We start from the raw sequence: 72089 nt of genomic DNA on the forward strand, positions 1-72089 counted from the left end.
AACACTCTAATGCAATGAACCAACATAAATGCTGCAATGATGTATCCAATCATTTTGTTGGGTCTTTGTACGACTAGGGACTTGCCCAAAAAAAAAAATTAAAATGCAATATTGTGAGTGTTTCGATATGAGAATCCTCTAAACCATAAACAAAGTGGTTGTGGAGTCAAAATCTCAATATCATGAACACATACTACTCAAAACTTCCACTAAAAATGGTAAGAATTTGCAAAATCCAATGTTGCCGGACAGCGATGTTGAGCTGGAATGCCAACATTAATCCGCCACCACTTGGACCCTGAAGCAGCATTATTCTAGAAAGTATTAACGAAACGCTGGCCACCGTCAGTCTAAGAGATAGATGGCTTAGAGCAGCAATAAGAGACTGCATGAAGGGTGATTTCATCAAAGTTAAGTCATTTTTCTCAAACTCTGGAATAGGAGTGCTGATTCCATATAAGTAGACTGGTTGCTAAATGGAATAATACGGCAGCTCTTTTTGATGAATATTTCATTTGAGCCCATGAGGTTTTTTGCAAATACATTTTTGAAGGTTATGGGAAGGGGTTTTTTTTTGCCTATGATGAGGAATAGATCCTTTATAGACCATTTTATGGGTCATTGGGATCATCTGTAGCTCTGTAGACTTATTGGTCAAGAGCTCCTTGAGACTTTTTCCTCCCATAGACCTTTATACATTGGATTTTGCACATTCTTATCATTTTTAGTGGAAGTTTTGAGTAGTATGTGTTCATAGTATTTTGATATGCACATGCCTACAAAACTGGGTGGTCAAATAGAGGATGCATGAGAAAAAAAAGTTGAGCTTACTTCAAGCCCTTTAACATAGCTGGGCCGGTATTCATGCATTCATTGCTGGCTGGCAAACACACAACTCCTTTATCCATTTAAGCAATGTAGTTATCAATGTAAACAAATTGCTTGATACCACATTGGTTACCACAAACAACAAAAACACCCCAGCTGCAGACAAACTTGCTAAATACTTCAATGAGAAAATAATAAACCTACGCAACACATTACCACAGAACTCCACTGACATAGAAAAATTCATTGATTGTCTGGATCCAACCCTCGGTGAATACCCAGCAGACTGAATTTGGGCAAACTTCACTCCGATTACCGATGAAAACGTCACACAAGCAATTAACATGTTCGCCAAGACCCACTGTAAACTGGACACATGCCCCATCACCTAATAAAATCTGCCCCTCAATGCTTTATAGCAGATCTCACACTACACCTAAACTACATGCTACAACATGGACTCTTCCTTAAGAACATAGGCAACATATTACTCACCCCAATACCTAAAGATACAAAGAAAAAAGCAAATGAAATCACCAACTACCACCCGGTTGCATCTATCCCTCTGGTAATCAAACTGATGGAAAGCATGGTAACCAAACAACTTACCGACTACCTAAACAAATTCTCAATACTACATGAATCACTATCAGGATTTTGCTCCAACCACAGCACCAAAACAGTACTCATTACCCTCCAAACCAAATTCAAACAAGAAATTGCAACTGGCAAAAGCATAATTCTCCTACAATTCAACATGTCTAGTGGGTTTGACATGGTAAACCACAAAATACGACTAAACATCCTAGAATACTTCGGGATCAGTGGTAGTGTACTTACATGGATAAAGAGATTCCTAACCACAAGAATATACCAAGTGAAATCGAATTCAAATATATCATCACCATGGAAACCAGAATGTGGAGTACCCCAAGGATCACCGTTATCACTGACCCTTTTCAACCTAATGATGACCCCACTTGCCAAATCCCTATCCAATCAAGGCCTTAACCCTTACATATACGCAGATGATGTCACGATATACATCCCGTTCAAACACGATCTAACAGAAATAACAAACAAAATCAAACTCAGTTTCCAAATCATGAACTCATGGGCGGATGCATTCCAACTAAAACTCAACACAGAAAAAACACACTGCCTCATCCTATCATCCCAATACAACACGAACAAACCCACCAATATAAACACCCCAGACTACACCCTTCCTGTCTAAGATAGCCTGAAAATTCTCGGAGTCACAATTGACCGAAACCTCATGCTAGAAAGCCAAGCGAAAACTGCAACAAAGAAAATGTTCCAATCTATGTGGAAACTCAAACGAGTAAAACCTTTCTTCCCGAGGGAAATATTCCGCAGCCTGGTGCAATCAATGGTACTAGGTTACCTAGATTACTGCAATGCAATCTATGCCAGATGCAAAGAACAAATCATTAAAAAACTCCAAATTGGGTATAACGAAATATATATTTTACTCTCCAGATCAGCTAAATCTTTTCTAGATATGAAACAACTGAAATGAATATTAAATATAGTTTGAGATAGGCTGCAATGTTTAAAAAAAAGAAAAAAGATTTTTTTCTTTTTTTACTTATAACAATCTTCTCTATTCATAATGCCCTCCTGGGATTATAGTGGTCTAAGAAAGCGTAAATATGTTATTAAGCTTAAATTAAATAGATAGTGAGCTAATCGTTAATCTAAGGATAATTGTGAATTTAACTTATTTTTATTTTTTTCTCTTATTTATTTATATTTCCTTTGTTAATTTAAGCTGATGATACGAGAGAATCTCTAATTTCATTTTGTAATTATGGGCTGTATTTCTTTGACAAGTATATTCTTGCTAATAATTTTTGAAACAAATAAATAAATATTAAAAAGAAGAAACTCTGAACTGCCCAAAACACCGCAGCCAGACTCATATTTGGAAAAACAAGATTTGAAAGTGCCAAACCCCTAAGAGAAAATTTGCACTGGCTCCCAATCAAAGAACGAATAGCGTTCAAAATTTGCACCCTGGTCCATAAAATTATTCATGGGGACACCCCGATATACATGGCAGATCTCATAGACTTACCAACCAGAAACACAAAAAGGACAACATGCACATACCTAAATCTTCACTACCCAAGCTGCAAAGGACTAAAATATAAATCAACCTACACATCCAGCTTCTCCTACATAAACACGCAACTGTGGGATGCACTACCAAACGTCACAAAAACAATGCATGACCTAACAAACTTCCGGAAATCATTAAAGACCAACTTGTTCAAAAAGGCATACCAAAACGATCCAACTTAAACACCAGAAACATGCAACACAACAAAACCTATAATGGAACTGGACAAAACTCAACTCCTCTACTTAAGTTACTATACCACTCTTGAACTCTAACGCAATACCACTCTGTATTTCTCATACAGGAATTGGCGATCGCCATTACGGTACCATGTAAGCCACATTGAGCCTGCAAATAGGTGGGAAAATGTGGGATACAAATGCAACAAATAAATAAATAAATGTGGCCTACTGTTAAGATGTGTTATTTTACCACTAACTCATGCTATTTTAGTACATTTTATGCAATGAATAATAACAGGTGTTAATAGTAAAATGGCATGTCTTAACAGTAGCCCACATTGATAATTTCCTCTCAAAGCACTAATTAGTCCATATTATCCCTATATTTGTGGACTAGGTTACAAATGATCTAAAAATTATAGGTTCCAATATTCAAAGGTAATTATCCAGATAACGGCAGCTGTTCATCAAACCAAGAATAGAACCACAAAATTCAAAACGAGAGACTGAATTTATTATTGTGTAAATACATACAAAAACATATTGGATGATATTCATAAATCTGGCCGCTGATATTTTGTGGCACTTAACCAGGTAGTGCCACTAAATAGAGGCTCTGATCAGCCATTTTTGAAGTGAGCTAGAGAGGATCATTCCAAGGTTGGAGGCTGGGAGGAGCTGAAAGCTATGTGGGTGCCGACAATATTCAGTGCTGGTGCCTGCATAGCTAGGCAACCAACATAGGAAGCAGTCGTAAATTAGGTTGCTTAGCTATGTGGGTGCTGGCATTGAATATCAGCCGGCACTTTCATAGCTGTTAGTCAAGCCAAGGTTTATTGCTTGCTTCCTGCTTCTCTAGAGCATATCCGAATCACCTCCCACTTCCCCAAAGCAGCTTTGAACCCCACTCTTACCCCCTGAAGTAGCTCTGATCCCCTCCCACCTCCCTAAGAGCTTAAATTCCCTCTCCTGTCACCACCCAAGCCCCAGAAGGCCCTCTTGGTGATATAGCGGTTCTTGGGGCAGGAGTGAACCCCATTTGCAACATTGCCAAATCAGGTCAAGGTGGCCATTTAAAGGAGCAACCGAGAGGGGCAGGAGTATCTAATTCGTGAGAGGATCTCTGAGGGAGAGATGGATAGTTGGTATGGATGAGCAGATGAGATGGGTTGCATAGTTCTTATCTGCCATATATTAGTGTAATCCCATGTTGGGTTGGGGATTACTAGCAGAGTAAGTCCCTGCGGAGAGTCACTGAGGGGAGTTACTGGAAGCCCAGCCCAAGGTGAGTGGTTTGGGAATAAGATGCAGAGGGAAAGTGCACTGAAGGGAAGAGTGACAACTGGGAGGAGACTGGGAGGAGATAAAGGTGATAGTTTGCCCTAGAGAGGGTTTTTCAAAAAATGTATTTTATTTTTTTGATGCTGTGTTGTTTGTTTGGGGGGCTGTCATTGTTCATTTTTGGTCCCTGGTCTTTGGTTGGCCTTAAGGTCCCTTGCTATTGACCTGGAGGGAGAAGGGGAGTCCCAGGATTAAAAGAAGTGAGTCTATTGACTAAAGAAAAGGAGAGTTGCTACTAAGAAAAGCAGTAACTGTGAAGGAGAGCTCTGGGTGGGCAGTGGAGAGACCCAGCCTAGGAGCGCAGGATAGGAGCCAGGGAGTGCCCATCCCAAGGTCAGGATGGGCCTCCTGGGCAGGGCCGTGCCGATGCGGTAAGCGAGGTAAGCGCCGCAGGGGGGCGCCCACCTCTGGAGGGCGCCACCGCGGTGCTTACCCTCGCCCCGCGCCGCCGAGGACTTTAAACTGCAGCAGCGTCGGTGAAAGCGCTGCCGACGTCTCCCTTCCCTTGCACTCATTGGTTCCCTCAGTGTCCCGCCTTCTTCTGACGTCAGAAGAAGGCGGACACTGAGGGAACCAAGAGCGCGGTGGGGGCGGTCCGCCCCGGGTGTCAGCGGGTGGGAGGTGCTCCGCTCCCACTGCTCCCAGCCTACCTTCTTAAAAAAAAAATAAATCAGTAAAGCGGCGTGGCAGGCAGCGCAGCTTCGCGTCTGCCCTGCTTGTAAAACAAGTAGATCTCCTCGTCGGGCCTTCGCTCACTGGGTCCCGCCCTCGAGGAAATAGGAAGTTACCTCAGAGGAGGGCGGGACCCAGTGAGCGAAGGCCCGACGAGGAGATCTACTTGTTTTACAAGCAGGGCAGACGCGAAGCTGCGCTGCCTGCCACGCCGCTTTACTGATTTATTTTTTAAAAGAAGGTAGGGTGGGAGCAGCGGGAGCGGAGCACCCCCCCCCCCCCCACCCGCTGTCATCTCGACAGAGCTGCTAGTCGGGTCGGATCAGGGGTGCCCAGATGGCAGAAGGGGATGGGGATGGGGATGGGGAGGGGTGCCCAGATGGCAGAAGGGGATGGGGTGCCCAGATGGCAGAAGGGGATGGGGAGGGGAGCCTAGATGGCAGAAGGGGATGGGGTGGGGAGCCCAGATGACAGAAGGGGATGGGGAGGGGAGCCCAGATGACAGAAGGGGATGGGGAGGGGAGCCTAGATGGCAGAAGGGGATGGGATGGGGTGCCCAGATGACAGAAGGGGATGGGGTGCCCAGATGGCAGAAGGGGATGGGGAGGGGAGCCTAGATGGCAGAAGGGGATGGGGTGGGGAGCCCAGATGACAGAAGGGGATGGGGAGGGGAGCCTAGATGGCAGAAGGGGATGGGGTGGGGAGCCCAGATGACAGAAGGGGATGGGAGCCCAGATGACAGAAGGGGATGGGGTGCCCAGATGGCAGAAGGGGATGGGGAGGGGAGCCTAGATGGCAGAAGGGGATGGGGTGGGGAGCCCAGATGGCAGAAGGGGATGGGGTGGGGAGCCCAGATGGGGTCTGGGGCTGAAAGGGGAGGCCCTAATGCAAGGCATGTGGATGAAGGGAGCTGGAACTGGGGGCTGAAAAGGAGGGTAGGTGGGATAAGGGGGCTAGTATTGGGACTGGAGGCTGAAAAGGGACAAGAGCTGAAACTGTGGGGACTGGGGGCTGAAAAGAAGACAGGGAGAAGTGGCTGGGGCTGAAGCTCGGGACTAGTGAGAGAAAAGGGCTGCGTTTGAAACTGGGGGCTGAAAAGGGGACAGGGAGAAGTGGCTGGGGGCCGAAGCTCAAGACTGGTGGGAGAAAAGGGCTAGGGCTGAAACTGGGGACTGGTGGGATAGTGGGGCTGGAACTGGGGGCTGAAAAAAAGGGGCAGAGAGAGGGGACAGATCCTAGATGGAAGGGACCTTGATGGATGGGAGAGGGAGGGCAAATGGTGGATTGAGCGGACAGAGAGAAAGGGCAGACAGTGGATGGAAGCGATAGAAAGGGCAGACAGTGAATGGAAGGGGGAGAGAGAGAGGGCAGACAGGGGCAGACGGTGGATGGAAGGAGCAGAGATAGAGGGCAGATGTAGATGGAAGGAGCAGGGAGAGAGGGCAGACATTGGATGAAGGGGACAGCAGAGAGGGCAGACACTGGATGGCAGAGAGAGAACAAAGACAGATGCTGGATGGAAGGAAGGAAGACAGTGAAAAGAAGATGAGGAAAGCAGAAACCAGAGACAACAAACTGTAAATAAAATATTTACTTTTATTTTTTTGCTTTAGGATACAGTAGTATTGTAGCTGTGTTAATAAATGTTTATAATAGGTAATCTTTTTATTGGACTAATTTTAATACATTTTGACTAACTTTCGGAGAACAAAACCCCCTTCCTCAGGTCAGGATAGGATACTGTAACAGCACTATACTGTATTGACCTGAGGAAGGATGTTTTGGCCTCTGCAAGCTAAATGTATTAGTCCAATAAAATGGTATTATTTTATTTTCTATATTTCTTTTATTTCTATTTGTTAATTTGTAAAGTGGTGATTGGTTCTTGTTAGTTTTTTTCAAATTTACATCTGCAGTCTTTATATTTTGCACAGTACTAGGGGACAGTTTCTGTTTCTGTGGTGTTGCATTGTATGCAGAGTCTGGCATCTTGGGGGTTCAGTTTAATTTTTGTCTAAATAGCGTTTGGAATATGTCCACTTTGAGAATTTACATCTGCTATCTTATTTTGCAATGTATAGCAATTTGTTTCTAAGAATATTGCTGACAAGTGGTGATCGATCATTTTCACCGGGGGGGCGTGATCATTTTCACGGGGGGTAGGGGCGCCAACTGATAGTCTGCAGGGGGGCGCCAGAGACCCTAGGCACGGCCCTGCTCCTGGGAGGAGATCAGACTAGGAGGGTCTGAACCTGAAACATAGAGAACACAACCTTTCGAATACTATCTTTGGGGACAGGCACGGACTGGAGCTGTACAAAGTGTAAATAATCCTGGTTCAGAATACCTTGTAAAATATACCCCAAAGGAGGAGAATACAGTGGTTCCTCTGGGGAATATCAGAAGAATAACCTATTTAAAGATTGCACCAAGTGATGAAGAGTTTATGCAGTTGGAATGTTCCTGTGGTTTCAAGTTGAAGAATAAACAGTTTGAGTTTCAAGCTGTTGATTATGGAGTGTATCACTGTCCCCTCAAGACAGCTTATTTTAACTGCCAGCCTTACTTCCCACAGGGGTTTGGATTTTGATTTTCAGGCTCCTGGGGGAGGAGGTAACCCCACCCACTAACACTTCTTTCCCCAGGTGGAGGCACCGTGCACCAAGTGAGTGAGTAAGTGTCTGACAGAGTCTGCCCTTGGCTGGGGCTCCAGCCCACTTGGACTCCAGACCCAGAAGCGCCCAGGTAAAGGGGCATTACATTAGTATTGAACCTTTCTATACAGAGAGCTCCAGCTGCTAGCAGTTTCTCTTTGAGAATTAGCTTCATGTATCCGAGGTGAAAAGTTCACAGCATGTTTTGCAACTCTATGGGTGAGTTGAAAATTGTCTCTTCTGATCACAATCCCATGCATGAACTAATGTCTGGATTATTCATGGTATCCCACAGTCTATGGTAGCAAATACTACAGCACCAAAGGAAGTGGAAAACACAACTTCAAGAGATCAATCTGAGACACCAGGGTGAGATGCTCCAGAAAACAAACTTTATTTGGACCCATCTCACCCTGGTGTCTCGGATTGATCTCTTGAAGTTGTGTTTTCCACTTCCTTTGGTGTTGTTGAATTTTTTGTGGAAACTGCGAACCCCATCTGTTTCAGCAAATGCTACAGTACTGAACTACAACCAAGACTAGTTGCTGCTACATATACACATTTCACAGCAATACAGACCCCGATGTATTATATTATATGTATGAAAATAGTGCTCAGCAATTTCTATTGACACTTTATTTCTTTTTGCCTTTTTGTTACTTTTCTACTTTTTATATATATGTAAGAGTGCCCTCAGCAAAATCCACTTATTTTTAGGCAATATATTTCTTTTGCCAAGTGGTATAGCACCTCTTTCATCGGGCTTCTCCTAATTTTCTGTATGTGCTATTATCGATTTCAATAGTGCTCCTACTCAAAATAAATAAATCAATCAATCAAAATGTGAACTTATCTCTAAGAGGTTTGTTGACTTGTCGTTTCACTCTCCTCAAATTGCTATTATTCGACCGGTTGACTGACTTCCCCTAGAAACACCCGACACTGTTTCAAACATTCTTTCCTCAGGGACTTGGGTTAAAGCCACCCATAAACTTGATATGAAGCTGTCTTGTCACATCAAGAAATTTTTTGCAGGTTACTTCTTACTGGCTCACCTGCAGCTTTTTAAGGCGCCCTTCACGTGGTATAAACCGGAAGTGATACTCTAGACGTTACTGAACGTAGTGGTTCCAAGTTCTCAGCTGCAGTGGGTGTCATTGCTTCCCTTGATCACAACTGCAAGCCCTCTGGATTATTCATGGGGCTTGCAGTTGTGATCAAGGCTGTGATTTTGTTCAGTCTTAATGAATGGGTTTAACTCATGATTGAGCCAAGCCTATTTTCCTTTATTTCCATCTGGTTAAAAAAAACCCAAAACTTCAGATTTTGCCAAGATTTACACCAGAACAGATTTTCGCAGACTGAGATTTTTGGTGGACCTTCAGGGGGATTTCCCAATTGGACTATTTTTTTCAAACAAAATATAGATTAGGTGGGTTTTTGCCTGAGCATGCCAAGTTACATTCCAAAAGCTATTTTTCCAACATATTCAGTCTGATCCATTGGTCTTCAGCATATTCCTATTACCAGTTCCAAAATTCCTGCTGTTCTGAGAGTTTCTGTGTTTTGTGCCCCTCATCCTGTGGATTCAGAAAATGAAAAAAGGAAGCTCATACTAGGGCTTTTTTTTATTTTATGGTTCTGACACATTTGTGACCAGTGGGAACTTGTATGAATAAACACTCCACAGCATTTCAGTTAATTTGGTCTTCGGTCATAATGTACTGTAAACTGTTAACATCTTTCTGCTTATGAACTTGCTTCATTTTAAAACATTCTTTGTGCCTACACACAATTCTTGATTGATTTTTTTTTTGGAGGGCTTAAAAAAAAAGGTAAGAAACTCAGTTTCCTTAGAAAGGTTTTCAAGACTTGTGTATTGTTAAAGTAAATCATGTTTCAATCCTTTCAGGTTGTGCCTTCCATAACATAAAAATAAAGAGCTTTTTGATTTATCTTTCATTCTGATAAATGACTTTTCAAATTAAAAGATCCCAATGACATTTACAAAAAGAATTCTGTATACATCAGAAAACTCATCAACGATTCCAATGACTGCTTTCTAGATCTTTCTCAGTCTCTATATATGCTCCATTGTTTCAGATTAACAGGAGACAGTCATAAAAGGCATTTTTAACAGAACATAGGAAAGTAAGATGTGCCATACTGGGTCAGAACAATGGTCCATGAAGCCCAGCCAGAGTGAGTCACTTGGAAGTGACAGATTCTAATAGAAAAGTCTGTTCTGTGTTGTTATTTCCCAGAAGTACGACATGGAGACACCTGTCTATCTGGATCATAATTATTTATCGACTTGTCCTTCAGAAACTAGTGGTGTGCAGGCTAAATTTTTTTTTTCATTTATTAAGTTTCGTATGCCATTTACAGGATTTTTCATTTTGTTCAGGTTTTTGTTACATATGTTTGTAGTTCACCTCCGCTGTCCTTCCTGTTCATGTTTTCAGGGCCACCGAGAGAGGGGAATAGGGGGGGGGGGGGGGGGGGAAGATTCGCTGGGCCTGACCTCCAAGAGGGGGAGGGGCGGCACCGGCAAGGTTTCAAGGGAGCAGAACCTTCTTCCTACCTGCCTACTTCTGGGCCAAAAACCTCCACCATGCTATAGAGCACAAACTTCATGCAACCTTAGTGAAAAATAACTAATAATAAATGCAAGGAGAAAGTAGCACTTCGCAAGCGATCACAATGGGGACCCATTTCACCAACGGCTTTGTCAGGGGATCGATCTAAGCCTGCACCTACAATGAACAAAGTAGAGCCTGCAGTCAAACCCCACATGAATGTATATATATATACATTGATGAGTCAAAGAAACATTTAAAAAAGTAAACAGCACATAACTGTGGCGTTCACACTCCAGCACTTACATAAATGACTTATATTCAAGGATATCACAAAGCACTCTCAGACAACGTGAATGTGGCAAATAACCAGTCACAGCTTTATTTAAATATTTCAACTTCAACTTAAATCATTCCCCAAATATATCCCATTCCAAGTTCCCCATCTTCAACAAATCATTAACATGTGCATCATTGGTGGTTAGACAGTATCGAACTAACAACAACTTTCATCAAACAAAGTAACAATAACCATCCCCTCCCAGATAAGCTCTGCGGTCAAGCCTAACTTGCCAGATCTCAGAATTCATGATGGTATTGAATATGAATCCCAACCCCCACCCTCATTTATTCTCAGTGATACTCCAAAGTACCCCCCAACCCTGGGGAATGATTCTCAGACCGCCGCTGTGAGTATCCCTAAAGCTGAACCCTCTCACCTGTAACCCAACTACTAACCCCAGGGTGGGCAGGAGGGCAAAAGACTGCCTCACCACCCAAGCTCCTCACAGGATTAAAACCCCACCAGAACCCTTTCCAGCTCTTTCAGCTCGCTATTTGCTTCTGATTGGTGCAGGCAAGTCTTGCCTACACCAATCAGATCCCCAACTGGCACCTCACCCCACCTTGCTAACAAAATTAAACCCCCTCCGGCCCTTCAGTGCTGTCGGCTCAGTCTTGTTATGGCTCCCTCCCTGACAACCAGGGAAAGAGCCACTTAGTTCAAGGCAATGAAAACACGCACTGTGTCTCTGTACTGGCTCCTCTTCAATGGCGATCAGATAAAACTTGAATGCGGAAATGTGGGCGCAATATATAGAATCCTGGGTTAAATGCATGAACCCTGTCATAAATCAGTTGCATATCTTTGAGCATAATTTCTTGCTGCAAGTCTGGTGACAAATTAGCTGCACTGTGATTCTGTTTTTCACACACACACACACACACACACACACACACACACACACACACACACACACACACACACACACACACACACACACACACACACACACACACACACACACACACACACACACACACACACACACACACACCCCTTTCCTTTTTATCCCCGTTACAGTTTGAAATTTCAATCCATAGGTGTTATTTAGAACTAGCGTAGGTAAACGTATTAATGCACCCAGTGCTCAGGGACAGGTTGGTCCTGAGTTCAATTACCATCTCTAGCAGTTTAAATGATAGCCGCTGAGCTATAATCTAAAATAAATTGCCTTTCACAAGAAGCCATGCAAGCTTTGCCGTGCAACACTGAGGAGGCCACAGCGTCTTATCTCATCTGAAATTCAAAGTACAAAGGCTGTGCCTTTCAACTTGCCTCTTTTACAGATGGCACTGTCTTATTGGACTCTTATTACCCAGCATTAATGTTCTGAAAACAGGGGGATTGGGATAGATTAGTGGGGGAGGGTAGTGCTCCTCTGTGCAGTCCCAGCTCATTATTTTTTCTTTGTTTAGTGAATTCAGCGCTCTCGAAAGATGCCAGATTGAGAGGACACAGATCAAAAGTCCTTTGGTTCATGCACACAAAAGTTACAATGCATCAAGGAAATCAGCAGCGGAGCTGATCTCTAGTATATGGAATGCCATTTAATCTGGTTACCAATCAAAATGATGAAGTTAAATAAAAATCAGCTCTGGCAAAGCAGCTGAACTCTGAAGGGAATGAACTGGATATTGAGCCAACCTTATGGTAAACCTCTTTTATCAGGCAAACACCATTTACATCTTTAATTGCATTTGACAGGCTCTTCATTTTTAGAATGTACAATGACCTTTGCTGTTCCTATTCTGTCAGCATTTTGGTGGTGCTGATATCATTGATGAACTATGGACTTCATATTTAACAGCATTTTTCTGGGTAGCAGCGCTTGCTATCAGTGACATATCCACAAGTGGGCACGGGTGGGCAGAGGCCGACCCACCAGCGGTACACCTGTGATATGGCTGGTAGTGATCCCTCATGCCCCATCAGCTGAAGACTCCTGGCATTTCTCCCCCCTCTCCCCCACAGATGTCTCCCAACCCCCTCCACTCCCCACAGGGGATCCAGCGTCACTCAAACTCCCCCTCCAACATGTCCCTTTTAAACACTTCAGTTCTTCGCCAACAGCAATCAGAAACTCATACCCCAAAGTCTTCCCTCTAATGTTGGCCTGGTACAGCAGCATGTATAAGTCGCTGCTGGTGAAAAACTGAAGTGTTTAAAAGGTACACTGTGGGGGGGGGGGGGGGGGGGGGAAAGGGAGGGAGAGATGCTGGGCAGAGGGCAGGGTTTTCATGCCTATCCATTTTGGGCTTCGGACCACTCAAAATTGGGTGTCTGGCTATGCCACTGCTTGGTATCTGGATAAATGCCACTAACCAGGACCATCTACAGATTTTCAATGACATTATATAACTAATACCTCCAACTGATAACACAATTTTAAATATGGAGAAAGTGTACATGTGGAAGGGCATTTTCGAAAGGGACGTTCAAGTTTTGATTTGGACATCCTCGCAAAATGTCCCGATCTAGGGGCGGGGAAACCCGTATTTTCGAAACAAGATGGATATCCATCTTTCATTTCGAAAAAACCATCAGGGACGTCCAAATCCTTAAATTTGGTCATCTCTAGGCATGAATGTTTCTGATTTTTGGTGATAATTGAAACCAAGGACGTCCAACTCAGAAATTACCAAATGCAAGCCATTTGGTAGTGGGAGGAGCCAGCATTTCTAGTGCACTAGTCCCCCTTACATGCCAGGACACCAACCGGGCACCCTAGGGGGCACTGCAGTGGACTTCATAAATTGCACCCAGGTACATAGCTCCCTTACCTTGTGTGCTGAGCCCTCCAAACCCCATTACCCCCAACTGTATACCACTACCATAGCCATTACGGGTAAAGGGGGGCACCTACATGTGGGTACAGTGGGTTTCTGGTGGGTTTTGGAGGGCTCGCTGTTTCCTCCACAAATGTAACAGGCAGGGGGGGGGGGGGTATGGGCTTGGGTCCGCCTGCCTGAAGTGCACTGCACCCACTAAAACTGCTCCAGGGACCTGCATACTGCTGTCATGGACCTGAGTATGACATCTGAGGCAGGCAATCAATATGTTGAAAGATATTTTTTGAGGGTAGGAGGGGGTTAGTGACCACTGGGGGAGTAATGTTAGGTCATCCCCAATTCTCTCCGGTGTCATCTGGTCATTTCAGGCACCTTTTTGTGCCTTGGTCGTAAGAAAAACATGACCAGGTAAAGTCGTCCAAGTGTTTGTCAAGGATGTCCTTGTTTCTTTCGATTATGGGTCAAGGACATCCAAGTGTTAGGCATGCCCAAGTCCTGCCTTTGCTAGGCCTGCGACACGCCCCTTGAACAGAAAGCAGTTGGGGACGTTCAAAATCGGGTTTCGATTATACCAATTTGGACGACCCTAGGAGAAGGACATCCATCTTCCAATTTATGTCGAAAGATGGGCGTCCTTCTCTTTCAAAAATGAGCCCAATAGAGTCTCAATTCTCACTGTCTCCAAAATACGAGTAATAAATAATTCTCACACATATTATATCATGGTTGGATCTATCAGAGTATCAGCATTCAGCCCATATACAGCTTAATAGCACTTGGGCGAATTTTCGAATCTTCACTGATCCAAGCTTTTTTATCAGATTATTTCTCAAATTTGAAGTAGTACCAAAGTACTTCTCTTTAATTCTTCCACAACTTTTTTATATCAAAAATTCAACAGCAGGAGACCAATAACAGTAGCACGAATTCATGTTTTGCCATGTGTTTCTGTTTCAAGGTCAATCTCCTAAAAAAGAAAATCATAGTACAAAATCCATAATTTAAAAGCTTATATTAGAGTAAATTCCATCCAACAATCAGAGCAGACCATTCAGTTCACTTCCACGGTTGAATCCAATGTGGCTGCAGTGTTTTTTTTATAAGCTATATATTCACTTATACATCATCATAAGATCATAGCAGCACCAATCAGAGGCAAGGTTCAGATCAACGTCATCCGTTCAATTTCTCAGTTAAGACCATTAGGAGTAACAGATCTCAATGTAAAAATCCAGAACTATGCTCTGTAATTAAGATAACTTTTTGAATTGCTACTCTCCCACCCTTCATTGACATGATCTATTATTCTCCAGGGAATATCTGAAATTTGATGATTCATTTGCTGCCAATGCTGAGCCAATGGTGCCTTAATGTTACCAGTCGTAATCTTGGATTTGTGTTCTGTAGGGCATACAATCACGTACACCACCATGGATGTAGAACAATCTCAATTACAATGAGAAGAAATATTTTGGCTATTTTTGAGGATCAACTCACGAAGAACTACATACGGTAGTGATGCACCACTGACACTACGTGACCCCGAAAAATATTTTTTATTTTCTGGCACGCATCAGCTACGCATGCCAAGTGGCATTTGATGCACGTAGGACATTACCGCCTGGCTACTATGTGAGACTTTACCGCTAGGTCAATGGCTGGTGGTAAGGTTGCAGACCCAAAATGGACGTGCGGCAATTTTCATTTTGCCGCGTGTCCATTTTCAGCAATAAGTAAAAAAAAGGCATTTTTACAGGTGCGCTGAAAAATGATTCTGCGCGCACCCAAAAGACATGTCTACACTACTGCAGGCCATTTTTCAGCACACCTTTGTTAAAGGGTCCCTCAGTGAGAAAATATTTCCTCCCATTTATTTTAAAAGTGTTTCCATGTAATCTAATCAATTGTCCCCTGGTCTTTGTACTTTTTGAAAGACTGAAAAATGAATTCACCTTTACCCATTCTACTCACTCAGGAGTTTGTGAAACCTCAATCATATCCCCCCTCAGCCATTCCATTTCCAAGCTTTAGCCTTTCCTCATATTGGAGGAGTTCCATCTCCTTTATCATTTTGGTTGCTCTTCTTTGAACCTTTTCTAATTCCACTATATTTTTTTTAGATACGGCAACCAGAATTGAAAGTAATACTCAAGGTCTGGGTTTTATGCGGTTCTAGGGTGGGCCTTAAAAATAGACATGCATCACCTTTTCAGAAGGAGAATACACGTCTATGTTGAAAAGATTTGCACCTGCTACCCAGGACGTCTTGGTTTCAGAAAAGTGATTGTGTTGAGCAATGCTCCACTCTAGGGATTAGGGGAGGTCGCACCTTAATGTCCTAATCCACCCCCCCACCCCCCACCGAATTGGCAAGAGGTATTGATTGGACTCTGTGAAAGCCTCGGTGTATATTTATAAAATGTCTGACATGAACATTTATGTACTGGCACATAAATCTTTATGTTGCCATGTGGGCTCCCTTGATATTTTAGGGCCCCTTTTACTAAGCTGTGTAGGTGCCTATGCACGCCCAATGCACGCCAAAATGGACTTACCACCAACTACCGTGTGGCTCTTGCGGCAATTTCATTTTTGGTGCGTGTCCACTATGTGCATCTGAAAAATAATTTTTAATTTTGGACGCGTAAAGTGGACGCGTGCCAAGTGGCATCTGATGCGCGTAGGTCCTTACTGCCCAAATTCTTTACCACTAGGTCTAAGGCTGGCGGTAAGGTCAGAGACCCAAAATGGACACGTGGCAATTTTGATTTTGCCGCACGTCCATTTTTACAGGCGCACTGGAAAATGATTTTGTGTGCGCCCAAAACCCGCGCCTATACTACCGCAAGCCGCTTTTCAATGTGTCTTTGTAAAAGGACCTCTTAGACTTTTACGGTTATAAAATAGATGCTCTCACTGCATGTAACCAGCACATAAACACCCATTCCTTTGTTTATTAATAAACTCTCCACTGGCAGATTCTGTTCTAAAATATTAGCAGAACCTGTCACACCCCAACCTGCACATCTCAGTTCCTATTTAGACATTCTTTCTAAAATGTTGCTCAATACGATTAACATCATATATAGTTTGTGAACAACATTCTGTAATGTCTTGTCTTCCCTTCCCTACTTTCCCTAAAATATCTCCTCTTAAAGAACACCTTAAACCATCGAATGACCTTGCTTTACCTCGTTATACAATATTTCAACCCAGAGCCTTTGGGAAAACTGAAGCTTCCACCTAGGCAAACTAGCAAACGTATTCAACCCTGACACATCTGAAAAATGAAAATGAGGTGAGATAAAGAGAAATGATGCAGAATTAAGTTACATTAGCAAATTAGCCCTTGGCAAATCTTATTACTGCCAAATGGTCAAATTTATTAGCAGAATGGTTCTGGCAATTATGTCACTCTATGCTTTTAGAGAAAAAGACATGGCTTGGCACTACATATATTTATAAAGATTTAAGCTATAGGACAGAACTGTGGTTGCATATTTTCTTGGTTATTTTCTTTTGTTGGTTAAGTAAAGAATTAATATGTCTAAAACTGTGAAGATGTACAAGCTAATTTTTGATAGAATGTACAACCTGGAATTTGTACATGTACTGTTCTGGTAGTATTTTTAGAAAATGATCTGTTGATGTGGAGCCTTTTCTAAAATACATATTTGCCTGCATGTGTGCCAGGAGCACCCATTTTACAAAGAAACACAAGTTCCACATAGAAGTTGGTATAAGTTACACATGCAAGTTACATGTGTATGTCTGCCAGTTTGCAAATCTACACATTTACACACTGCTAATTAACAACAAAGGTTGCAATCTATGTTTATTTTCTGTTGGAAGGGGAAATAGGCAATGGAGGATTAAGGGAGAGGACTCCTTTAATTTTTTCCCTAAAGGGCTGGTTCAAACGATCACTTTGTATAAACTTACACATGCAAAGGAGCAATTGTAAATCCCAATACTGATATATTGGGACATAGACATTCATTCCATTTCTGAAATGGGGAATACAAATGTACATTTTACTTCTGTTCAAGTCCCATCCAAATCCCGCCCCCTTACAGATATACATGTGTAAATGCCAGTTTTCTGAAATCAAGTATTTTTGAAAACTTTTCATTTTCAATCAGCACTTGATATTCAGTCAGAGGATTTTAGCAATTATTAATTAATCTTTTTTTTTTTTTTGCAATAAGGACTGTATGTATTTTCTTAGTGTGAATGTTTTTGGTCTTTTCTATTTTTTAATGTTGTTTTTTTTCATTTGCAATTGTTAGTATATTGTAAACCGCTTAGAACCTGAAAATGGCAAGGCGGTATGTACATTTTTAAATAAATATACACATAAAATAAGGACTAGATGGTGCATATGGAGAGCTAAGTGAATGGTCTTTGAGAATAGGAAGGAATATTATCTGCTGTATTCTGTGCTTTGAGTTTTATTTCTTTTTACTTGCCTTATTTAGGGTCCTTTTTACGAAAAGATAAAGGGGAAAGGAGATGGGATTTGATATACTGCCTTTCTGTGGTTACAATCAACTCTTTGCTGGAGGATGTGGTAACAGCGGTTAGTGTATCTGGGTTTAAAAAAAGGTTTGGACAAATTCCTGGAGGAAAGGTCCATAGTCTGCTACTGAGACAGACATAGGAAGCAACTACTTGCCCTAGGATTTGTAGTATGGAATGTTGTTACTCTGAGATTCTGCATGGAATCTTGTCACTCTTTAGGATTCCAGAATCTTTCTATTCTTTGGGGTTCTACATGGAGTGTTGCTACAATTTGGGTTTCTGCCAGGTACTTGTGACCTGGCTTGGCCACTGTTTGGAAAACAGGATACTGAGCTAGATGGACCATTGGTCAGACCCAGTATGGCTACTCTTATGTTCTTATGTTAAGTTCAGTTTACGTATTATATATAGGTACTTATTTTGAATCTGAGGCAATGAAGGGTTAAGTAACTTAAGTAACTTGTCCAGAGTCACAGGGAGTTGCAGTGGGAACTAAACTTGGTTCCCCAGGTTCTCAGGCCACTGCACTAATGATTAGGCTACTCTCCACTCCTCTGTTAAGTCCTTGACGCACCATAAGCTCAAGCTAAAAGGCCAGTGTTGTTTATGCAGGCTAATTCATGCATTACACATCTAAAAAATATATTTTTCTGAGGGAGCATGTCATAGGTGGACAGTAGTTCTGTTCATAGGTAGAGCATTATTTGTATATGCTTATTATGTGAATTGAGCATTTAGGTCCTGACTGGATTATTCAGCAAGACAAAAAAAGAGGAGCAAATAAGGCTCACGTTTTGAAAAAGAATGAGTGCGTTGGAGTGTTGTTTTTGTTTTTGATTGGTGAATGTGTTGAATGAGGGTAGGGAACCTGTAAGTGCGGGACATAGATAGAGAGCATATTTTGACTTAGTTAACACATTTAGGCACGTTATCATTGTTGTTGCCTTCACTTGATTTGATTGAGAGTGTATGGTTGCTCACGGGTGCATTTACTAACCCCTGGAGACATTCTATGATAGAGAAACCCATCCACCCACTAGGAGCAGCCTGCGTTATGTGGGCTGTCCTCTTGGGTGAGTCTAGCCTCTGAGAATTTCTCCTTCACAAAAAATTATTATTCAGCTTATTATATGTTAGACAAGTATATTAAGCTCTCTATCTATACCCTTTAATTAAAGGTCAGAGCTGAGTTCAAATTGAACCCTGGTTCATTTATGTTCTTTAAACAAGTTTTTGTATACTTGTGTTTATAGGTGGACAGAAGGCATTCCTTTGTTATCCAACTAGCACATTATGATCAGCACTTGCTAACAATAACACAGACTTAACACCTAATAGGAGACAATAACTGCTCCCACATTAAGCTTTTGCAGGTTCCATTTTGAACTTCAAGTATTGAGAAGTATTGTTTTTGCTGCTTATAAAATAATATCTTCTCGTTTCATCATTAAGGGGTCCTTAAAAATGGTATGCGATTTGCCTTACAAGATGTATGAGGAGAGACTTGCTGACCTAAACATGTATACCCTAGAGGAAAGGGAAAGGGAACTTGATATCCTGCCTTTCTGAGGTTTTTGTTTGCAACTACATTCAAAGTGGTTTACATATATTCAGGTACTTATTTTGTACCAGGAGCAATGGAGAGTTAAGTGACTTGCCCAGAGTCACAAGGAACTGCAGTGGGAATCAAACTCAGTTCCCCAGGATCAAAGTCCACTGTACTAACCACTAAGCTACTCCTCCACAGGAGAAACAGGGGTGATTTGATACAGACGTTCAAATATCTAAAAGGTATTAATCCACAAATGAACCTTTTCAGTAGAACTAGAGGACATGAAATGAGATTGAAGGGGGGCAGACAAGAAAAATGTCAGGAAGTATTTTTTCATGGAGAGAGTGGTGGATACTTGGAATGCCCTCCTCCGGGAGGTGGTGGAGATGAAAACGGTAACAGAATTCAAAAATGCATGGGATAAACATAAAGGAATCCTGTTCAGAAGGAATGGATCCTCAGAAGCTTAGCGGAGATTGGGTGGCAGAGCCGGTGGTGGGAGGCGTGGCTAGTGGTTGGGAGGCGGGGCTAGTGCTGGGCAGACTTCTACGGTCTGTGCCCTGAAAATGGCAGTTACAAGTCAAGGTCAGGTATACAGATAAAGTAGCACATATGAGTTTATCTTGTTGGGCAGACTGGATGGACCATACAGTCTGCCGTCATCTACTATGTTTTACTAAGGTGCGCTGAAAATGGCCTGCGGTAGTGTAGACACGTGTTTTGGGTGTGCGCAGAATTATTTTTCAGTGCACCTACAAAAATAATGCCTTTTTAAAAATTTTTGCCGAAATGGATGTGCGGTAAAATGAAAATTGCCGCACGTCCATTTTGGGTCTGAGTCCTTATCGCAATCCATTGACTTAGCGGTAAGGTCTCATGCAGTAACTGGGCAGTAATGGTCTAAGCGCGTCAAATGCCACTTGATGCGCGTAGCTGGTGCGCGCCAGAAAATAAAAAATGTCTTTCAGATGCACGTAGTGGATGCGCGCCGAAATTGAAATTACCGCAAGGGTCAGACGGTAACTGGGTGGTAACTCTAACTTGACACATGTTGGGCGCACATAGGTGCCTATGTGGCCTAGTAATTGTGCCCCTAAATGGCACTAAACGTCAACATTTAGGCACATTAGGACCAGGCAAACAATTCACTAGAGAAAAAAAGACCTCAGTTTATCAGAGTTTCAAAAATAAATCCTGTCCTACAATGAAAAATGATATATCTGCCAAAGTACGACGGGGGTGGTGGAAGTGTAAATATATGTATTTTTTGTATAGTTCAAACTTTTTGCAGTCCTGGAGAAAACTGGATTTTTGAAAACACACAAGGAACAGAAATGACTGGGAAGAGAACTTAAGGACTCAAGAGTCCACTGTGGTTGTAAGGATTTTTATAAGAATTATTACAGCTACAGTGGACTCTTGAGGCCTTCTTTGTTCTTCCACCACTCCCTTGTGTTTCTCTGTTCTATTGTAAGGACGTTTCCTCTTCTGTTTCCTGTTGAAAACTGAATTCTCGGCAGTTTTCTAAATATCTTTTTTAACAGCCTGATGTAAATCTTGTCCTAATGTGATGTCAATCAGTTTTGGTGACCACATAGACCCCTTTTCAAATTGTCATATATGCAAACTCTAAATTCTTAGGTACAGCATCATTTTAGGATAAATCCTTTGTCTTATGTCAGTTGAAAAAAAGATCACACTCGGCCAAAAGTCATGCAACTTTATAAAAACCACAATGCCCATTGAGTTTTCTATATATAAATATCATAGGGTCAATTTCTTCTGGTAAAATGCTCTAGAGCCCAATACAGATGTTTTTTTGCAGACAACACTGGCACATCCCTAAGCATCACTTCAGTTTATCTCCTCCTTCATGTCCCTCCTTGCTATAAGAAAAAAATCTGTCCCTCTTGCAGCAAGGCAGGAGATGAGACCATAACTTCAAATATGCAAATATCTATAGCTATTTCTATGATAATTAAATTACTGGAGAAGAGCAATCACGTTTATGTCACCCGAGATCAGTATTTACACCTGCTCCTGGGTATGTCTATGTTCTATGGAGGTGCTCATTTTGTGCAGCACTCCGGTGGAAGAAGTAGGGATGATTGCTTCCTTAACCCCTCAATGTTTATTGTCCCCAGTCCATCATCCCAAAAGCATTGCTGACAACTGATATTGATAGATATTGATATTGAGCTCCATGAAAGTTTGTGTTTCCAAAATGGCTGACATACATTTCTGTGTTCAGGCATATACACGTGTATGTTCTGAACTACCGAACAAAAAGAGAGGGTATACAGCATACACAGAAAGTAAACAAACAAAAAAAGCAACACTGGGCCTTCAAGACTGGGACAACAGGAGTATTTTATTGACAAATGACCCGGCACGGGCCGTGTTTCGGCGTAGAACGTCTGCCTCAGGGGTCCGGTTTAACATTTTTGCAACTTAAACCGCTGGGCCCCTGAGGCAGGTGTTGTTCTACGCCGAAACACGGCCTGTGTCAGGTCATTTGTCAATAAAATACTCCTGTTGTCCCAGTCTTGAAGGCCCAGTGTTGCTTTTTTTGTTTGTGTTCTGAACTACCAACATACATGTGTATATGCGAGAAAATGGAGTTTTACTGGCCAGGAGACTGTAAACCTAGGTGTTTTGCCAGATGTAATCCAGACTTCCTTTCCCTCCATCCATCAAGGAGACATTCTTCATAATAGATATAACTTGCTGACCACACAGTACAATTCAGCTAGAAAGAATTGTACGTACCATTATTTATTGATATTATTTATTTTGCCCCATGGTCTTTGGGAGCTGGACTCAAACATTGAATCCCCTGCTTCACAGCTGAGTCTCAGAGAGAATCATGATCTCAAGGTTCAAGTTTTAAGGTTGCATTTATTTGATTAATTGCCTAAGGCAAAGCCATCAAAGTAATTTATATAAAATAAAAGCTCAAACATACAATAAATTATAACTTGATATTTACAACATAAGCAAATATATCAGATACAAACATGAAAAATACAAATAGGAGCAAAAAACAAGCAAACCCGCTGTATCTCACAGGATCCTAAGGCCAAGGCAGACCAAAAGGTAGAAAAAGCAAAATTTAATTAGGGAAGGCTGACTGGAAGAGGTGTGTTTTAAGCAAAGCTTTAAGGGGCCCTTTTTCAAAGGCACGTAAGGGTCTATGCGCATGCAGCACACGTCAAATCGGCATTACCGCCTGGCTAGCTCTGGCACGTGCTGAAAACACACGGTAGGAAATCATTTTCTATTTTGTACTGCAGAGCCGTTCCCAGCAGTAATCAGCAGTTGGCGCAAGCTGGACAGTTACTGCACAGGTAATGCGTGAGCCCTTTCCACTAAATCAATGGATGGCGTTGAGGGCTCAGGCCGTACATAGATACATGCTGGTTTTCATTTTGCCACATGTCCATTTCCTGGCCCCCTAAAAAAACCTTTTTTCCAGATGTGCTGGTGAAATGGTCCAGCGCTTTTCCAATACACGTGCCCCACACTACCACAGGCCACTCTGGTGCACCTTTCTAAAAGTGCCCTTTAATAAGGGAAGAGAGATCTCCGTACATAAAACTCTGGGTAGGCTGTTCCAAAGTGTAAGTTCCACCACACGAAACATCACTTTTCATGGATCCAGATTTTGACATTACATTTTCAATGTTTTTTTTTTTTTTTTTACAGAATATGAAGTAAAACTTCTAAAAATTAGCTTTGAGAATATTAAATAAAACTACATGTTTCAGCTTGCCTGCATGATAGAACAAATCCTGAATGCCTGAAAAGCAGAGAGCTGTAAATGTTTGTGGAAAAGTATCTTTTTAAACATTTACAATTCTTGCAATGGCCTAAACTGCTAACAAAAGGAAACCCACACACAATTAGACATCCTCTGTCTTCGTGAAGGGTAATACATTTTGGTAATTCTCCCACCTTTACCGGTACGTCCATCTCATCCAGGTCGGAACAACGATGAGGAAGCTGATACCGGGCCTAATAAGCACCTAGAAACATTGTTTTGATTCCAAAAACATGATCTTGCATTCTGTTTTAACACACAAAACCAATAAAGAAAAATCATTGGTGGAATTTTATTTTACCTCCCAGTGCTTATTGGTGTATTAGGTTACCAATTTGTAAAAGAGTAATAGTGATAATATCTCTCCTTTGCTTTGAAAGTGGCTGTGGAGGCTTTTTTTTACACATGTGTGTGTGTGTGTGTGTGTGTGTGTGTTCGCGCGCTATACCACCCAAAAGACTCACAGATCAGGGTGGTTTAAAGTCTAAAATAAGAACAGTTTAAAATTAAAAAGAAAATGAAAAGAACTACAATATGTAGATAGGACAGGTTTTTTACATTCATCAAGAAAACATACACCCAGTTTACAAAGGAAAGAAAGCAAAAGAATTAACGGAATGGATGGTGCTGCCTCCATTGTATGTAAATCTATAAAATGAATATTCATTGTGCCTATCCTGAAAACCTGAGAAGAACCACTGTTCTACCTAAAGGTCTCTCTCCATCACACTCTGTCTCCCTCCCTCCCTCCCTTGTCTTTCCTTCTCCCTCTTAATATATCAGGAGTTATAACTCCGCTGCAGACCCAGTTGAATTATAATGTACTGCTGCTATTGCTTATTTAATTTAAATTACATTTAATTTAAAATTTTATATTCCGACAACCTGAAAGCTCAAAGTGGATTACAGCAATTTTAAGACTATCAAATCATTATGACAAATTTAGCTATCATATCAATAGTACAGATTATCATTACACATCATGTTAATAATATAAATTGTCTCTGCAAGTCAATCAAATTTTAGCCATTTCCATATCCCCACTTTTTCTATTTTAGGCCATAAACCTCCTGTATTTTACACTGTAGATCCTTTCTTCCTTACAATATTTTATTAAATGTAAACTGCTATGATGGTGTTACAAATAGCAGTATATCAAATCTTAAATAAACTATATTTATTTAGATTTTGCTCACACCTTTTTCAGTAGTAGCTCAAGGTGAGTTACATTCAGGTACTTTGGATATTTGTCTGTCCCAGGAGGGCTCACAATCTAAGTTTGTACCTGAGGCAATGGAGGGTTAAGTGACTTGTCCAAGATCACAAGGAACAGCAGTGGGATTTGATTTGACCACCTCTGGATTGCAAGACCAGTGCTCTAGCCACTCCTCCACTCCACTATAGTAGCTTGACTGATGGACAGGCATGAAACCCTCACAGACACCGGCAGAGTGTAGTATAAGTCAAAAAGAAAAACTTTGGACTTCTTTCACAAAGCCACGCAAGTGATTCCCGAGCAGCAACTGAGAGGAAGTCTATAGGAACTGAATGGACTTCCTCTCATTTACCGCACTGGAATCACTAGGATGGCTTTGTAAAAGAAGCCCTTTATTACTGAACCAGCAATCAAAATAACACAGTCCGTTTAGGTCACAGACTAACGCTGAAACATAGGCAGCAACCACATTGACAATTATTTCTTCATCTCGTAATAGTTCTATTTTCTCAGGCTTCATCACCACAGTTCAAGTTACTCACACATAAATCCAGGCCTGGCTACAGCTGGGACACTCAGAACTTCGATCTTCACAGCAAGGCCTGGGGCAAGACTGCACTGCACACTCCCACCGGGCCACCACTGCCCCCCCCCCCCACACACACTTGCACCCCACCCCCAATACTCGCATCACCCCTCCACATTCGAACCGCCTGCTCCCTTACCTTCTGTGTCTGATTGCTCCTGCTCCTGTGTGCTGGGACCCAGATGATTGCATTAATGTGATCTTCTGGGCCACCCTTTGTAAAAGGGCCCCTTAGTGTACACTAATTCCGTTCGATTCCCACTGCAGCTCCTTGTGACTCTGGGCAAGTCACTTAACCCTCCATTGCCCCTGGTACAAAACAAGTACCTGAATATATGTAAACCACTTTGAATGTAGTTGCAAAAAAAACCTCAGAAAGGCGGTATATCAAGTCCCATTTCCCTTTCCCTATTTGAGATTCTAAATGGAATGTTGCTACTATTGAGATTCTGTTGCTACTATTTATTTATTTATTTATTTGTTACTTATATCCCACATTTTCCCACACATGCAGGCGCAATGTGGCTTACAGAGAATTAAATAAGAGTACAAACTTAACAGCTTAGGCAAGCATAAAGAAGTAAACAGGGGGGAAGAAACTAACAAAGTGAACTAAGTAGGGTAAGGGACAAGGGATGTTTTAATCAACATGGTAAATTGAGGGGTACGTCTTAGCAAAGAGGAATGTCTTTAATAACTTCTTGAAAAGGGCATGGTCCACTTGAGTTTTAAGGTGACGAGGTAACGTGTTCCAGTATTTGGGACTCCAGTAACGGAAAGACGAGGCGAAGATTTTCTTATACTTGACTCCCTTACAATTCGGGAAATGGAGGTGAAGATAGGACCGAGCAGCAGGGTTGGCATTTCTAGGCAGAAGGTCAATCAAGGGGAACATGTATTCCGGGGCATCCCCATAGATGATTTTATGTGTTAGGGAGCAGATCTTAAAAGCAATGCGCTCCTGTACAGGTAGCCAATGAAGTTTAAAGCGTAGGGGGTCGGCGTGTGCGAAACGCCGCTCGTTTAGGATGAGCCTCGCCGCGGTGTTCTGAGCCGTTTGGAAAGTTTTCAGTAAGGAGGCCTGGCAACCCACATAAATACCACTACAATAATCCAGGTGGGATAGGACAAGCCAGTGGACAAGGGTACGGAACAAGTCTCTGGGAAGGAGGTATCTGATACGTCGAAGCCTCCACATGGCCTGGAACATTTTTTTGGAGACCAAGTGTACATGATCAACCAGCTGGAGATGTGAATCCAGGTGCACTCCCAAAAGTCTCAGGCTGTTGTCAATCGGGAGGGCAGAGCCCAGAACTGGAAGCATTGTGTCTGTTACATGAGCGTGCTTGGACGAGAGGATGAGACAATGAGTTTTTTCCCTGTTTAGCCTGAAGCGAAACACCCTGGCCCATTGTTCTAAAGTGGAGAAACAGGCATCTATGAGGTTAGCAACTTCTGATACTGTGGATTGAAAAGGGATGTAGACTGTAATATCATCCGCATAGATGAAAGGGTTGAGGTCCAGATTTGCAAGTGCTGTGGCTAGAGGCATCATCATTATATTGAATAGGGTAGGTGAGAGGGGAGAGCCCTGAGGGACCCCACAAGAAGCATTCCACGGTTCAGAGGTGTGGGAATTCACCATGACCTGATAGGACCTTGAGGTCAAGAAACCCTTGAACCAATGCAAAACTGGTCCTCCTATACCAAAAGTATCCAGTAGATGGAGCAGGAGTTCATGATCCACCATGTCAAAAGCACTAGACATGTCAAATTGTAGCAGGAGAATCTTTCGTCCAACAGATAGTTCTTGTCGAAAGTTGGATAAGAGGGTAACCAGGACAGTCTCCGTGCTGTAATGAACTCAAAAACCTGATTGCGAATGATGGAGGATATCAAAATTAGTTAGAAATTCGTTGAGCTGAACATTGACCAGGCTCTCCATCAGCTTGATAACTAGAGGTATCGAAGCCACTGGGCGATAGTTAGAGATGACATCTGGCTTGATCTTTGAATTTTTTGGGATTGGAGTGAGAAGGATGTTTCCATGACCTGGCGGGAAAAATCCTGCGCTTAACATATTGTTAAGGTAACAAGTCAGTTCTTCAATGTAATAATTTGGTGCGACTTTTAGGAGATGAGTCGGACATACATCTAATTTGCAGCATTTATTTATGAATTTACGTAGAGCAGCAGTCACTTTGTCGGGTAACAGACGATTGAATTTGGTCCAAAAGCGGTCAGCGGGGCAAGCACCCGAAGGCACGTCCAAGGATGCCAGAAAGTCATCCACGTCAGAGAGACAGCTGACGGTTGAAGACCGCAGGGTAAGAATTTTGTCCTTGAAGTAAGATCCAAGTTGTGTAGCTGAGGGAGGATCAACACTGGAGCGTTCTAGCTTGCGAGTATCTAGAAAGGTGTTTAGTAGTTGATATATCTGTCGGATGTCCCGGCCAGCCACCTGCATCTTAGATGAAAAGTAGGTGCGCTTTGCAAATCGGATGGCATGTTTATATTTGCGGTGACTACTTTTCCAGGCCTCCCGAGCCTGATCAGATTTACCTTTTCGCCAGGTTCTTTCCATACGTCGTACCTCACGTTTCAAAGCTCTCAGGTCTATTGAGAACTAGGGTGACAATCTACGAATGTGCGAGGATTTGTGACGCAGGGGTGCAATTGTATTCAGCACTGCATTACAAGTGTGGTCCCAGTCAGTGAGATAAGTGGGCGAGGATGGTTGCAGATCCGAGCCATGACTATAAAGAGACCTCCAGAACAAGCTGGCACATATGTGCAGGACGTCAGACTCACAGAAACAGAAGCCTGCGTGGTCGCCTTGCTGATCTGCAAGGGCAGGATTCTACATGGAATGTTGCTAGTGGAGGAGTAGCCTAGTGGTTAGTGCAGTGGACTTTGATTCTGGGGAACTGGGTTCAATTCCCACTGCAGCTCCTTGTGATTCTGGGCAAGTCACTTAACCCTCTATTGCCCCTGGTACAAAATAAGTACCTGAATATATGTAAACTGCTTTGAATGTAGTTGCAAAAACCTCAGAAAGGCAGTATATCAAATCCCATTTCCCTTCCCTTAAGGTGCATTAAGGCCATAATGCTGCTTGATGACTTTCCCTCCAAAACAAAAGCTTCTTGCACAGTCAAGCTGAATTTTACAATGGGAGAGGATTATTAAAAGATTGCGCTGAGATGAATGGAGAGCTCACTGAGGAACATACAGTACAAACGTTCAAATATTTGAAAGGTATTAATCTGCAAACAAACCTTTTCTGGAGATGGGAAGGTGGTAGAACTAGAGGACATGAATTGAGGTTGAAGGGAGGCAGATTCAGGAAAAATGTCAGGAAGTATTTTTTTCATGGAGAGGATAGTGGGTACTTAGAATGCCCTTCCATGGGAGATGGTGGAGCTGAAAACAGTAATGGAATTCAAAAATGTGTGGGATAAACACAATGGAATCCTGTTCACAGGGCCGGTCTTAGCAAGTGCGGGGCCATATGCAGACCAATTTGATGGGGCCCCACCCTAGCCCCGCCCCCACCCTAGATCCAGGGCCTGCCGCCATTCCCTCCGAGCCGCTCCCTCCCAGCTCCAAGGCCCCCTCCCCTCTAGGGCCCCCAGCTCCAGAGCTTCCCCCCTAGGGCCCCCAGCTCCAAGGCCCCTACCTGCTCCAAGGCCTCCCTCCCTCTCTCCAACGCTCCAAAGGCCCCCCTCCCTCCCTCCCAGCTCCCACTTCCAAAGGCCCCCCTCCCTCCCCCTCCCTTTGGATTTTAAAAGTTACCTCGCGTTGACGTCGGGACAGGTTACAGCGCCGGCAGGTAGCAGCAGCAGCAGCAGCAGCAGCAGCAGCAGTCAGTGAAAAGCGTGCAAGCTGCTTGGCGCTTCCTTTCCCTCACTCAGCTCTGGTCCCACCCTCATTTCCTGTTTCCACGAGGGCGGGACCAGAGCTGAGCGAGGGAAAGGAAGCGCCGAGCAGTTCGCATGCTTTTCACTGACTGCTGCTGCTGCTACCTGCCGGCGCTGTAACCCGTCCCGACGTCAACGCGAGGTAACTTTTAAAATCCAAAGGGAGGGGGGACTGGAGCTTGGGTGGTCGGGGCGGGGCTACTTCAGGCGCGCCACGCGGGGCCCCCTTGAGCGTGAGGCCCTATGCGGTCGCCTCAGTCACCTCGCCCTAAGACCGGCCCTGCCTGTTCAGAAGGAATGGATCCACGGAAGCTTAGTGGAGGTTGCATGTCAACACTGGTAATTGGGAAGCAAAGCTAGTGCTGGGCAGACTTCTACGGTTTGTGCCCTGAAAATGACAAAGACAAATCAAGGTCTGGTATACTTATAAAGTATAATATACAATGAGTTTATCTTGTTGGGCAGACTGGATGGACTATACAGGTCTTTATCTGCCATCACCTACTATGTTACTGTGTATGACAAACTAGATAAGAAAAGCAGTAGACAGGAATAGAAAACCTGAGTTATGATATATGCACATATTCTATAAGATACGCACACACACACGCACTCTTAAATCAACTACATCCAAAAAGCCACAAATCGTCAAAATTAAGGGTTAGGTGTATAGGTGACTTTATGAGTTCGAGAAGAGACGGCTGAGGGGAGACATGATAGAGGTATATAAAATAATGAGTGGAGTGGAACAGGTGGATGTGAAGCGTCTGTTCACACTTTCCAAAAATACTAGGACTAGAGGACATGTGATGAAACTACAGTGTAGTAAATTTAAAACAAATCCGAGAAACGTTTTCTTCACCCAACGCATAATAAAACTCTGGAATTCGTTGCTGGAGAACGTGGTGAAGGCAGTTAGCTTAGCAGAGTTTAAAAAGGAGTTAGACGGTTTCCTAAAGGACAAGTCCATAAACCACTACTAAATGGACTTGGGAAAAATCCGCAATTCCAGGAATAACATGTATAGAATGTTTGTACATTTGGGAAGCTCGCCAGGTGTCCTTGGCCTGGATTGGCCGCTGTCGTGGACAGGATGCTGGGCTCGATGGACCCTTGGTCTTTTCCCAGCGTGGCATTACTTATGTACTTATGAGTTATCTGCAGCAGGGCCCATTTTATTCCTATGGGCCCTCCTGCAGATAACTTGAGGTCATCATTAGTGAAAGACCCCCTAGGTGATTTGTTATAAATTATTCTCCAACCAATTTGGGGAGTAGAGGATGTGATGTAAAGGTTGAACTGGGTTCTTGCCATGTAGTAATGCATGTGACTTATCATTTGAGCTGCCAAGCCAGCTAGTACTCTGTTTTGAACATGCTTTGATAAACAAACCTCTGACTAGATTAAAAATTTGCAAAAAAGTATCTTATTCATATTTCACTGGGTACCTGGGACTTCTCCATCAAAACTCAGACTTTTTTTGTGTGTTTTTTTGCATATGCAGAGGAATGAGTCTTTAAGCAACAAGTTAAACTAATTAGAATGGGAAAAACAGTCTTTAGAATTGGCGTGGACAAGTGGTCTACTGAACTCTCTTTTGCCTTTCCTATTTATCAAAGAGATTTTTCAGCATACTGCACATCTGCAGCCCTTAGTACAAATCTTGGCAATGATGCTCAGCATCAGCATGGGAAAAGACCGTCAATGTTTTCCCAGAATAGAAAAAAACCCCAACCCCTATCGATTCTTACTGCTTGGGTAGAATGATACATGATGCTTTGGGTATGCTTTAATGACTTTTTTTTTTGTATGTGAAAGGAATTACTACCATCAGCCTCACATTGTTCTTTGGAGGTGCTACAGAAATATTACAATAAAAGTTATTACACGAGGAATTGTAGAAACTAAATAGCCCTATCAGCCTTGCCCTACACATCACCTTTTACTCAGCTGAACCAGTGCTGAACTCACTTACTTCATCCTGCCCGGTTTGCTTTAACTTACACTAATTTGATTGTTTGCCTCAACAAAACAGCCCGAAGTGAATTACAATTTAACAATTTACACACAGATTAACCCTTAATAAAATGTCAAACCTAAAAGCTCATCTTTCTTAATCCTTTCCTAAAAGAGTGTATCTTAAAAAAACATACTTTTAAAACATTTTTTTAAAATTTCTCATAGCATTGAATCTGATGAAGGTCTAAAGGTAGAGTTATTCCACAGTTTTGAATCACTCTTTTATTTTTGCACATCATTCCTGAATGCATTTACTTTCTAAAGGACAGCTTTCATACTCACCATCCGATATTCAAAGGGGTCCTTTAACTAAGGTGTACCAAAAAGTGGCCTGCGCTGGCATAGTCGTGTGTATTGGACACGTGCAGGTCCATTTTTCAGCCCATCTGCAAAAAAGGCCTTTCGCTTTTGGCTGAAAATGGACATGCAGCAAAATAAAAATTGGCGCGCATCCATTTTGGGCCTGAGACCTTACCGTCACCCATTGACTTCGTGGTAAGGTCTCACACATTAACCAGGTGGTAATCGTCAGTGCGTGTACAATGCCAATTACCGCCCGGTTAGCTCCATGCGCCAGAAAATAAAATATATTTTCCGGCACACGCAGTGGGCACAAGTAAAAAATGAAATTACCGCCCGGACCACGTGGTTGCTGGGCAATAGTTCCAAACTGGCACATGTTGGGCTTGCCTAGGCGCCTACGTGGCTTAATAAAAGGGCCCCAAGGTGATTTAACTGGGCAGGAGAGGCTCTTGCCTGGTTAATTCGCTTGTGATCGCTTAAGTGGTGATATTCAGCAGCATTTAACCCAACAGTGCCACTGGATATCGCAGACTGCCTCTGCACTGTCCAGTTAGCTTTCTAAGGGGGGCTTTTACTAAGGTGCTCCTGCGTTTTTAGCTCACATTAAAAATCAGCTGGTGCTAAATGTTGAGACACCCATAGGAATATAATGGACGTCTCAGCATTTAGGCCAGCTGATTTTTAGCATGAGCATGTTAGTAAAAGACCCCCTAAATTGCTAATAGTTGTTTGTTTAATAGAAAGAGGTAATAGATTCCAATGCGATGGAGCTTGATACGACAAAGAAGCCTTGAATGATCTCATTCCCTTCATTTTATATGTAGAGGAAAAACCTAATGAGTATTGATTTCTAATAACCCTAGGGATGCTTCCATTCAAAAAAGAGAAAAAAAATCAATGACCTTCACAGGGATCTTCCCATAAAGAGCCTTAAAAACTAGCTTTTCCCTTCCCACAGTTGTAAAGGATCAGATTAAGGTCTTCTAAGCAGCAATAATGGAGTGTGGTAATGCTCCCAGGCCGCCGGCGCCACAGTCCCCAGTCTCCACCTGCCTAACCTCAACTCCGTCGACAGCGCCCTTCTGTTGGCCACCGGGCCCCCTGCCTTAAAAAAAAAAATCTCTAAATCGGCACTGCCAGCAAGCAGCGCCTCATGTCTGTGTGAAAGCAGCATCACCTCTCCTCGGGCCTTCCTTCACTGTGCCCCGCCCTCGCGGAAATAGGAAGTTACATCAGACGAGGGCGGGACAAAGTGAAGGAAGGCCCGAGGTGATCTGCTGCTTTCACACAGACACGATGCATTGTGCTGCCGATTAGAGATTTTTTTTTTAATGCAGGGGGCCTGATGGCAGACAGAAGGGGACTGTCGACGGAGTTGAGGGTAGGCAGGTGGAGACTGGGGACTGCGACGCTGGTGGCCTGGGAGCAGGAGGAGAGAGACCCCGGTGCCAGACCCCCCTTGGAGGCCCGGGCCCAGGGAATTGGGTCCCCCCTGCTCCCCCCCTCAGCGGCCCTGAGTTTGGTGGCAATCCAATGCTGATAATCTGGCCACAGCTGCAAATTGACCTTCTTCCTTGGGCCCCTCTGCATCGCAGGAGCCACTTGGCCAGAACTTACTCCGCTGCCTGCCGGCATCAATCAGTTGAAAACTGTACAAAAGTAGTCTGAAAGGTTGCTAGGGCTATACTACATTTTTCTACATATTCCGAAGAGAGGCTGTAACACTCATTTCCCAGCTATGCTTTTAAAGCTTCCCAACACGTCCAGACAAAAACAGTCATAAAACATTAAAATTGATTTCACATGTTCTTGATGCCTTTTCTTTATTTTGCCAATTGAATAAACTGTCTTAGTTGAAATGACTGCATTGCCTTTTAATGGGCTTTGAAATGGACTTCTCATAATATTGGTACACATTGGTGTACAGAACAGCTGTTAAACTAAGAGACTATACTAATGGACCTATAATACAATTTCTATTCATATCTAACTACTAAAGGGGGAATATTTAACCTGCTATGGTCAGAATTTTTATATCTGGATATTCAATGCTAGGCCATACCTGGACATCTTTTGACTTCACCTTGGCTCCACCACAACTGCCCTGGCACTGCCCGAATAGAGCTCAGAGGGTTAAACATGATACTCAGCAGTTTTATCCAGATAATACCACTGAATATCATTGACTTTGCCCAGTGAGTGCTAGTTATCTGTAGCGCTGGAGTGTACTCGGGGGTAATCGGGCAGTGCTGCATACTGCCCAGTTACCACCGGGTTAACAATGGTGCCCTTGTTTTTATTATACAAATACATATGCAAAAAAGCCAATTTGTTTTAAATTCATCTCTTCAGCATCCCAAACTGTCTATATAGTAATGCAAGCACAAACCTTGGGTGTTGGTAAGGGCTCCCCCCGAAATGGCTTCGCGGCAAGTGCTTTACTTGTCGCATGGCCATTTCCTGTAGTTAAGCAAGACTTCCCTTTTACCAGCTGCGGTAAAAGGGGGGCCTTGGTGCATGCGTGAAACACATGCCAATGTCTGCTAACTGCTAACCAGTGATATTCAGCAGGAAAGAACCACCTATTGTCCGCTGAATATTGCCGGAGAGCCGGTTATGGGGCATTTAACCGGCCAGGTGCCAATACTGGCTGGTTAAATGCTTTTGAATATGGGGAGGGGGGGGCTATTTTTTCCATCAATGGCCATACACTAAGGCTGCCATCAGTGGTGCACTAAGGGAGGGGCAGTGGGGGCGGTCTGCCCCAGGTGCACGCTGCAGGAGGGGTGCAGGGAGCAGCCACGCGGCTGTCAGCTCCGCCAATTCCCTGCTCCCTCTGCTGTTACTTCCTGTTCCGGGGCAGAGGGAGCAGGGAACCTGTAGAGTGAACAGCCACGCAGCTGCTCCCAGCACCCCAGCAGGTAAGAAGAATGCACCGGGGGGGGGGGGCTTGGAGGTGATGCTAGGGGGGGGTCAGTGCACCCAGGAGGGGTGTCATGCTGCACCCTGGAGGAAGGATGATGCTGCACCCAGGGGAGGGGGGTGAGCAGCAGCGAACCACCCTGGGTGGCAGCCGACCAAGGAATGCCACTGGCTGCCATTTTAAAAAATCAGCACAAAAGCACTTACTGTCTCCTGTTTTGTAAGTGCTAAGGGATCGTGTGTTATCTGTTTGCTAACCTGTTAGTGTGTGGTTAATGTAAATGCGCTAACTGGTTAACGCAAGTACACTCACTCTCCATCTCCTGAAAAAAATGATATAGATCATGGTTAGCATTCACACATTGAAAAACTACCATATGATGCTGTGGTGTGTCCCACTGTAGTCCCTTTCTTGCTGCCTTAGGTTAGTGAAAGGGCCCCTTACAGGCTTATTTTCGAAAGAGAAGGGTGCCCATCTTTCAACACAAATCGGGAGATGGGCGTCCTTCTCTCAGGGTCGCCCAAATCGGCATAATCGAAAGCCGATTTTGGGCGTCCCCAACTGCTTCTCATCGCAGGGACGACCAAAGTTCCTGGGGGCGTACTGGAGGCATAGCAAAGGCGGGACTGGGGTGTGCCTAACAGATGGGTGTCTTCGAGTGATAATGGAAAAAAGTAGGGCGACTCTGACGAGCACTTGGCCAACTTTACTTGGTCCATTTTTTTACAACCAAGCCTCAAAAAGGTGCCCAAACTGACCAGATGACCACCGGAGGGAATCGGGGATGACCTCCCCTGACTTCCCCAGTGGTGACTAACCCCCTCCCACCCTGAACAAAACAACTTTAAAAACTTTTTTTGCCAGCCTCAAATACCATACTCAGGTCCATCACAGCAGTATGCAGGTCCCTGGGGGGGAGGTGTGTGTGTGTCAGCGGAGGCATAGCGAAGGCATGGACGTCCTTCTTTCAAACATTTTGGACATCCTGAACTGCCCCCCCCCCCCCACAGGGACGGCCAAATTTCAAGGGCATGGAGGAGTGGCCCAGTGGTTAGAACACTAGTCTTGCAATCCAGAGGTGGCCAGTTCAAATCCCACTTCTGCTACTTGTAATCCAAACAAATAAATAAAGGGGGCATAGATGGCCTTTTTTTTGTTTGTTGTTACATTTGTACCCTATGCTTTCCCACTCATGGCAGGCTCTATGCAGCAGGCAATGGAGGGTTAAGTGAATTGCCCAGAGTCACAAGGAGCTGCCTGTGCTGGGAATTGAACTCAGTTCCTCAAGACCAAAGTCCACCACCCTAACCACTAGGCCACTCCTCCACTCCTTCTCACAGAAACAAACAAAAGAGCAGATCGCTAGGTGGTATTAATCAGACTTTATTGGAGAAATAAAGTCTGATTAATACCACCTAGCTATCTGCTCTTTTGTTTGCTTCCACATTGGATTTTGCGGATCATCTGCCTTCTTGTTTTCTTGGTTCTTCTCACAGAAGCATCCACATTTTGGATGGCCTGTCACAGGGACAGAGGCATAGAAAAGGCACCTAACACTTGAACGTCCTTCACCCATACTCAAAAAAAAAAAAAAGACGTCACCGACAAGCACTTGGACATTTTCACCTGGACTTGTGTTTTTTTAAGGTTGTAGACAGCAATTTATTTAAGGTTGTAGACGGCTATTATACACGCAGCTTGTCTGCGTGTATGAAGCCATCTTTGGCATGCGCATTGCAGCCACACATAACGCTTGGCTGCTCTGCACTGGCTTCCCCTCCTTAGGAAGGAAATCGTGTGCAAATAAGCCAACAGTGAGCAGCTCATTTGCATGTGATTTCCTTCATGCATGACCATTCCTTTCCGAATCGATAAGGGATCGGTAAGGGAAGGGCTTTTTTCGTTCAGTTAGTGCATCAGTTAGTCCCCTGCAGTGCCCCCTAGTGTGCCAGGTTGGTGTCCTGGCATGTGAGAGGGACCAGTGCACTACAAATGCATTATCACCAAAAATCAGAAACGGCCAAGTCTAGGGACAACCATTTCCAAGGACGACCAAAATTTCAAGATTTGGATGTCTCTGACCGTATCATCGAAATGAAAGATAGACGTCCATCTTGTTTCGATAATACGGGTTTCCCTGCCCCTCCATCGGGACATTTTGCGAGGATGTCCTCAACAAAACTTGGGCGTCCCTTTCGATTATGCCCCTCTTAGTCACCTAAATTGCCCCCAAAGGTCTTATACTGTACAATCAATCAGATTGCTTTTGATTCTCTAATAATAAAATTATATCACAACCCTTCTTATGGCTTTCATGATATTCATTAGTGTGATAAGGCTTAAATCAATTTCTGCTCATTTAGAGCTTGTCCAGATGGAAATAAAGTGCCTTTAAATCAATTTATACATTTTTCTTCACAAACATTCTGTGAGGACGAGAGAGCTCAAACTTGTAATCCTGAAGGAAGGTCCTTTGACCTCAGCACATTTTTGATGGTTGATAGCCATGGGCTCTTTGCCTGTATGTATCTCCTCTGCACACAGATGAAAAATCAAATATTTGAAACAAAACATGTAAGAAGAAAGTAAAAGCATCTTAGCACGGCACCGAGGTTCTGGAAGCAGGAAAAAATATGAAAAAAAAAATTAAATGAAGGCAAGAGAGAAAAGGTGAAGGGAGAACACGAACTCTTGAGTCGGGAACTAGAGGTCTGCAGACTAACAAGGGTTTAGTGACCTGCGTTAAAGCTAAAATTATAAGTGAATGATTCCTCTGTGATGTTATTACCATCTCTAAAAGGGCAATTTTGAAGTTAATATCTGTGGGTAAAACATATTTTACCTGCATAAATTGGCTTTTTGAGAACTATCCACCCTCCATGCTAGTAGAAATACACATTTTTTTTAATGTGTAGTTTTATCTCCAGTTAAGAGGCCTTCTCAGGGCCGATCAAAGGATATCTGATGCCCTAGATGAATCTTGCAATGTAATCCCCCACTCCCCTTGCAGGGCAGCTCAAAATCTTATGCCACCCAAGGGCCTAGCACTGTGGTTCCCAAACCTGGTCTTGGAGGCACCCCAGCCAGTCAGATTTTCAGGAAATTCACAATGAATATTTATGAAAGGGATTTACATATAGTGGAGGCAGTGCATGGATATTCACTGTGGATATCCTGAAACCCTAACTGACTGAGGTGTCTCCAGGACCAGGTTTGGAAATCACTGCCCTTCCTATGGTCATGCCTCCTTTGAAGTTGTACACCTTAAAATTTAGGCACTCATGTTATAGAAAAAAGTGTAGGGCAGATTCAAATGACTGCCAATTAACACCATTTACTGATTACACCTGATTAAATAATTTGTTTACACATGGATCTGTGACCTGTACCACATTTCTGTGCCCAGCTTTGAGGATGGAGTCACATTATAAGACATGCTTATCTTTATTTTCTTATTTGTTATATTGCTTTTTTTCTGGACAACAGAGTAGTTTACAATACATTCTTTTTGACGTTTAAGCTATACTGACATACTGCAACTGATCTAGGCACTAATAAAATAGAAAATAACTTAATAAAATATAAGAAAGACCAAACCATTCATACCAAAGTCAAAGAAAAAAAAATTAGCACGAATGCATTATAAAAATATATGTCATTGATCCGATTCCCTGAGACCTCAGCCATTCCAAAAGCCTGCTGAAAAAAATTAAGCCTTTAATCGTTTTAAAAAAATTAGATAAAGATTCAATGGGTCTAATTTTAATTGGAAATTGATTTCATGATGTAGGGGCAGTCCAAAAAAAGACGCTAGTCCTAGTAGCTTCCCAATGTGCTTCAGAAAGCTGTGGAATTGCCAATCGACATTGATTCATAGATAAAAGCAATGCGTTTTTTCTAGCCAAAAAGGTGCCAGTACTCAAATGCTAGGTCACCCTTCGGGGGTGGGATGATCACTGAGGGACCTGCCCCACAATAGCCAGGCCCCCTGCAACCAGTCACAGAATCTATGATGAGGCAGAATTGATGTGTAGAGGCTGAGCTCTTTCATTAAAACTTGGGGTCAATGAGTCAATTTTAGCAGACAATGGAAAAGGTGCCGGTACTCAGTACCCTCAAGTACCCCCTCAAAAAAATAACCCTGGATAAAAGTGTCCACACAGGTGTGTACGGAATATTTAGTGAGTGTAAATATAATGGAGTGTTATCATAGAAGGCTCTATGTGATCACACTAACAATTTAAGGGGTCATTTACTAAAGGTGCGCTAGCATTTGTAGCTCACACTAGATATCAGCTGGCACTAGCCCCTAGATTCTATATAGCGCACCTACAGATCAGCGGTCAAAATCCAGGTAGATTCTATAACAATGCGTGTAACTTAATTGGCTTAGTGACACTTAGGAGTCATTTTATAGAGCGGTGGTAAGCCCAATGCAGGCTTATCGCTCGCTCTTTCAGAACTACCACTGGGCCAACACAGCTTCCAGCAGTAGTCCTGCCCCGAGCGTGCACCATTTCCGGGGAAAACCCCCAGAAATGGCTTGCACGGCGATAACCCGGCAGTGGGTTACTGCCGGATTAGTGCGGGAGCCCTTAACGCCACCTCAGTGGGTGGCAGTACGGGTACCCGTTGCATGACCATGCGGTAAGAGTTCTCTTTCCACATGGCCATGTGTGCCTAGGGTCTTTTTACCCACTGCGGTAAAAAGGGCCCTGGTACGTGAGAAAAACAGACCGTGCCGCCAGCACAGGGCCCTTTTTCCCGCAGCTTGGTAAAAGGGCCCTTTAACAAGCAATAATGAGCATTAATTGGTAATAATTAGAATTTACGCACACAGCTCAATAGGCGTATTCTGTAACGCACTGCACCCAACTTCTAGTGTGTGCAGACAAAAAGGGGTGTGGTTATGAGCGGGGAAATGGGTGTTTCGTGGGTGTTCTGAAATTTACATGCGTACTTATAGAATATAACCCTCTGTGCCTAAATCTACACACCGGGATTTATGCTATGCTTTCATTGGTGTGAATGGATGCACATAGTTTTAGGCATTGGGATATCAACTAAAGCGTATTCTGTATACTTTGCCTAAATCTCGCTGCCACTTATAGAATATGCTTAGGTGAAAATGTTTTCCATGCAGATTTTTTTAGGCACCATATATAAAATTCCTCCTAATCACTAAGACACCCATTATATTCCTATGGGTGTCTCAGAGCTTAATGCCAGCTGATTTCTAATGCAAGCTAAAAAATACTAGGGCACCTTAGTAAAATACCCCTTAAATACTATACAAAACATTACAGAAAGCCAATGAAATTTCAAATATAACGGAGTAAAATGTCTTATAACTGTATTTTGAAATGCTTGTATCCACCTAATAGGTAAGGCAGGAAACCTAAATATACTGACATTACCATAATTGACAGATCACGTGAAGTAAGGTGTGTAGATTCGATGTTATCAAAATATGTTCAATTGCTCAGATTTTCCTGAACACAAAATTCCTTTCTCATACTAGATATTTGAATATCAAACTGCAAATGGTAGTCAGTTAAGACTCCTAAGAACCTAAATCTACTCACTGAAACAGTCGGTTTGCCCAACAATCCAGGAGTCAGAGTGGGGAGGCGTTATTACCATGTACCCAACGTACTGTAGTTTCATCTCTATTCAAAATCATAACAATAAGACCAAAGAAGGAAGGAAGGAATGAAGAAGTAGCCCAGTGTTTGGAACCCATTGTTCCTTATTAGAGCAGTAGCAATTGCTTCCAAAATCGCAAGAGATTTCAATTAAGTGGAACTCTACTGTACTGAATGCGTTCATAATTGTAAATGCTTTGTTAGTAGCATTTCATTAAATACTACTTACTACTACTTATCACTTCTATAGCGCTACAAGGCATACGCAGCGCTGTACACCATATACGAAAAAGACAGTCCATGCTTAAAGAGCTTACAATCTAAATAAGACAGGTAAATAGACAGAACAATTAAGAGGTAAGGGAATTAAAGAGGTAGGGTACAGGGCAAGTGAATAGTGGCTAGGAGTCAAAAGCAGTGCCAAAGAGGTGGGCTTTTAGCCTGGACTTAAAGGCGGCCAAAGACAGGGCTAGACGTACAGGCTCGGGAAGTCTATTCCAGGCGTGAGGTGCAGCGAGGTAAATGCATACGTTCTCTAAATACTACAAACTATGTTTTATATATCTTTAAAAACAATACTCGTGCTATATATGACAAATTATCACTTCAAGGTTTGTGGTTGCATTACTATGTAGACGGTTTGGGATGCTGAAGATATGAATTTAAAACAAATTGGCTTTTTGCTTATGTATTTGTATAATATTTGTCGTCTAGTGTTATTCCTTATTTAATGAGCATCTTGCCATGTTATATTGCCTACTTAATTTCACAAAGGAGACTGGATGACATCCTTGTAAACTAGGATCTCAGTGATTGGAGATGCCAGTGTAACCTTGAGAATGAAATTTTACAGCATTGCTATGAATGCTTATTTTTCACAATATACTGTAGCAGCGTGCATAATTTGACAATTTAAAACAAGACGCTGCACATTATTTTGTGACAAATTATGCTTAATTACATTAATTGAATGTCATTGTTCCCTTAGTAAAGAATGACTTTCCATCATGTTAGGTTGTGCTACACTTCAGTAACCCTGACAACAACATATTGTCTCAAATTTGAAGTTAACAACAGCTGAAATGTATGGAATGTAAAGAGGTACTCCGTGTTCATTATTATGCCTTTATTTTACCTTGAGAAATTGTAGCCTGTAGAGCTTCCGTGCCAGCTCGGAAACCGCATAGTCCTGAGAGCTGACAATCAATGATCAAGTGGATGGGGTGGGGGGGGGGGGGGATATGTATTTGCTGAAAAAGCCATAAACCCACCACATCATTTGTGGAAGAGAGTGTGAGAAACTAGTAAAACTGAAAGAAATGAAAACCCAGCTCTACTTATAAAATAGCATACAAAATATAAAATATAAATAATCCGGCCGATATTCAAAGCGATTTAAGCGGGCAGGAGCCTCTCCTGCCTGCTTAAATTGTGTACTGTCGCCTAAGTGGAGATACTTAACCAGACATTGCTCTTGAATATCCCCCCCAGACTGCCCAACAAAACCGTGAGCAGGTCAGGGACAGTGCTGGGGGTGGCATTGTGGAGGAGCTGGGGCTTGTGCGGACCCCAGCGCTAAATATGAGTCGGGATCCAAATAACTCCCGGCTCCTCCACAATGCTCTTCTCCTTAAAAGCCCTCCCGATGCCCCTGCTGGTCTCCAGAAGTGCTCCTCCTCCCTCTCCACAGCCCACAGGAAGCAAAGTTACTCCTCCCTAACGAGCCCCCATGCCCGATCAAGCCCCCCTTGAGGTCTAGGTGGACCCCCCTGGGTCTACCTCCATCCATGTTGGTCTTTGTGGCGTCATTGGGAGCAGGAGCATCTCAATCTCTCCTGCCTCCAATGACCCCACAAAGACTACCAGGGAAGGAGGTAGGCCCGGGGCTGGGCTTACTTTGACCTTGGGGGGGGGGGGGGGGGGACTAATACGGTTGGAGAGGCTTTGCTTCCCAAGTGCTGGGCGGAGGAAGAGGGAGCACTTTTGGAGGCAGGCAGGGCAATCGGGGGAGGGCTTTTATGCTTAAATGTAGTTATGCAGGTCTCGGCTGATATTCAGCTGGGACCCGCATAACTGTCTTATGCTGGCTATGGCTGAATACCAGCTGGCACCTGCATAGGTTCTGGCGGCCATCCTCAAGCAATTTAGCTGCCGATAGTCAGTGCCCGGACATGGCCCAGCACTCAATATTGGAGGCTAAAAGCTGGTGACGGTAAGCATTAAAAAAAAAACACTGACCGCCTCCAACTGAATATCAGCTGGAATATATTACTGTTGATTGTTGGTCAGTCTGTGGTAGTCAGTGTTTTTTTTTTTTAAATGCTGGCTGCCATGGCTTTTTTAAAAATACCTGGTTATTCAGTACCTGACCATATCTAGATGCCAGCTCTAAATGTTGGGATATAAAGTGGCCACAAACACTTATCCAGTCACTGGAGATATTCAGAATGGCACTCTGATAACTACCCAGAAAAAGTTAGGACAGCAAGACTACCACTAGGGGAGCCATTTTGAAACTGCCATTGGCCAAGTAGGAGCGACAGGGGATTGCCCCTGCCTGTGAACCACTAGACCACTAGGTAAAGTACCCTTAGACCCTCACTAATGGAGGGGGAGATCTCGGGGGGGGGGGGGTCAGATGGATTTTCATGAGGGAGGTGGTTAGAGTTCGGGGATTATGGTGGAAGGTTTGATCGGGGGTTGGGTTCATGATGAGGGGTTTAATTGGGGGGTTGGGGTTTTGATGGAGGGAGGTTGATTGAGGGTTGGTCAAGGTTTGCTCTGCAGCCCTTTTAAGATCAGACCAAGGAGCATCAGGCCGCAGCTTTGAGGCCTGATGCTCCCAGACACATAGAATAACAAGCTTAGTGGCTTACAAGCAGAGTTATTCTTTTACCATGGGATTCAGCAACCTGAAGTACTGTGGTAAATCAAGGTGCAGTAAAAGCTCGTCTTTTACTGCACCTTGATAACTTCCCCCCTAACTGGGTAACTCCCAGCTGCCCCTGGACTGTCCCGGTATAGCATCAGGGTGATCAGCGATAATTTTCATCAGCATTATTGGGATAACATTGCTGAAAATTACAAGTTGGCTATGGTCAGCACTGTTAATAGCTTTAAATATCAGGCTTTGTGCTTTTAACCATTTGGGGTGTACCGTGGCTAAAGAAGACAATATAGAAACAAAACATAATATATGTCTCTCTTAACAGTTGTGATAGGAAGGAGTTGGAAATTAGTGATTAGTTAATCTGACTTGATTGATGAGAAAATCAGTAGAGACCTTTTGAAACTGGTGTATTGCAGGATCTCAGCTAACATGTTTGTTTATTTTGTCCAGATCATGTCAAGAGAATCTGATTTATTTATTTGAACTAGATTGGGGTTGGGTGCTGTTCACATAAATACACTGAAGGTAGGATCTAAGATGGGGGGGGGGGGGGGGCTGGTTTACAAAGTGGTGAAGTAACAGATAAAAGATTGGGATGGTAAATGGACTTTGAAGAAAGCAAGAGACATGGAGTGCCTAATGGATCAGTCCCAGCGTTGTTTCTCTAAAGTGTCTTTGGGGCTCCTTTTACAAAGCTGCAGTAACTGCTAGTGCGCACTTACCACAGCGTAAAATGGTTTATTGTGGGACGTGCTCTCGTAGCCTGTGGTAAGTTCCAAATCATGCACTACCCTCACACTAAAAAATATTTTAAAAATTTTATTTGAAGGGTGTGTCTGGGGGTGTATCCTTATTACTGTGTGCTAACTCAGGAGCTTAAAAGAGATTGGGTGGCAGAGCTGGTGGGGGAGGCGGGGCTAGTGGTTGGGAGGCGGGGCTAGTGCTGGGCAGACTTCTACAGTCTGTGCCCTGAAAATGACAGATACAAATCAAAGTAAGGTATACACATAAAGTAGGTATACACATAAAGTAGCACGTATGAGTTTATCTTGTTGGGCAGACTGGATGGACCGTACAGCGAAGGGCGACGAAAATGATAGTGGGGATGGGACGACTTTCCTATGAAGAGAGGCTGAGAAGGCTAGGGCTTTTCAGCTTGGAGAAGAGACGGCTGAGGGGAGATATGATAGAAGTGTATAAAATAATGAGTGGAATGGATCGGGTGGATGTGAAGCGACTGTTCACGCTATCCAAAAATACTAGGACTAGAGGGCATGAGTTGAAGCTACAGTGTGGTAAATTTAAAACGAATCGGAGAAAATTTTTCTTCACCCAACGTGTAATTAGACTCTGGAATTCGTTGCCGGAGAACGTGGTACGGGCGGTTAGCTTGACGGAGTTTAAAAAGGGGTTAGATAGATTCCTAAAGGACAAGTCCATAGACCGCTATTAAATGGACTTGGAAAAATTCCGCATTTTTAGGTATAACTTGTCTGGAATGTTTTTACGTTTGGGGAGCGTGCCAGGTGCCCTTGACCTGGATTGGCCACTGTCGGTGACAGGATGCTGGGCTAGATGGACCTTTGGTCTTTCCCAGTATGGCACTACTTATGTACTTATGTACTTATGTCCACTGCTATGTTACTGTTACTATGTTAACTCCTACAATATAGGTTTTGGTAAGTGTTCCTGTGGTAATTTATTTTAGTGGCTGCACTTTCATGGCCATTAGATGTCAGAGGCATTGGGAGGTTCTGATTTGGAGAGGGTTCCTAGACTTAGGTGAGGTGGATAGATGACATGTATGATGAGGGAGCCAGATTTGAGAAAGGCGTATCTGTTTGGGAGTATGTCTGATCGTCCTATTAGGCGCCCCCTCCCAAATTGAGGAGAATTCTAGTTGATAGAAGCATCTGAGGGAGGTTTGGGGGGATTTAGGAGGTGGGCTGGAGCATCAATAGATCACTAGCCCCAGAATAATATAACTTGAAAAGTTAAACCCAAGATGCATTATTTTATTTGCCTAATCATGAAGTGCATATGTTTGAGCACTGTCAGAACCGGTGGGTAGCGAAAATGGTCATATGATGAATATTAAATGTACAATCTAAGATCAATAGTGAGTGCGTGATTTAGGTTGCATATTTCTAGAATGGAACTGAATATGAACTAGCAAAGGGGAAGTTCTATGCAAAATCTGAAAACATTTCAAAAGCATGCTCAGTCTACCAAGAAGTTGCAGGCATTTTGGGCTCAAGGAAGACGAGGTCAGTTGCAGGTACTGACTCCTGTTTGTGAAAACCGTTTAATACCACCACTTTCATATCCAGTCAGTGCTTTGTGTTTGGATGCAATTAAGCTCCAAATTCTGTTAATAAGGGGAAATAATTGTAATTTAAGGCATTCATGATTACTCATCTATAATTTGCAATCACATTTTAAGACGAATTGGCAGGTTGACTTGCTTTCCACTTTTGTATTAATAACAAAGCACTTTTCAAGGTATTAACACTGCAGGTTAAAATTAATGAGATCTCTGGATTTTAGTTTTCTTTTTAGGTATTATTTATTTATTTGGATTTTGCACATACCTTTTTCAGTAGTAGCTCAAGGTGAGTTACATTCAGGTACACTCAGTATTAGAGGATTAGCATGAAAGAAAATGATCATTGTGATAACTGATGAAAAGTGAACAGTAATTATATATAGGAAAGTGAGGGAACAGACCAGTTAGTAGCCTCTTCCATCATTCTTTACCAAAGTTTATTCAAAATTTGGCTAGATCCTGCCCAATTACCACCACTGTTCCCTCAAAGCTGAGCAGGAATCCTCCAACTACATTGCTGCCACTAGGGGGTGGTGCTTCAATATTGTGTTTTCAATTACTAGAGACAGGCAGGTTCCCTGGAGTACAGCAGAGCTTCTCTGTCCCTGGCTATTGAAAATGTGATGGTGAAACAGCACCACCCACTGGCAGGCCTGTAAGTGGAGGACTCCCACTCAGCTTTGAGGGCGTAGTGATTAGCACCTTTTCTAGAGAACGGCAATCATGATTCTGGCCATTACTATGCCTCAAATATGGGGAAAGCAATTTTCAAAGACTGATTGGGCTTTATGGAATATTTCACAAACTCAAACAATGAACTGAACAAATGATTTTAAGTCTCTTGACTCATACTATTGTTTGTCTTAAGAAATTTCCATTCTGGGAAGGTAAATCAGTTTTATTGTGTTTTATTCTTTAGATACTTGGTAAAGATGATAATGGAAGTGTGCTTATTGTTCTTCTGTATCAACGAGATAAATAATAAAACTATGTCAGTGCTCGAGGACCTCATCTTCTCAACGGTTATTTTTTTTAAGCATGCATATAATCTGAATATAATTATTGGTAAAAACTAATGACCAAATCGGTGCACTATCGTATCAATGTATTTATGATTGCTTTAGATCAATGCTTAGTTGGAATGAATGGCTTGTTATCGTAGTCTTTTATAATTAACTTTGACCTTGCAGAACCTGTTCTTGAAAGCTGCAATACTTAGCCAGGTACCTAAGCAGTTAGCTGGGCAGATTCCAAGATTTAGGAGCCTTTTTGCTAAGCCGCGTGGGCGTCTACGCGTGCCCAACACATGTCAGTTTTGAACTACCGCCCGGCTACCACGTGGCCCATGCGGTAATTCAACTTTTTTACGCATATAAGCTATGTGCACCAGAAAATATTTTTTTAATTTTCTGGTGTGCGGCGCTAACCGGGCGGTAATCGGCATTGTACGCATGCTGACGATTACCACCCGGTTAATGCGTGAGACCTTACTGCTAAGTCAATGGGTGGCGGTAAGGTCTCAGACCCAAAATGGACGCTCGCCAATTTTTATTTTGCCGCTCGTCCATTTTTGGCAAAAAAGGCCTTCTTTGCAGGTGCGCTGAAAAATGGATCTGCATGCATCCAAAACACGTGCCTACACTAGCACAGGCTATTTTTGAGCGAACCTTAGCAAAGGACCCCTTAGAGAGGCTAGAAGTATGCAGGCTGTCTTCAAATCTAAGCTAAAAGCCCACCTTTTTGATGCTGCTTTTAACTCCTAACCCTTATTCACTTGTTCAGATCCCTTATTTTATCATCCTCACTTTAATATTCCCTTATCTCTTGTTTGTCCTGTTTGTCTGTCCTAATTAGATTGTAAGCTCTGTCGAGCAGGGACTGTCTCCTCATGTTCAAGTGTACAGCGCTGCGTACGACTAGTAGTGCTATAGAAATGATAAATAGTAGTAGTAGTCTTGGGATTCCGGAATCTTGCTACTCTTTGTCCTTATCCCTTATTTGTCCTGTTTGTCTGTCCTAATTAGATTGTAAGCTCTGTAGAGCAGGGACTGTCTCTTCATGTTCAAGTGTACAGCACTGCGTACGTCTAGTAGCGCTTTAGAAATGATAAGTAGTAGTAGTAGGTGTTATTACCTTATGGCCTGAATAAAAAGAAGTGGCCCTAAAGAGATGGTTAAGTTCGGCGCTAGGTTGAGGTGGGATGAGTGTTCAGATCCATGTACATTGTCCAATCTTTCATCACCTATAAAAATAGAAGGTATAGAAGCAGTGGGTGGAGCTATCTACATATAGCCAGTGCCACCACTTCTAAAACAGCACTGAATATGCATGAGTTATTTAAATGGCATGGCCAGAATTTTAAATAAACTCAGCAACCATGGGGTTTACACATTGGCCCATTTATTTTTACATCATCCTGCTTCTGAGCTGAATTGAGTGGAAGTAATAGAAAAGTATTTTCATGTAAGATACTTTGTGGGAAGGACACAAAGGCTGTGCCATCCACCTACTTTTAGTGCCAGTGGCATATTGGGCACATCAATGGTTGGGTACATATTTTTTAATTAACCTCTATTTTTTTAACTAAAATGATTAATTTTGTAAAACCTGTTTCCAGTCAATCTCTCTCTCTCTCTCTTTATATAATATTTATATAATTTTTATTTTCTGACATGTCATCAATAAAGCCATTATCCTTTGTAATATTGATATAAACTCTACGAGAGAGGTCAGTAGATGAATGTTCCTTTTGGAGATGTATTGGCGGGTAATGATGAAATCTTACAGAGTGACTCACTTAAATCAATTAATGGATAATGTTTTAGCTCATTATGGAAGCTAGGATGATTATTCATATAGGTAACTGAGATTATTTTTGGTATAAATTTGTTTATACAAGGCAGCTCCTTGTGACTGTGGGCAAGTCACTTAACCCTCCATTGCCCCAGGTACAAATAATTACCTGTATATAATATGTAAGCCGCATTGAACCTGCTATGGGTGGGAAAGCTCGGGGTACAAATGTAATAAAATAAACAAATTTGTTGATTTTGGAATTGGTTTTTTCTGTTATCTTTGATTATTCCCTTTGAGAATGATACGTGATCACATGTGGAATGAAGAATCAGTTTCTTTAATCTATATGGCATCATTCCTGTACCATTTCTCTCTATATATTCCTTATTATCTGGGCTTTATTTGAGGGGGTACTTGGAGGTTTTGAGTACCGGCACCTTTTCCATTGTCTGCTAAAATTGACCCATGGACCTCAAGTTTTAATAAAAGAGCTCAGGCTCTACACACTAATTCTGCCTTGTCATAGATTGTGTGACTGGTTGCAGGGGGCCTGGCTATTGTGGGGTGGGTCCTTCAGTGATCACCCCACCCCTGAAGGGTGACCTTACATTTGAGTACCGACACCTTTTTTGCTAGAATCAATGCACTGCTTATTATAATTTGTATTATTATTTGAATCTCCATGGTGTAGGCTTCTTTTTTTGCATGTAAAAGAGTTTGTATAAAATTACCCTGGGGTTATGCATGTTAAAGTACACTTAGTGAAAAAAGCATTATTTTTGCATGACCCACATGTAGGCATGTTCAGGGGAGGACTTTGGGTGGCACATGGACAGACTCATAAATTATATATGTTGTTTATAAATACACATGAATATTTATGCCTGTACCTAAGCAGGTATAAATGTCCACAGCTTTGATCTAGCTGTGATATCTGTCACCTTGCTTCTAGTTTTTTATAACAACACATTGGGGTTCAGTAGGGAGCTCATTTTCAAAAGCAAAAATCGTCCAAAAAGTGGCATATATCTGCATTTGGACGTTTTACTCACAAGCTTGATAAAAGGACCCCTGAGTTAATGCAGGAGCACTTATTACCTCCTAAATTGGGGACAGTAGTGGGACTAATTAGTAAAAGGGCCCCATACATAGTAAAATATTATAGACAGACACTATCAATAAAATCCATACATAAATATTACAGCCAAACTATGATCGCACTATATATTATGTAAAAGCTTCTGTAATTAAAAATTCTTGAGTCGTTTACAAAATGGAAGATAATCTGTTTCATGTCCTGAGGTAAAGAAAGGAGTAAAAAATTTAAGAAAATACGCAACCGAGTAAAGAATTTTCTGGCACAGTTTAAAGGAGGACCACATAATTCTTGTTGGATGAAATGGCACATAGGCTCGATGCTGTTCCAAATATGATTGCAAGGGGATATTCAAAAACTTAGAAGCAGAGTTGTCAATTATGTTAGATATTTATTTATTTATTGATTGATTGATTAGGATTTATTTACCGCCTTTTTGAAGAAATTCACTCAAAGTGGTGTATAGCAATAATAAGTAAAACATAAGCAATAGACATTTACAGCAGTAAGGAGTCCTTTTACTAAGGTGCGCTGAAAAATGGCTTGCTGCAGTGTAGGCGCTGGTTTTGGGCACGCGCCAATCCATTTTTCAGCATGACTGTAAAATAGGCCTTTTAAAACTTTTTGCTGAAAATGGATGTGCAGCAAAATCAAAATTGCCGTGCCTCCATTTTGGGTCTGCGACCTTACTGGCAGCCATTGACCTAGCGGTAAAGTCTCACGTGGTAACTGGGCAGTGATGACCTACAAGCAACAAATGCCACTTGGCGCACGTCCGATACGCGCATCAGAAAATAAAAATGATTTTTTTTTGGCCACGTGTATCGTACACACGGCAAACATGAAATTACCGCAAGAGCCACGCAGTAGCCATGCGGTAACTGCATTTTGGTGCACATTGGGTGCACGTAGACACTTACGTGGCTTAGTAAAAGGGCCCCTAAAAATATTCAAACAATACAAAATATGGTGTGGAGGGGCATAATCGAACGGGGCACCCAAGTTTTCCTGAGGACATCCTCGCAGGACGTCCCAGCGAAGGGGCTGGGAAACCCGTATTATCAAAACAAGATGGGCGGCCATCTTTTGCTTCGATAATACAGTCAGGCATGCCCAAATCTCAACATTTAGGTCGACCTTAGAGATGGTCATCCCTGGTTTTCGGCGATAATGTAAACCGAGGACGCCCATTTCAGAAATGACCAAATCCAAGCCATTTGGTCATGGAAGGAGCAGCATTTGTAGTGCACTGGTCCCCCTCACATGCCAGGACACCAACCAGGCACCCTAGGGGGCACTGCAGTGGACTTCAGAAAAAGCTCCCAGGTGCATAGCTCCCTTATGTTGTGTGCTGAGCCCCCCAAATCCCACTCTTCACAACTGTACAATACTACCATAGCCCTAAGGGGTGAAGGGGGGCACCTAGATGTGGGTACAGTGGGTTGCTAGTGGGATTTGAAGGGCTCACATTTACCACCATAAGTGTAACAGGTAAGGGGGGGATGGACCGGGGTCCGTCTGCCTGAAGTGCACTGCACCCATTAAAACTGCTCCGGAGACCTGCATACTGTTGTCATGGAGCTGGGTATGACATTTGAGGCTGGCAAAAAAATACTTTTAAAGTTTTTTTTTAGGGTGGGAGGGGATTAGTGACCACTGGGGGAGTAAGGGAAGGTCATCTGGTCAGTTTGGGCACCTTTTTGAGGCTTGGTCGCAAGAAAAAATGGACCAAGTAAAGTCGGCCAAGTGCTTGTCAGGGACACCCTTCTTTTTCCATTATCGGCCAAGGACGCCCATGTGTTAAGCACGCCCCAGTCCCGCTTTCACTATGCTTCCGACACGCCCCCGGGAACTTTGGTCGTCCCCGCGACAGAAAGCAGCTGAGGGCGCCCAAAATCGGCTTTTGATTATGCTGATTTGGGCGACCCTGTGAGAAGGATACCCATCTCCCAATTTTTGTCGAAAGATGGATGCCCTTCTCTTTCGAAAATGAGCCCAAAAGTATACTACATACAACGTCATAGGTGTTTCCTAGCGCTTTTGCTCTCAGCATTCACTGTTCAGCTATTTCTTATTCCAGTGACCTTTATCAGTTATGACAAGCGCTATCAAGAACTAAATCTAAACCTGATAAAACAAGATTAAACCCCCTGCACAGGGTCCTTGATTGATTTACTGTGAAATAGTCCGGTTTGTCTTTGCTTGAAAGTAAATATTTGCTCTTGATTTGTGAGTGCGTTTTTGTTGGGGGGGGGGGGGGGGGGGAGACGCTATTTGAAGAAAGGATTAACTGTCTGCTCCAGTCATGTTTGCCATCTTGAATAAACTCAGAAATAAGACCTGTAATCCCATACTACAAGCAGGTTGTTAACCAGAAAGTCGCCTATGTGATGAAGCTGAAGCAAAAGTAATGGTCCTTATTTGCTTGTGGACAGAAGACTTGGGGAACATTTTCACTTCGAGGAAATGATTTTATGGAAATGGAGTAAATAACACAAGAAGAGTGAAAAAACTGAGAGTCATGCCAAAACAAAACAGAATAACTAAAGTTTTGGAAATGTTCTGTACTTTCCCAGTTTATGTGCTTTCAGATTTTGTATGATACCCCCAGGCCTATAATAATGAAATAGTGTTATGAAACAAACTGGAGCATATTTACGGATCAGGTCAGTCATTTCATAGAACACAGCCTCAGCATTATTAAGTACTAGAAACATGCAATAATCTAAACCTGTATATATTATTTTCTGATATTGTTATTTTCTCATTTTTGGTTTTTCTTTATTGTGGTTATCAAAGAATGGCTATGAATAAAGTTGAATAAAAGTAAAATAATAAAAAAATAATCCAGCCCTGTTTTCTGCATGGGACGTCTTCTTATTTTTCTGGATATGGGATCACAGAAACAATGGGAATTTTGGCAGCACACTAGAACGCCATTTCTGGGAAAAGGTGATTAAAATCACTAGAAACCATAACTGAGGTTTTAATGAGTTCTGTTAGAGCAAATACGACCTCTTTTACTAAAGGGTCCTTTTACTTAGGTGCGCTGAAAAATGGCTTATGGTAGTGCAGGCGCGGATTTTGGGCGTGCGCCGATCCATTTTTCAGTGCACCTGTAAAAAAGGCCTTTAAAAAAATTTTGTTGAAAATGGACGTGCGTCAAAATCAAAATGGCTGCGCATCCATTTTGGGTCTGCGACCTTACCGCCAGCCATTGACCTAGCGGTAAAGTCTCATGTGGTAACCAGGCAGTAATGACCTACACATGTCAAATGCCACTTGGCGTACGTCCGATATGCGCGCCCAAAAATAAAAGTTACTTTTCGGCCATGAGTAGCGGATGCATGCCATAAATGAAATTACCGCAACAGCCACGCACGCGGTAGTCGAATAGTAACTCCATTTTGGCATGCGCTAGGCATGCGCAGATGCTTACATAGCTTACTAAAAGGGCACCCAAGGTATGCTAGCATTTTTAGACGCATGCTAATATTTACGGTGTGCTAAACATTAGTGAAATCAGATATTACCTGATGTCTCTAGAGAGACACAAAAGAGGCGGAAGCAATTTCTTTTGTTGAAACCTGCAGTGCTACAGTTGGGAGCAATTTTTTTTCTTAGATTCCCATGTAAATGTGTGGTGAAATATCAGTCCCTTAAATATGTTTTTTTCGATCTAGTTCAGCTAACAGCTTTCTTAGCGTCTAGGCAAAATAAAGAGGTTTGAAAATGTCATCTCCTTAGATACAGATAATTAATAACACCGAAAATTGTAACAGGGGGAGGGGGGACACTGGAACTGGGAGGGAGCGAGGGGAGGCCCCTGGCATACACTCCAAATCTCACACACACACTCTCTCTCACACAGACACACTCGCACCCAGTCTCACTCTCTCTCTGTCTCACACACACACACACACACTTGTACATTCACTCTCTCTCTCTCACATAGTCACTTTCACACACACACTCTCTCAAACATACACACTCTGAGGAAAACCTTGCTAGCGCCCGTTTCATTACTTTGAGAAACAGGCCTTTTTTTACTAGTATATATATATATATTTAATGCTGAAGTTATTGTCTCAAAAATATTCCATATTACCTGAAAAAAATGTTAGTCAGTTCAGGGTAGATGGAAAATGCAACATAAATAAAAAGCAATATTTAGTATGATAAGAAAGTACCATTATATTTCCTTTTGAGTCAAAAAATGTGCCATTTATTTCCCTTTCCCTTTGTGAGAGGAGTAAATGCATGCAAGGTCGTTCTAGCAATGAGTGTGTTTATATTGTCTGCGATATTCATGAAGTTCTCCTGAAGCAGTAATTTTAAACAGTGATTTATGTTTTCTAATGACATCGTCCAGTAAGAAATCTTACAACCTGAACTGTGATTTTTAGACTCAGAAAATATGGCTATTATCATGATAATATATTGTCTCATCCTTTTTTGTGATACTGTATTTCAGATTGTGGTTATTGAATCCCTGGACAGCGTAAAAAGCTATTTTCAAAAATTTCTCTCTCTTAGGCATTATAACTTTCACAGTATTGCTGTGCATGGCAAAATCACTCTGTAGTTTTTTTTTCTTTCCCATAAAACTTTTTTTCTTTTTTAGGTAACTTTAGACCTTGTAAAAAGTAACATTGCTGGAAAACAGAGATGTGTATTTTCAAAGCACTTAGACTTACTAAAGTGTGGTAAAATCTGGACTTAACACATTTTAACACAGGACTTTCTCATGCGCCAAGCCCCAGTTTAATGCAGTTCTTTTTTGGGGGCCTTTTGGTTCTTATTTGCAGGTCACTTGCTAATGTCCCCATTTGTGCGTGGCCCCTGCAAGAAATGCTGGCATACTTACCGCCTCCTAAGTGTTTCAACATTAACTTTGTGGTTATCCAGTTAACATGCGCTAAAGTCGTACGAGGACCTGAACATGTGTACCCTGGAGGAAAGGAGAGACGGGTAAAATGATACAGATGTTCAAATATATCAAAGATATTAATTTAAAAACAAAACTTTTCCAGAGACAGTGGTAGAACTTTTCCAAAGAAGGTGGTAGAACTAGAGGACAGATTTGTATGGGCTGGAGTGGAGCTTTGATGACAACTTCAGAAGATGGAGAACAAGGCCAGTGCTGGGAAGACTTCTACGGTCTGTGCCCTGAAAATGGCAAGGACAAATCAAAATCAAGTACACGTATGTAGTATCACATCATACCTATGAATTTATCTTGTTGGGCAGACTAGATAGACCATACAGTTCTTTATCTGCTGTCATCTACTAAGTTTGCTACGTAAAATGCTTGAGGTGCCCTTTTACTAAGCTGCAGTAAGCACTAAGATGTGCTTACTGCAGGTTAAAAAACATTACCCCGGGGCGTGTTCAGGTGTCCCACGGTAGTTTTTCCATGTGCTCACGCTACCCATGCCATAAAAAATAAAATTGATTTTTTTTTAGGACTGAGGGTGTTTGCAGGTGCAGAGTAGGCGTGGCTATGCTAATTGGTTAGCGCATGGGTATTGCCCTGTGCTAACTGATCAGTGCAGGATTTGAGCATTTGCTTTTAGATGTACAAAATAGGTATTGGTAAGTACTCACATGCTAATGGGAAAATCAGCATGTGGCCGTTATTGCAGAAATGTCAAAATCATCCATTTACCAGCAGCGTCAAAAGTAGCCTTAGTGCACGGGGACAGCGCAGGCCACTTTCTAGTAAAAAGGCCCCTTAATGCGTCTCTGCAGTAACCTGCTTCCATGCCCTAACCGTGCATTAAGGGCGTAACGCTCTTTGAGTAAAAAGGCCTCTTAATGACTGCATTTATGCTAACTCAGAATAAGCTTATCTAAAAATACAATTCCCTTGCTCTGAAGACCAAGCTATGGTCTTGGATCAGTTTAATGTTTACTTTTCACTATAGGGAAGCAGGTCATAAATTGCAATATTTCTTGCTCTTACCAGAACTGAAATTTAAATGACACAGGGTTCTGCACTGAGGAAATGGAAACATTTCATGATCCAAAGTTTTGTACTTTGAACTTAAATCACTAAAAGAGCTGGTGCTCCAGCCTGACGCTATTATTTCTGTTTTGATGGCTACTTGGCCTTTCCTTTTAGAGCGAGGCCCCGGCACAGAACTGCCTGGCTTGCCGCAGGGTGGAATGTTTTCATTCCAGTCAGGCTAGCAGAGCACAAAATGAGGGGAAGCAAGTCTGTGTTTAGGCAGGAATCGATTAATCAGGATTAACACCACCCACCCTGGATTTTAAAGATGGTTTGTGAAAATGAGTCAGGAGCTGGAGGATAGAGAGGGGGGAAAGGCATCAGAAATCATGAATGTATAAGGACACTGTTTATCATTTGGCTGGAAATGATAAAACAGTGACGGCTGGACTCCGCTGTATTGAAGGCAGTGGTATTGTAGTCTCTTTAGAATGACTGCCACTGGCATAAAAAAGGTCAAACTTAAACAAAAGGGGTACTTTCATTTGCTATTTAATAACATGCAAATACAATTTAACCTAGCTAACATAATGGATCTTTTATAAAGGCGGGCTAGCGTTTTTAGCGTACACTAAAAATTCACATACAGCAAATGCTAAGATGTCTTTAAGAACATAATGGGTTTCTTAGGGCCCCTTTTACAAAGTGGCATTAAGCTCAATGCGGGCTTACCACTCGTTAAATAGGAAGTACCGCTGGGCTACCATAGTAGCCTGGCGGTAGTTTATTTATTTAATACATTTATACCCCACATTTTCCCACTAATTGTAGGCTCAATGTGGCTTACATAAAATTGTAGTAGGGCTACAGTACAAAAAGTACAATTATACAGTATAACAATAAGATTATAAACAATTTGGTATCAGTTTAAACACAAGATAGTAAAGAAAATATAAGGTATTAGTGTCCATGAATTATTTATCAATAGAAATCAAACAAAATAAAACATGGAAAAGAAAATAAGATGATACCTTTTTTATTGGACATAACTTAATACATTTCATGAATTATTTGAAACCATAAGTAAATCTTAATTATGTTGAGCCTGGAGAATAAGCCTTTTTGAACAGGGTTGACTTCAATAACTTTCTGAAATTTAAATAGTTCTGCGTTGTTTTCACTAATTTGGGTAAAGCATTCCACAATTGAGTGCCTATGAAGGAAAAGTTGAAGGCATATGTAGATTTATATTTGAGGCCAATACAATCTGGATAGTATAGATTTAAGTAAGATCGGGAGTAACTGGATCTGTTTCTACCAGATCTGGTAAGTCAACCAGATCAAACATGTATTCGGGAACTTCACCATAAATGATCCTGTGAATCAAGGTGCAAACCTTGAAGGCAACTTGTTCTCTAATGGGAAGCCAATGCAATTTTTCACGAAGAGACTTGGCCGATTCAAATTTAGATTTTCCAAAGATCAGTCTCGCCGCGGTGTTCTGGGCAGTCTGAAGTTTCTTCAGTAGATGTTTTATGCAACCAGCATAGGTACCATTACAATAGTCCAGCTGGCTTAGTACCATTGATTGGATCAGATTCCGGAAAACATCTCGAGGAAAGAAAGGTTTTATTCGTTTAAGTCTCCACATCGAGTAAAACATTTTCTTTGTGGTGCAATTTATTTGGGATTCCAGGGTTAGGTGCCGATCGATAGTGACACCTAGAAGTTTTAAACTGTCTGAAATGGGTAGTGAAAGGTTGGGAGTTAGTAGGATTATATTTATTAGTTCCCACCCCCAGTGCGCTGTCATATCATATTTTTATTTTTGTAGCACCGGTGTGTATCAAGCGGTAATCAGGCAGTGCCCAGTTACTGCTGGGTTAGCACGGGAGCCCTTACTGCCACCAGGGCCACTGAGAGACTAGGCCGGGCCCAGGGTAAGACCGCCCCGCTGCTGCCACCCCCTGTCGCTCCCCCTGCCGCTGCCACCCCCGTCGCTCCCCCGCCGCTGCTGCCCCCCCCGTTGCTCCGCCCGCCGCTGCAGTCTGCGGTCTCACCTGCCTGCCTCCACGACTCCGGGCTCCCTGCATTCAAGGCAGCAGTCGCAGATCGCCTTTCTTCTGGCCTTCCCTCCCTGTGTCCCGCCCTCATCTGATGTAACTTCCGGTTTCGCGAGGGTGGGACACAGGGAAGGAAGGCCAGAAGAGAGGCGATCTGCGACTGCAGCTTCGAATGCAGGGGGCCCGGATCCAAGGAGGCAGGCAGGTGAGACTGGGAACTGCAGTGCCGGCGGCCTGACCTCGGCGCTGGGCCCCCCTTGGAGGCCCAGGCCTTTGTCTCCCCCTGCCACTCCCTCTTGGCGGCCCTGACTGCCACTGGATTCTAGGGAAGGTCTAGTTTGAGTTTTGCTGTGGAAAGTTACACCCAGGAGCTGTTAATCATCTCTTGAAAGAATTTGCTATAACTAGTGGTTACCTTGTACCTATGTAACCCGGCAATTGCAAAGATTGTGGACCATACTACATTATGTTACATTTCAATCTTACAGCCCGCAAATAGCACCCCGATACATTTTTTCTATCAAAGAAATATATAGGCAGTCAGTACAAAGGAGTCTTCGATTCTTCCATATTAATGCCAACTTCCAATATATTGTAAACTGTCATCGTTCATCTGGTTTTGAGCCATATATGAAAGCTTATGATATGACATGGCCTCTCTTCTTGCTTACAAACTATAGATAATACATCAAAAAATGAGATGGCCTTTGTCAGACTCCTAAACTCCGCACCTAACTTGGGTGGAAAATGTAGTCATTGGACTCAGTCCTTGTCAGCTTTGATCGAGACAGTTTTTACAGTAGCTAGCTTGATCTATTTTTAGTCTGATCCCCCTAATACTGTATGGCTACCACTAGGAGGCTGAGGTGGCCATTTTGAATCCAGGAGCTAACAGGGGCAGGAATATCACGGATCACTTCTACTCCTCCACTACGTACTGGGGAGACTCTTAGCAGGTGCAAATGGGTTGCGAAGAGTAGTTGGAAGAGGGGATCAGAGGTAAGGGTTCTTTTAACTAGAATAGGCCTCTTTAATTTGCCGGACTTGTACCTGGATAAAAGCACTGAATATTTGAGCTATTCCACTGTTCAAACTTGTCTGGATATTATCGGGGTACTGGTGCTGAATATTGGTAGCATCCCCCTAATTTTATATATAGCGCTGAAAATTGTGTGTGCAATTTAGTTGTTTAGGACTAGATTCTATATATGATGTCTAAAAAATCAGCACCAAAACAAAAAATGCCTAGAGGGAGGCATATTCTATAAAGTATATGCTTACAGGAAAGGGGGGGGGGGGGGGTCCATGTCTTCCACAAAAACACAAGTGCAGCAAACCAAGGGTGGAAGCAAGACCAAGTCCAAATGACCAGCCCAAGTAATAGAGTGAGAGCTTCAAAACAAGTTTATTGGGATCCAACACGGTCCGTGTTTCGGCAACAAGCCTTCATCAGGGGTCGGGTAACATGAAACTACAGCAGCGACGCCAGAAACATAGAAGTGCTAAACAAGCACAAGCAGGGTAATGCTGCATCCACAAAGTACACAGTCTCAGGGCATTGCTGCTGTAGTTTTATGTTACCCAACCCCTGAGGACATTTTGTTGCTGAAACACGAACCGTGTTGGGTCCCAATAAACTTGTCTTGAAGCTCTCTTTTGATAGAATATACTTAGACAGTTGTGCTCATAAATTCTAATTGATGCCAATTAGGGTCAATAATTGCTTATTTATTGGCAATTATCAGTTCTGATCGGCTTGTTAACTAATTAAGTTGCGCATGCAAAACCAGAATATGACTGGATTTGCGCGTGCAACTTAAGTCGCGCTATATAGAATTCGGGGATTAAAGTGCCAATTAGCACCAATAATTGGATGCTAACATTCTATAAAAATGTGCGCCTACATTGTTCTGTGTGGATCTGAAAAGAGGGCATGACCATGGGAGGGGCATGGGCAGGTCAAGGACATTTCTATGATTTGCACATACTGTTATAGAAGTTGGGTGATCCGTGCTTAATTTAGGCATGGGATTTATACCACGTAAATCCTTGCACCCAAAATCTAACAGCAAAACACTATTCTATAAACGGTGCCCAGCTTTGAGTGCCATTTATAGAATAGCAGTCAGTGCTCATTGTTTTTTGTGGACACTGTTTACAGAATTGAGTCCTATATGGATAACCTCCAGCTCCACCTTGGCTCTGCCTCTGGACCTCCTTGACAATATCTGGATAGTGCTGACATAGACAACGAGGGCCCCTTTTACCAAGATGCGGCAAAATGGGGCCTGAGTTGGCGTCGGCACATGTTTTACACGTGTGCCGAAGCCCCCTTTTACCGTAACCGGTAAAAGGGAAGTCTTGCCTTCCTGCAGGGAATGGCCATGCGGCAAGTAAAGCACTTCCCGCATGGCCATTTCAGGGGAAGCCCTTACTTCCACCCATTGAGGTGGTGGTGGTAAGGGCTCCCACGTTAACCCGGCAGTAACTGGGCAGCGAGCGGCACTGCCCAATTACTGCCGGGTACACTCTGGCACTACAAAAATAAATAATTTTTTGAAGTGCCGGAAATGATGGTGCGCTAGTGGTGGGAAGTACCGCCGGACTGGTGCGGTAGCCCGGCGGTATTTCCTGTGTAGTGAGCGATAAGCCCACGTTGGGCTTACTGCCGCTTAGTAAAAGAATCCCTGAGGATTTTCAGTAGTATTGGAATAATGCCCCTGAAAATCCGGTTCATGCCCTTGTGAACTGCCCAGATAAGAACTACTGAATATCGGGTCCTTTATTTCCCCAGGTTGCTTTTTTCTACATCACTACATATTCAGACTAATGTGGTTAAGCTTCCCCCTAGTTAGTTTTCTTAAACACAGCTGTAAGAAATCTCAATCAAATCTTCTTTATAAAAATAAGAAAGACATTCTTTTGTTCTCATCTGAAAAAAAAAGGTCAAACTAAAGTAGAGGCAGTGAATACACTGAAAGCAGGGGTTCATTTACAAATATAGTTTAGCTATTGAAAGTAAAAAAAAAATTCCATGAAGTGAAGTGTGGAGGCATTTTCATGCTTTGGAAAGTCTAAATACAAATTGAAAGCACAATTTACTTATAAAAAAACCCCCTTCTTGTGTCTTATTTTTGGATACAAAGGATTTGAAGTTAATTCTTTAAAATTACAGGTTAACTGAATTCTTTCTTGGCTGTATGTTTAACATTTTGATAGTTGGAATTGGAAACTACAATATTTTCTCATGTTAAGCTTCAGAGGTGAAATAAACAAAATTTTACTCAACGGTCTTCATATTTTCCTGCCATTATTTGTTTTCCATGGCATAAGTACAGGATTAATTGAAAGTAATTACATTTAAAGATACGCCTGCTAACCTTTGTTCTGTCAATCCTATGAGCTGAATTGAAAAAATAAAGGCCTTTTTATTAAAAGGCAACGTGTGATTGCATTAAGCAGTTTTGCAGTAGTTTGCTTGTTCTAAATGGAGCTGCACTGTGTTTTTCAGAGTTTTTTCCTCAGAAGGCATGACTCTGGCAAGGGGAACCACCTAGCACATTTGTTTTTGGATTTTGCTCACACCTTTTTCAATAGTAGCTCAAGGTGAGTTACATTCAGGTACACTGGGTATTTCTCTGCCCCTGGAGAACTTGCAATCTAATTTTGTACCTCAGGCAATGGAGGGTTAAGTGACTTGCCCAAGATCACAAGGAGCTGCAGTGGGATTTGAACTGGCCACCTCTGGATTGCAAGACTGGTGCTCTAACCACTAAGCCACTCCTCCACTGGCAACATTCTGTGTAGAATCTCAAATAGTAGCAATATTCCATGCTCCACTGCACTAACCACTAGGCTACTCCTCCACTAGCAACAGTCCATGTAGAAGCCTGCCCTTGCAGATCAGCAATGTGGCTGAGCAGGCTTCTGTTTCTGTGAGTCTGATGTCCTGCCTGCACGTCGTAGACGTCAGACTCACAGAAACAGAAGCCTGTGCAGCTGCTGCATTGCTGATCTGCAAGGGCAGGCTTCTACATGGATTGTTGCTAGTGGAATAGCAACATTCCATGTAGAATCTCAAATATTTATTTAGATTTTGCTCACACCTTTTTCAGTAGTAGCTCAAGGTGACTAACATTCAGGTACTCTGGCTATTTCTCTGTCCCAGGAGGGCTCACAATCTAAGTTTGTACCTGAGGCAATGGAGGGTTAAGTGACTTGCCCAAGATCACAAGGAGCAGCAGTGGGATTTGAACTGGCTACCTCTGGATATGAAGGCTGGTGCTCTAACCACTAGGCCACTAGGCCACTCTACCCCTGGATTCTATATAAAGTGTGGCAAGTTGTGTGCATTAAATCAGGCGTGCACCCAATTTACGCATGCAACTTGAGAGCTAATCAGCACTGATAATTGGTCTACAACAACTCGTTATCAGCAATAATTAAGTTCTGCGTGCATCTTTTTAGGTATATTCTAAAAAGTGGCATGTGTAAATTCTAACATGCATAGCTGAAAAGGGGGAATGGCCATGGGAGGGGTGTGGGTGTGTTGGGGGGCATTCCTCAAATTTACACAAGTGATTGTAGAAGTCAGGGGAACAGTGCCTAATTTAGGCATGGGTTTTTACACCAGGTTTTCAGTGGTGTAAATGGCCATGCCCAAATGTAGGTGCATTCCCCGGTCCTATGTGCTATTCTATAAATCGCGCCTAACTTTAGGTGCAGTTTATAGCAGGGGTATAGCCAGACCTTGCGGTGGGAGGGGGACAGAGCCCGAGGTTGGGGGCACATTTGAGTGCCGCCCCGCCGCCACCCATGTGTTAAGCACGTCCCAGTCCTGCCTTCACTATGCTTCTGATACGCCCCCGTGAACTTTGTTCATCCCCGCGACGGAAAGCAGTTGAGGACGCCCAAAGTCGGCTTTCGATTATGCCGATTTGGGTGACCCTGTGAGAAGGATGCCCATCTTCCGATTTGTGTCGAAAGATGGGAGCCCTTCTCTTTCGAAAATAAGCCTGAAAGTGTTTCTACTGCAGCAAAAGATTAAAGCTGAACTATTCTGAGGAGGTTCCAGTTTGCTATCAGCAACTGCCAATGAATTCAGGTTTCTAAAATGTTATTCCAAAGACATATTCATGAGATTCAGTCATTTGATTTCCATAAATATCTCAAGGAAATAGATGTTCCTTCAACACAGTTAATTTTCCATGTTCCATATTCAAAACATTAAGTACGATCCTAAAAAGTAATTTAAATTGAAGTACTTAATACACATAACACAGTGCATAATTGCAAGAGAGAAATTTATATTTTATATTGCCCACTTATGTTTTACTCTCTGTAAGGTGTACATTGCTGCTGTTGAATCATGGTCATTATTTTAAGAGCTCTATGTGTGATTTCAATGTGTAAATGTTGGCATTCTTCACACATGGAAATGGAATCTACATGGAAATAGTGATTTGGGGATAAGGGCCATAGATTACACAAATGTGGCCATCCAGTTACCACAAGGGAGGAAGGGGACCTACTGCAACCAAAAGGCCTTTCACTCTCTCAACATGAAGTGGTCACAGATGCTTCCCAAGATTCCCAGGTTCCTGCCATCATGCATACATCCTGATTCACTCTGACATTCCTGGCGCTCATGACAGGGTCAAGAGTGGCCGCTAGGTATTCCTGCCACTACCCAACACACACACTGCACGTGAAATAAATAATTGCTGCCCCCTCTTATCTTCCAACATTTTTCCTGATGCACCAGTACAGTTTCTGCTCACCTCAGCTCCCAGCTTGTCTCTAAATGCATGACTGTCTTCTTTTGTTTCCACTATTACATGGGTGATAGAGGATACTCAAAAAGGGGTTTGCTGATGATCTCTATAGTGGTACTCTAGACAGAGCCCACCTTATCTGGTATCTGGATAGATTGGGGGGAGGGGGATGGAACTATTTAATCATCCCCCAAGGTGTGTTACTTCTTCATAGCATGCCGTACGGTACACAATCTAGCCCTAAGCCACAGACTACCCCTTCCGGAAGGACTGGGAAGTGGAACAGCTAGACACAGAGGAAGATACAGCACCTGTAGCAAAAGAGGGTGACAAGAAATGACCTCATCCAAAAACATTTCCAGTGATTCAGTGTACATTTATTAATAGTGAGTGTGAACATTTTTGCTTCTTTTTGCCTTTTCCCTTCCCCGTTTCCTCCTCTAATTCTCCTGCTCTCAGTCTTTGCAATATAACTGCTACCATATGCAGGCATATGGAATGCCTCAGCAGGGCATCCCATATGGTTTCAGCAGGGGTGAATGACTCTTCAGCAGGCATCTGTGTATGCTGTGCAGCCCCATCAAAACTAAAATAAAAATATCATAGGACCCTCTGGTCTGTGGACCAGACAAGTACTTGTACTGCTGAAGGTGTCAGTGATGACATGACTGCAGATATAGGATGCAGTGTGGCTGAAGATGTGCACAGCAGTGATGAGGGGATTAGTAATATCACAGGGTCCTTTTGCAGAGAGGCTGCATTTGGTGATAGTAGAAACACTGTTGTTCCTAGACGTACCATGGTGGTGTGATAGCTAGTATATTCCTGCCACATGAATAATACTTTCTGGGACAAGAACTCCAATCCAGTCGTCTGTGTCAGATTAATCTGCCTTTCTTGCAGGAAAAATGTCCTATCCTTCTGGGTAAGTATCCTCTCGTTCTGTGGCAGAAGGTGGTCACCACAGTGAGCAAGATGTTCTGTGATCCTAACAGCTCAGCGATCACCCTGTGGATTGGCACCTGGGGAATCTTCACCTGCCTCTGGATGGTCAAGGTAGGGTGTTGGAGTGGGATGGGATCCTCAGCAAGCTCTTCAACAGCTTCCTCAATAGCCGTACATAGGGAGGGGCCAGAAGCTTGCTCATCCTGGTGTTTCTTCTCAGTCACTTGACTTGTTTCCCCTGTTCCACCCTTTCTGCGGGTCTCTTCAGTTGTCTTGTCACCTCTTAGCATGTCAAGATTTCACACCATCAGCAGCAGAAGTGTGTGTTGCAGGTAGGAAACAATAGCACACAGTTGATACCTCAGTACCTTATCTACACATAGACCACTAGATTCTGTATAGGTCACCCAAATTTGGGTGTACAAGTTTGGGTGAGCCTAAGCTAATTAGCTAATTAGGTGACAATTATTGTCATTAAGAAACAATTGGCAGTAATTAGGAGTTATAAACGGATCTGCTTTACAACCTATAACATGTGTGCCTAAATTTTGTGGCGAGCAACTCCAAATAAGGTGTGGCCATGGGACGGGCATAAGGTGAGTCAGGGGCATTCAAACAGTCAAGACAGTCACAAACAGAAGGCATAATGCTCTACTGGCAAGCGGAAGGAGTACAGCAACCAAACCTCTCACAGATGGTGTTCAAATGAAAGTTTATTGAAAATTCTTCCAAAACAATGGGTCGTCATCATTGTTTTGGAAGAATTTTCAATCAACTTTAATTTGAACACCATCTGTGAGGGGTTTGGTTGCTCTACTCCTTCCGCTTTGAGTCAGGGGCATTCCTAGAATTTAGGCGTGGTGTTATAGAATACCTGCACTTCCTCATCTAACTGCCATTAGTTGGGTGCAAGCATTTACACCAGCCTTTGGCAAGCATGAACTCTCACCCCCAAGGTTAGGCGATAAATGCATGATAAGCTAATATTGTATAAAAGCCGTCTCACACAGAGCACCCTTTACAGAAAACTAGCTTAGTGTGGGTTATCCTGGCACCTTACTTTGGCATCATTTATTGAATCTCCCCCTGACATCCCAATGCTCTTCCCTGTCAGGGTATCCAGAAGGTGTAATTCCAGATGCATCGATCACAGCATATACAGATTCTGCTGCCTGGTGTCTCACCTTCACTATGATTTATTTATTTGTTGCATTTATATCCCGCATTTTCCCACCTATTTGCAGGCTCAATGTAGCTTACATTGTGCCGGAGTGGCGATCGCCGTTTCCTGGTTGAGAAATACAAAGTGATATTGCATAAGAGTTCATAAATAATAAGGTAAATTACAAAGTAGTTTTGCATTAAAGTTCATAAATGATAGAGTACATTATAGAGTAAGTTAGACAATCAAATATAGAAAGTTCATATCCTACATAAGAAGTAGAGTGGTAGTGAGTAGTGCGTAACATTCATTAGTGGCTGCGTAAATGAAGCAGTCAAGTGTAGAGAGTTCCTTATTGTCTAGTTTTGGTGAAGTTTCGTTTCTAGTATTTAGGATGGATCATTGTGGTAGGCTTTTTTGAACAGGTTGGTTTTCAGTAGTTTTCGGAAGATTGTTAGGTCATGCATTGTTTTTATAACATTTGGTAGTGCGTTCCATAGTTGCATGCTTATGTAGGAGAAGCTGGATGCATATGTTGATTTGTATTTAAGTCCTTTGCAACTGGGGTAGTGTAGATTCAATAATGTGCGTGCATGTACAACCTTGCACGTTCCAGGTTACCAAATGCACATGCTCAGAGGCCTGCAACATCTGTCAAAGTAACCACTGCGGATAGCACTGCATGTTACAATATCTAGTCCACATCCACTCCCTGCCTATAACCCTCCCATTTCCTGCCTCAATCCAGGATCTGCAGCTAGTGCATGAGTTAGCACAGATTGCCATGTCAGCTAGATAGAATTATTTTTTTCCTGTAATGTTAACGTGGAGCTGCCAATACCACTGACTGTGGCCAATACTAGCATGCAGATTGTACACTCTATAAAACTCCTCAGGGATATTCTTGATGATCACGTAGATTTTCAACAGCACATCTCATTAGTGGACCAAAAGAGCTTTTTTAAGCTAAAAAAAATTCAATTAGTATAATCCTATTTTGACACAAATGCACTTTGCATACTTCTTACACGTTTGTTCTTCGGCACTTAGATTATTGTAATGCTCGTTTTCAGGGTCTTCATCAAATTGATCTTGGATGTCTCCAACCATGTTCTCTGTAAGCTGAGCAGGAGTCCTCCAAATGCACTGCTGCCAGTGGGGGGTGCTGTTTCACTATCGCATTTTCAATAGTGAGGGACAGGCAAGCTCTGCAGGACTCTAGGGAACCTGTCTGTCTCTAGCAAATGAAAACACAATATTGAAGCACTGCCCCCCACTGGCAGCAGTGCAGTTGGAGGACTCCCACTCAGTTTAGAGGAAACAGTGACTCCAACTAATTTAGAGTACCATAGTTAAAATGATTATCGGTGGTACACACATATAAGGGTTATGTTATGCCACTACTCAAATTGAACGCTGGTTGCCTATAGCCACCAGAATCCCATGTAAGATCTTAACTCTGGTATATCATGCTCACAAGACAGGGTTCCCCAGTTTCTTTCTCAGTTGCCTGACACTCTATGTACTAGGTCAGACTCTTATGCTCTAGCAAACAGAATCACTTGGTAGTTTCATCATTTTGTGCTATCAACTTACCCATGTCTGTTCCTCCATATTTAAGGGCCCTTTTACTAAACTGTGTAAGCGTCTACGCGTGCCCAATGTGTGCCAAAATGAAGTTACCGTCCGACTACCGCGTGGTTCTTGCGGTAAGTTCATTTTTGGCGCTCGTCCGATACGTGCACCTAAAAAATATTTTTTATTTTCGGCCACACGTAACGGACGTGCGCCAAGTGGCATTCGATGCGCGTAGGTCAATACCGCCCGGATTCTTTACCGCTAGGTCAATGACTGGCGGTAAGGTCTCAGACCCAAAATGGGCGCACAGCAATTTCGATTTTGACGCATGTCCATTTTTAGCAAAAAAAAGGCCTTTTTTACAGGCACGCTAAAAAACAGATCGACATCTACACTACCGCAAGCCATTTTTCAGTGCGCCTTTGTAAAAGGACCCCTTAGGTTTTTTTTAACCAAATCTTTGGAACACTCTCCTGCATTATCATTGCCTTGAATTATCTTACCAATGCTTTAAAACAGGCCTCAAAACTTATTTTTTGAGAAGGCTTTTGGAACTCCACCCAGTTAACAATATGGGTATGCAACGCTGCCTAAACTGGGATACCTGAGACCACCAACTGAAGTTTTTGGTTCTATTTTGGGCTCATTTTTGAAGGAGAAGGACGCCCATCTTTTGACATAAATCAAAAGATGGACGTCCTTCTCCCAGGGTCGTCCAAATCAGTATAATCGAAACACGATTTTGGACGTCCCCAACTGCACTCCGTCGCAGGGATGGCCAAAGTTCAAGGGGGCATGTTGGAGGAGTAGTGAAGGCGGGACTTGGGCATGCCTAACACCTGGACGTCCTTGACCTATAATCGAAAAAAAGAAGGATGTCCATGACGAGCACTTGGGCTTTTCACCCAGACCTGTTTTTCTTACGACTAAGGCACAAAAAGGTGCCCGAAATGACCAAATGACCACAGGAGAGAATCAGGGATGACCTCCCATTACTCGCCCAGTGGTCACTAACTCCCTCCCACCCTCAAAAAACATCTTTCAAAATATTTTGTGCCAGCCTCAGATGTCATACTCAGGTCCATGACAGCAGTATGCAGGTCCCTGGAGCAGTTTTAGTGGGTGAGTGCACTTCAGACAGGCGGACCCAGTACCATCCCCCCACCTGTTACTTTTGTGGAGAAACAGCGAGCCCTCCAAAACCCACTATACCCACATATAGGTGCCCCCCTTCACCCCTAAGGCCTATGGTACTGGTATACAGTTGGGGGTAGTGGGTTTGGGGGGGGGGGGTTGGGGGGCTCAGCACACAAGGTAAGGGAGCTATGTACCTGGAAGCAATTTATGAAGTCCACTACGCCTTAGGGTGCCCGATTGGTGTCCTGGCATGTCAGGGGGACCAGTGCACTACAAATGTTGGCTCCTCCCACGACCAAATGGCTTGCATTTGGTCATTTCTGAGATGGACATCCTTGGTTTTGAAAATCAGAAATGACCATGTCTAGGGACGTCCATCTCTAAGGACGACCAAATTTAAGGATTTGGACATCCCTGACGGTAATTTCAAAATGAAAGATGGATGTCCTTCTTGTTTCAAAAATACAGGTTTCCCCGCCCCTGGATCGGTACATTTTGCAAGGACGTCCAAATCAAAACATGGATGTCCCTTTCAAAAACGTACCTCTTCAACAAGGCCTACAAAGAGAACTCATAGCTAATCTGCACCACACCGCTAATCCACCCCAGATCTGAAAGTCATCTTTCTATAACTATCTGCTTAGACCTCTTTTCTTATCCCTAATCTTTTTGCAATACCAACTGTATCTGACAACCTGGAATGGCTATGCTATAACAGGTCTCTGTAAGCCACATTGAGCCTGCAAATAGGTGGGAAAATGTGGGATACAAATGCAATAAATAAATAAAAATGCCCCTCCACGTGTCCTGTTTTAGCTATGGAGGTCCTTTGTTTATACAAATTACTGTATTTTAATGTGTTTTGTAAACTGCATAGATGGCTACAGTGTGTTATACCAAGCTTTAGTAAACCTGAAAACTAATGGTTACTGCAGCCTTTGCAGTTACTCTGTGCCAGTGCACGTCATAAGTGCTCACCACATGTTACTGAAAGGTCCCCTTAAATTAAATTGAGGTTTTCTTGCAAATTAAAGCTACTGTCACATTTGGTAGGGATTTAGTGCATCCACAGTTTCAAGGTTCTGAGCTTAATTATAGCAAGGGTCAGTGAAAAAAAGTTTCAAAGTAAGGTGAAATTATACAACTTGAGATCTGTCAGTGACAGATGATAATTCCCCTTCTTCATTTATACCTATCAAAATGAGGCACACAATAAGATCATAATTACTCATATCAATTACATTTTTAGACTTGGAGTTTAATTAGATTTCTGAAATAGAAGGCTGGATCATGCAGTGTGTTTATGAAATTGTGCTCTGTGTATTAGATCTAAAAATATGTTTCCAAAATTAATTTTTATTATTTGGACTTCAGCTTTTCCAGAGTTACATAACATTATTCTTGCTTAGGGCTAAATTTGCTAAAATATGCTGTCACGTTAATGCATGCTTTTAGTAAAAGATCCCTTTTGCACAAAAGGGTCCTATTTGTAAGATAAAGGGTCCAGGTTAATGGATGAAGTATCTTTGCAGCCTGAGGACTTTACTGGCATGTTTGCACTGTGACGGATTGGGTGCTGGTAACAATTTATTGGTAGAGACTCAACTTATACATCATGAGTCTGGCACACATTGAGTGCGTATTTTGATGTGCTGACTCTATGAGTTCAACAGCCTGCAGGAGTATCCTTATATGAAGTACACTTCTTTTTTTTTTTTAATTAAATTTTTAAATACAATTCCAAAGCGAACTTTGTCAAGAAATATGCGAAATCTTTTAAGAAAACCAATACTTATGGGAATAATTCCCTTATACTTTTATCATTATATGCAGTAGTCCTCAAGGTGGAGGAGACTGATACACATATCCTTTCAAGAGGACAAGGATAAAATAAAAAGAAATTCTATCATAATACAAAAGGATAGCATTTAAGAGACTACAATTACATCTATAACTAAAGTCCAATAAAAATAAAGAATCCCTATGGTCAATTAGGATTTCTTGCATCAATAAATGACTGAAGTTGTAATGGCTCAAAAAATGATATGTCTTATTCTCTAAGTAGATTACACATTTACAAGGAAACCTTCATTGGAATTTAGCTCCCAAGTTCAAAGTCTCTTGTCTCATAGATAGAAATCTCTTCTTTCTTTCCTGTGTCACTCTAGAAACATCTGGAAATATTTGGATCTTTTCTCCCATGAATAGAACTGGAATAGACTGTCTTAAATAAAGTCTTATTAATGCCTCTTTATCTTGAAGGAAAACAAATGAAACCAATAAGGTAGACCTAAAGTCTACTTCATCTTGTGACTTCTTAAGGAGCGCTGAAACATCCAAACTTCCAGAGGAAACAGTTAAAGGCAATTTTTCTTTCAATCTGGCTTCTCAAGCTGGCAAATAATAAAGCTTTTGTAACGGAGGAAGTCCATTTTCAGGATATTGGAGAACTTCTCTTAGAAATCTTTGAAATAATTCTCTTACTGGGGTATATTTAGTAGAAGGAAAATTTAAAAGTCTCAAATTTAATGATCTAGCCCCGTTTTCCAAATTCTCTAATTTACGATGTACCATATCTGCATTCTGAAGCAATTTGCTTTCCAGTTCTTTAACTTGGGATAATGATGTATCATATTTTTTTAAGGTAGAGTCTTGAAGAACAATTTGAGATTGAAGAGAGTCAATCTTAGAGGTATTCAAGTTTGTTTTAGTAACTAAAGTAAGGCATACCTTATGCAACGATTCCATTGCTGACCAGAGGGAATCTAAAGTTACCATTGTTGGTTTCTCTAAAGGTAGTAGGGGCGTCTCAGGAATAGGCCGCGTTTCTGTATCCGATAGTGCAGCAGTTTTTTTCTCTGAAACGAGCTGTTCATGTCCGTACTCTTTAGGGGTAGACGTTAGGTTCAGATTTTCATGGGATTTTCCCATTTGAGACGTCGCCATTTCCTGGGGGAAAAACTCCTTAACTCGTCTCTCTGCCGCGATTTCTGATGGTTTGACAAGTTTACCTCCCAATCTGCTCTCTGTCTCTAGAACATGAAGATTTGGACTATGGGGGCTAAGTGATATTTCACTTTCCTGACCAGGACTCCTCTCTAATCCAGTCAATGGAACGCTCCTTGATGTAATCGGCGTCGCATATGCTGTGATCGGTAACTGTCGTAGAGTAGGGTCAGCAGAGGGTAAGGAGAAACCTCCTCTAACTTTCCCTTTCCTCTTAGGCATAGTCAAATAAGAAGAAAAATATAAATAAAGCTCTCCGGAGCTCAGCAGAGCACGTCTGGTCTCGACACCATCTTGGTCAGTCTCCCATGATGTTCACTTCTTGAACTGAGAACTGGGGAGGGGCTGTTGTGTGTGGCCGCTCTTTGTTTGATTATTCATTTCAAGATTTAAGAAGGACTGTCGGGACATGTTAAAAATATATGGTTCCATCTGGTCACCGTACCCATTCTGCATGCAATGTTACAAAATATATTGTGAGAAGGAAGAGGCTGTCCTACCCTGGTTAGGCCCCTAGAGGGCGCTGTTCCCCTAAAATGTCCAGGGAGAAGGGCTGGGTGAGTCACTAAAGGGAGCCGGTACGGGGTGTATAGCAGGAGGTCGTTAGGACCGAGGAGAGTCCTGGGTATAGAAACAGGTGCAGCAGGTTATGGGCTGGGGCCTGTTTGGTCATTAACCACTTAATACCCTACCTGAGTGTGAGGGAGGAGGAGAGCTAGCAGCTGAAGAAGAGAGCTGGTAGCTGAAGCAGGAGGATCCTCATGAGAAGTACTGGCTGAGCCCTTTGGACTGGTGGTGAACTGTGTGCAAAGCAAGGAAGCTGGCTGGGGTAAGAAGGCCCTAGATTGTCAGGTATAAGATCTGTGTGTTACAAGGAAGGACTGTGTGTCCAGGTTACAAGGAAGGACTGGGTGTCCATGTTACAAAGAAGGACTGAGTGTCCAGGTGCTTAAGCTGGAAGATTGAACTGAGTAGGAAGAAATGTTTAAGCTGGAAGGACTGTTTAAGCTGGTAAAAGTGTTTTAAGCTGGAAGAAGTGTGCCCCAGGAAGGGGGAATAAAAGATTTGTATGAGAAATATCCTGTTGGTGAGACCTGACTGTGTTTGCCTTTTGAGAAGCAGGTCACCCTGAGCAGAAAGGGGTAGTAGAATAATTTGCATAAAATCTGCTTACTGTGAACAGCTCACCCTGAGTGAAAGAGGGACCGGGGATCCTGAGGTGGGAGCTTCATCTTCACAATAGCCTCATCTTCACAATTGGTGGCAGTGGTGGGATCTGCACTGAACATCCACATGGGCGCAGTCAGATTCCAGATCAGACCAGATG

The sequence above is a fragment of the Microcaecilia unicolor genome, chromosome 6, assembly GCF_901765095.1.
Source record: "Microcaecilia unicolor chromosome 6, aMicUni1.1, whole genome shotgun sequence".
Taxonomy (NCBI): domain Eukaryota; kingdom Metazoa; phylum Chordata; class Amphibia; order Gymnophiona; family Siphonopidae; genus Microcaecilia; species Microcaecilia unicolor.